We start from the raw sequence: 72,089 nt of genomic DNA on the forward strand, positions 1-72,089 counted from the left end.
ATCCACTGCCTAAACAAACTATTTTCAATTTTTGGTATGCCCGATATGATACACACTGACCAGGCTGCCAACTTCCTTGCAGGAGAAATCAAAGATTACTTACGTGGCAAAGGTATCGCCACCTCTAAAACAAGTAGATACCACCCTGAGGGTAATGGGCAAGTTGAGAAACTCAATGGAACTTTATGGAAGGCCATCCAAACGATCTTACATTCTAGCAACATGAAACTGCCCCATTGGGAAGATATACTACCAAACGCTCTCCATTCAATTAGGTCGTTACTATGCACTGCCACTAATACAACTCCCATGACAGAATGTTCAAATATAGTCGTAAATCTTCCTCCGGAACTTCTGTTCCTACTTGGGCGAAACCAGGCCCAATATATGTCAGAAACCATACTAAGTCTAGTAAGCTCGACTCTCCTGTAACCTATTAGACATCGACCCTTACTATGCTCATGTACGACTACCCTCTGGTGCGGAAACTACTGTTAATGTGTGAGATCTGGCTCCTAACTCCTCAAATCAAGAAGACCAACAGAATGAAAACAATTCTGCAAGCCATGAAGCCCCTAAAGAACCGCCACCTGACGAAAACAATACCTACGTGAAGGAGAAGAATCCCTTACCTGATCCTGAAAATATCCATGCTCCCCAAGATGTGGATGCTGAGGACCAAAATCCCTGTGAGTCAGTGCGGAGATTATCCAGAATGCGACGATTTCCAAGTAAATATAAGGACTTCTTCACCTAGTAATGAACAGACTAAATTTAACTTCTGTAATTCCATACTTAATTATTGTTGAAGGGGAAAATGTTAGAATAAATTGCTTTGACTCTTCTGGAAATAAAGGATCGTAGTTGTTCCACTTGGCCAGAATTAAGGATTCCGCCATATGGATTCTCAAAAATCCGTGTATATTTTTAAGTTGATAAAACCTTTACGAAAGGCATTCCTGTTTACTCTTCTTTTATCTCTACTTATCGTTTCATACACACTCATAGATTTTAACATTACTTTTTTCCTTTTTTCTTTTCTTTTGCAAACAAACAAGATCCAATTTTATAGTATTTAGATGCCACCATAGATTGTTTAAGTTCATATTTTTGGGTAAACAACTAAGATCCAGAGTGTTTTATAATAAAATGAGAAATAATATGAAATCTGGAACGTAAATAGTGCTGGCTGGGCAGTGACATAATGAAAACATAGATGGCGACATGAAGCTGTCAACTTTGGAGTCCCGAGAATAATCGCTAACTCGAAAATCAAAAATATATAGTAGTAGTCCACCAAATAAATATCACTGTGACATTTATTGTGTGGATTTCTATTAATATTGTGTTTTATTTTCGTATTTTGAACGATCGTTAAGACTTCAAAGTTGACAGCTTCATGTTGCTGTTTTTGTTTTCGTTTTAACTTAAGCGTAAGCGCTCACCCTTACTTGCGTTTTAAATTTAAAAAAAAAAAAAAAAAAACACTCTAAAATAAGTTAAAACACTAAAACTTATCCAGGTAGATATGAGTAACCTATCTCGCTTTTGGTAACATTTATTTGTTATACATTTGTTTCTTGGCCACCTTTTCGATTTGTTGTCTATAGTAAAACATGTGCGAAAGTTTATGGATTATCATATTTTAGACGCCACCGTAGATTTTAAGATTTATTTTTATCAACAAAAAGGGAGATAACTTTCAATTTCCGAAAAGAAGGGATTTCTTTACCGCGATTATATGATTCCCCATAGCTAAAAATATCAACTAATCGAATTGTAGAATCTCTGTGACGTCACAGAAGGTCGCATATGCGCAGCCGAAACTTCCGGTCGAGTCGCGCCATTTTGTTTTGTAAGTTAGAGGAGTTCCATTCCAACACTCTAATGGTAGTCATTTAAAACCAGTTTCCCCCCTTTTTTATTATTATTTTTTTTAGAAATCACACTGGCGGATATTTCCGTATAACTTTGTATATATACATTAAACAGATCTGCATTAAACCCTTGAAAGAAAATTAAAACAAGAAGGTTCGAAAAGAAAGCACACACTTGGGGGTTTGTTTATTTGTTTATCATCTTTTTTTAAAAAAAAAAAAAAAAAAAAAAAAAAGAAAGAAAGGGCTCTTGTTCGAATCGAAAATGGTGGACTTTAACCCAAACTTCGAGATGATTGCAAAACAATTTGTTGAACAGTACTACCAACTGTTTGATCAACCTGCACAACTCAGAAGGAAATTGCAATGCATGTACCACGTAAGTTTAATTTCGAAAAGCAGAAAAATACCTAACCTTCACTTCTGGGGTGGGGGAGAAAAAAACTTGTTAAAATATACTGAAAAAATACGCTTATTATTTCATTAACTTAAAATTAGCCTGAGTTTTTTTTTTATTTTTAATTATCCCTATTCCGCAATTTAATCAATAAACTTTGCTATGGTTACTTATCTGTATAATAAAATTTATAATTTTATCTTTGTTTCTAGTCACCACATGAAGAACGGTAAAAAAATAATTACATTTTTTTTATTAATCGATATTATCTTTGTATTAATGTAACTCGACAACTTCACGTGTTTGCGTGCATTGCTCTACAATACGTAATTTCATAATTCAACTTTTTCTTAAGTAATCTAATTTTTAAAAAGAAATTCAAGGGAAACTCTCAGCATCCCCCGTGTTGACAAAGGTTTTCTGCGGTCCCGTCGGATGGGCAAAATACTTGAACTTTTATAATAAAAATAGGTACTCGTGCAGAGAGTAATCCATGCTGAAATAATAACGTTATTTTAAAAAGCCGGTACTAGTGCAGAGAGTGATCCGGACGTAAATAATAGCGTTATTTTAAAAAAACATTCTTAACATGGGGAGGGGAGAGTGTTTTGTACCTATTCTATACTTCAACCTTACAATTGAATTAAAAAAACACACAAAAATTTAATTAAACTTGGAAATACTATTTAAAAAAATATCGCGGATCACTCACTGCATTAGCACCTAAAATATTTATGAAACAACGTGTTACATTTTTTCATCCAACATGAAACACGTGGGAGGGATTTGTAAAAAAAATGTTTTTTTTTTCCAAGCCGACAGTACCGCAAACTTCTTTAAGCTTTTGTCAACACAGGGATGCTGATCTTGAAAACCTGAACCAGAATGAATCATGTTGGTTTCTTTGTAAACAAGTCGACTATTTTAGTCTTTTGTTGGTAATTTTATAGAATTACGTTTGTGTATGTGTTTTTTATGGCCTTTTTTCTTCTTCTCGGTACTTATTTACTAATATATATATATATATATTTCAATTGTAAGGTGAAAGTACAGAATAGGTACAAAACACCCTCCCCATGTTAAGAATGGCTTTTTAAATATTATTTCAACACGGCACTCTCTGCATGAGTACCAATGGTACTCAGTACCATATATATAAACGGTGCTAGTGCAACTTATTGATCCGCGCCTTTTTTAAATAGTATTTTCAAGTTTAATTAAAGTTGTATGTTTTTATTGTAAGGTTAAAATGCAGAATAGGTACAATTAAAACACCCTCCCCCATGTTAAGAATGGCTTTCTAAATTATTTTAGCAGGGATCAGTAAATGCATTAGTACAAAAGCTCACTTGCAGAAAAATTATTTATGATGTACGTACCCGTCATGGAACGAAAATCGTGTAAATTGATCTTTTTTTTTATTAACAATCATTTTTAGCGATTTTAATGGTAAATTGTATCCATAGGAAGGCTAATTTGGATCTCGATAGATCGAATTGAATTATCTCCCTCTAGAACATGCGGTAGTCATAAAATTCGATTTTCTTAGGTAAAAAAATTAAACAATTTACGTAGCTTTTTTTAGAATATGAGAATTCCCTCAGTGACGGGTACGCTACGCATTTAAAAAAAAAAAAAAATTTTTTTAAAGATTTGTTGAGTATGCTTTGGCAGATATGCATTTTAGGTTGTTTTCAAAATAGCCTCTAACCCTTGCACGACGAAAAGGGAAAATGTTTTTGCAATAGACAACAGAACGAAAAAGTGGTAAATTAACAAATGTTACCAAAGGCAAGATAAGTTACTCTTTTTACATACCTGAATAAGTTTTTGGCGTTTTAAGTTTGAAACGCAAGTAGGACCGAGTTGTAGAACGAAAACCTGGTTTTCAAAACAAAGATGGCGACATAAGCCTTTTTGAAGTTTCGAGAATCACTCTAAAATAGAAATACCGATAGTAATCCACCCAATAAATGTCAAATTATGAGGTCGCCATGTTTGTTTTCGTTCTGCAATTCGGATCTACTTTCGTTTCAAAATTTAATAAACGCTTTAAAATAAGTTAAAACACCAAAAACTTATCCCAGTACATAGAACTTATCTTACCTTTTGGTAACATTTGTTAAATTGTTTTTTTGACTATCTCTTTTCGTTCTATTCTCTATTGTAGAATATACCTTAAATTTTTTACTTTGGTTAATAAAGCTAAGCAACAGGGCTGCGTGTCTACAGCTCCTTTGACGGCATCCATTTGCATGGGTGGGTAGGTACAGACTCTCTTGTATTTTGTATTGGATGGAAATAGGTTTTATCTTTAACGTGTTGAATAATATAACTTTAAATGTTTTAATCGCTCGCGGCTATTTTTTTCCTCACCAAAAATATCTAAATTTTTAGATTTTTTTTTTTTTTAACTCAATTTGTTTTTTACGCTATTCAGCACATAAGCATATTAATGAAGTAGCTGAAAATTTGGTAAATATTCGGATACGTTATAACAGAACACCGACCACTCTAATTTGGGGGTGTTTTTTAGGAGTAATCGAGGTCGCTGACAACGAATCTGATACTCAAACCGGGAGCAAATTTACCGGTTGCATGGTATTAACCCCTGAACCCACGAACCACTTTCCGCCATTTTACAGCTTCCATTTATGCTACGCGCACGCGGCAGCATAAACGACGACTTGCTTCATTGAAGCAAGTCGTCGTTTATTTGCTAGGTGAAGCAAAGCATTGAAGCAATGCTTCAATGCTTTGCTTCACCTAGCAAACTGCCTTCTCACATGGCATATCAATAAAAAAATTACGGACTGACATTTTTTAATGACTTACAATTAAAGAAAAGTACAACAAATTGGGGGAGCTTTTTATTCATTTATTATTTTTTTTTTTTTGCCTCACGTAGTTTTTAATGCAGTTTACAAAAACATAAGCACCAAACATTTGTATGTTTTTCGTCTTTTTTGCGGGAGGGAGATTCATAGAACTTATGTGGCTTAATAGGTGCTTCTTCTGCAGTTTAGTTAACCGTTTTTCCGTAAGTAACGCACCGTCACCGACATTTACCAATTAGAACACCATTTAACATTTTTCGAAGATTTTACTGTTTACATTGGGGGCGCGGTTGGGGGGGGGGGGTCCTGAAAAGCTTTCCCGTTTTCATTAATGAAGAAATCGAAACATTTTCAATTAAACAATTACGGATATGTTCTTTCACTTTACTTTCATAGTTCTTTCACCTGAAGTAATTAATATCTAGTTTAATTTTGTTTATTTCCTGCCTTAGGCCATAGTTTATAATACTGATTTTCTCCCCTGATTCTAATCGACAGGTACTCGAAATAAAATGGCGTTTCATTTTCGTCGGTAAACTGTAAAAGTACTGTTGAACCTAGCCTTTTTATTTTTATTATGGCGAACATGTATGAATGCGTGTTTTAAATTAGGGTAAATGTGTATTTCAGCGGCGTAAATTATTTGGCAGACAAAAATTTATTTTTATATAAGACATTATTAGACTTAAATTTGAAATAAAACCCGTAACAATGTTTATTTATATTTTTTCAACATTTTTTGATACTAGTGCAGAGAGTGATCCGAACGTAAATAAAAACGTTATTATTTAAAAAGCCATTAACATGGGGAGGGTGTTTTGTACCTATTCTATAATTCAACCTTACAATTGAATAAAAAAAAAACAACAAAAAAAACTTTAATTAAACTTGGAAATACAATTTAAAAAATAGCGCGGATCACTCTCTGCACTAGCACCCATTTTTTATTAGACTAAATGTACAAGTTGTACATTTAGTCTAATAAATAACACAGTTTTTTTGTTTTTTTTTAATAAAACCTTGGTCCTTGCTCGTTTAATTGAAAAAAAATTAGGGCTTGAATTACATTTTTAAGCTTGGAAAGATGGGGTGGAATTATTCACTATTTTCACGAAATTTCTGACACCGCTAATGTACAACTGAGTACGCCGCTGAAATGCACATTTGCCGTGTTTTTAGTAATAGTTTTAAAAGTCCGCCATTAAAGTGTGGAAAAGGGGAGATAAGTATGCGCGCTCTGTATTTGCAATTTTCATGGTGTTTACATCTAGGGAAAATGCCATTTCCCCAATTTTCCATAAAATTACTTGGGGTTTGTATTACTGTACACATAGATTCGAAAAAATTGTCAAAAAACAAATATATAACAAATAAATGTTATCAAAGGCAAGATAAGTTACTTTCCTACCAAACTGGATATATTTTTAGTGTTTTTATTCAATGTAACATGTTTATTCAGCTTGAAAAACATAGTGTTTACCGATGTATTGGACAATTCAAAATGGCGGCCGACTCTCTCTTAAACACGGTAAGTTCGGGAAAAGGTGTTATAAATAATAAACTAGACCAAATACTATTAGAAAACACCGAATATATGTCAACCTATGTCACGGTAATATATATTGAGCGAATTTCTAACAGTATTTTGTCTAGTTTATTATTTATAACACCTTTTCCCGAACTTACCGTGTTTAAGAGAGAGTCGGGCGCCATTTTGAATTTTCCAATGCATCGGTAAACACTGCATGTTTTTCGAGCTGAATAAACATGTTAAATTGAATAAAAACACGAGAATTATATCCAGTTTGGTAGAAAAGTAACTTATCTTGCCTTTGATAACATTTATTTGTTATATATTTGTTTTTTAACTACTTTTTCGAATCTGTGTACAGTAATACAAACCCAAAAATATGTCGACTTTTTTAACAAGCACTATTTTTAAGGGTTAGTATATAGAGAGATCATATAGATCCGTCCCTATTTTACCGCACAATATCGTCCGCCGTGTGGCATTTTTGGGGCTATTACACTTGAACTAGGTCGAAATATCTAGAAAAGAAATGTAGGAAAAGGAAAGCACAAGTTTGGCTTCTATTTCGAATTTCCGCCAACTTTTTGTGACATTGGACCACGTGGAATTTCTCTCTCTCTCTCTCTCTCTCTCTCACCCCGGCCAACAAGCATTTCTGAATGTTACAAGACCATAAACCGAGTCATGGCCATTGTAAAGTACGATGATCACGGTTGAGTGAATGATAAAAAAAAAAAAAAAAAAAAAAAAAAAAAAACGGTGCTAGTGCACTTACTGATCCGCGCTATTTTTTAAATCGTATTTCCAAGTTTAAAGTTTTATTTTATTTTATTCAATTGTAAGGTTAAAGCACAGAATAGGTACAAAACACCCTCCCCTGCCCATGTTAAGAATGGCTTTTTAAATAATAAACGTTATTATTTCAGCACGGATCAATAAGTGCATGATGACTGCATATGAGTACCAAAAAAGATTATTCAAACAAGTTTTCATTGTACTAATCTTGAATAAAAACACAACAGGCATTTGGACGAGTGAATTAGTTTGATCGTTCCAAACTATAATTGTTGAAACATGAATGGTTGTTTTATTTCGTTTTTTACCAAAACCAATTTAATATTGTCTAATAAAAATCTGTCATTTACGCACGCACCACTTGTATGCAGTTTCTTTTTTTTTTCTCTCCGAAAATTTGCGCGCACATTAAAAACGACGTTTTATATTTTTATTTTTGCCACCGGACTTATTGAATTCTTTTTTGTTTGTTTGTTTTTGTGCGTGTGTGTGAATTTTAGCTTTAAGATCTCTGCCATTGAAACATTATCGCCCCCCCCCTCAAACACCCTTTTTTCAAAAGTAATTTTCATTAAGTTCCAGCAAACTAAAAGGTACTTGTACAGTTTAATCAAGAGATAAAAAAAAAAAATGAAAATATCGTAAAAAGGTTATATTGTACGCATCCGCTTTGGACTGAAGATCTCCGAAAGAGTTTCACTTAATTTGAGTGAGTAGATTTTTTTTTTTTTTTTTTTTTACAGCGAAAAAAAAACATGTTGAAGTCAGCCATCTTTAAATTTTTTGAACACGCCACGGGGAGATAACTCAATTTAAAGCGCCGACACTTCATCCCCATCTTTAATACTAGCTTTTCTTCCTAAAAATCGAACCTTTTGCTCGATATCATAAATTGTTTTTTCGGTAAATATGAAGAATTACTCCACCCTCGAAAATTACGGCAAACGAATAGTTGCCAAGATATGAAGAAATATTAGTTTTTAAAAAGTGGGGATCACTTTTCTATAAAATTTAACGTAAAATGAGCTCCCACTTTGTAGGTGTCAGAATTTTGGGAATTTTTTACACCCTTAACAAAAAACTGCGAATAAAACATATAAAAAAAACTCGTAATTTCTCTTTAAAGTGGGTTGTTTTGCTTTATGGAATATACTTCCAAAATAAACGGTACTAGTGCACTTAAAAAAAAAATGGTTTACAATGTGCAACCATTTTGTTTACGTAATGAAATCAATTGAATTTTACGAGTTAATTCTTTTTTTTTTTTTTTTTTTTTTTTTTTTTTTTTTCACTTTAAAAATCTATCAAAATTTTGATAAAATTTTAGAAAAAGCGTGAACTCGAATTAGAAAAAAAAAATTTTTTTTCTTGTACATTTCGGTGTGCTAAAAAATCTGAAAACCGTATCCGTTGCAAATTAATAGTTTCGGAGATATTAATATTTTTCCAATGGATTATTTTCTTTATAAAATCAGCGTAAGTCGGCTGATTCCGCATGCCCACAGAGGCCGCCACTTTATTGACTTCATTTACGCTACGCATGTATACATGGCGGACATTTTAAATTACAAGAAATATTTTCATAAAAAAAAATTCTCATGTTATAGTTAGTAAAAATAATGCTGTTAGTAAGTTTTTACGACCGGTTTACAAAAAAACTTTGTTTTCGTTCTTTTTTTGTGATGGGGAGGGGGTAAGCATATAGAAGTTGTATAGCTTAACAGATGCTTCTGCAGTTTAATTAACCGTTTTTCCGTAAGTAACGTGCCGAAATTTATCGAGCAGAGTAATGATTAACATTTCACAAAAATTCTGTCTTTACATTGGCGGGGCGGAGGGGGCGGCGGTTTCGATAAATTTCGGCACGTTACTTACGGAAAAACGGTTGTTTTTGTAAACTGCTCATGAAAACTGAATTTTTTTAGATCAATTAAAAAGCATTAAAAACTACGTAACAAAAAATGAAAATGCCCGCTAAAAATTCCTCCAATGTTACAAGTCATTTTACGCTCGTGCGCACAAGAACCGAATTACGTGAACAAATACAACGATGCGTTGCCGTTGTGATATTTATTTTTTACTTACGGAAACTAATAAAATGCTGATTTTTTAAAAATAAATGTGATTTCTCTTCGGTCTGTGCGCAATCAGCCGACTTACGCCATTATAGCTGATTTTATAAAGAAAATAATCCATTGGAAAAATATTAATTTGCGACAGATAGGGTTTTCAGATTCTTTTTTTAGCACACCGAAATCTACAAAATCAATATTTTTATCTACTAGTCGAGTTCACGCTTTTTCTAAAATAATACAATTTTTGGTATTTTCAGGTTCAATGTGAAATTTTATGCTCTTTCCAATAAACCGAATATAATATTCTAGACAAGGTTTTTTTTTTTTTTTTTTTTAATTCACCCCTCCCCCTATTTTGAAATGTCTATTAAAATGAAAATTTTCTCACCTTAAATTTATATATCACAAATTGAAGATAAAAGATCAATAAATAAAATAAGCTAATTTAAAACAAACAAAAAAAAATAAAATTATTTGCAAATTTACCTGTCCAAAGTTTAAAAACTTTTTTTTTTTTTTAGTGAAACCTTATAATCTTCTTATATTGCACAGAAAGTTTTGTTTTATTACGAAAATTATTTCTATTTCATTGAATTTTTTTTTTAATTCACTCCATAAAGAGGAAATGAAATATTAAATCAAAAACTCTTTGAGAAAAGAAAGAAAAAAATTCCTATTTATTTATTTTTTTTTTTTTTAAGTAAAAAACTTATAAGTAAAATGTGACTATTTTTTACCTATGGAGACACATTTCTTCATGCACAAGGCTAGAAGGCTAACGCGAATGTGTGGTTTTTACATCCTTCTGTTCATCCGTAGTTCAAGACAAAAAGAAACACCAGTTCGGCATTTGGCTAACACCGTAATAATGCTTACGTAATGGCGGCGTTTTCAAATAGTTATTTAAAATATTCTTTTATTTAAAAAATACATGGAATTTAAAATATAAATATGGATAAATTCTTAACAATGGAGAATGGAAGTACCCATTGAATGGTATTTTTTCATAGGTAAGTGATTTTTTGGCATTTATATATACATATTTTATTGAAGCAAGTTAAAATACGTTGATTTTCTTTAAATCTTTTTTAAAGAAAACCGATTTAAAAAAAATATTGCATAATTTGCTATTAAACCTGTTATTTTTTTTTTAAATTTAGTCTTTGCTTCTTTAATTGAAAAAAGAAATTAGGGTTTCAATTACATTTTTCAAGCTTGTAAAGATAGGTCGAATTCAATTTTTTATCACGCATTTTTAATGTCGGTTTCTGACACTGCTACTCACTTTGTGCCTATTTACAATGCCTCCCCAGGGTCGTTTTTTAACGTGAAGAAAAGGTACAAAAATAAAAATTGTCTCAGTCGTGAAGGATTTCTCCTCCACCGAAAGAGAACAAGAAAATAAAGTGCAGCCTCTAAAGAACAGATACTACACTTTGATCTTGACCAAAAGGCCAAGTGGCCACGATTTGGGAGGGGGGGGGGCTTTCATTCCACGCTCGGAAAATCCTTTAAAATCACTAACATTTAAAATTCCAGGAAACGAGTAGTTTCCAAGATATGAAGAAATGCACTCACTTTATGGTCACCATTTTTTTAGGAGGGGGACTGCCGGTTTGTTTTGTTGTTTTTTTTTTTTGGAGGGGGGATATTCAGTTATAGAACTTGTATGGTTTTTTAGCACAACATTTCACCACCTCCCACCAAATGTAAACAGAATTTTTGTAAAATATTAAACAGTTCTTCTGCTTGATTAATGTTGGTGCGTTACTTATGTTAAAATGGTTAATTAAACTGCATAAGCACCTGTTAAAAACTGTACAAGTTCTATAATTGAATATCCCCTCCAAAAAAGGAAAGAAAAACAAACCGGCAGTCCCCCCCCCCCTAAAAAAAAAGAATGACTATAAGTGAGTGCATTTCTTCATATCTTGGAAACTACTTGTTTCCTGGAATTTTAACCGTTAGTGGAAATTTTAAAGGATTTTCCGAGGGTGGAAAGCCCCCCCCCCCCGAATTGTGGCGACAAAGTGGATGCTCATTTTACGTTTAATTATTATAAAAAAAGTGATCCCTCACTTTTATAAAAACTAACATTTTTTCATATCTTGGAAACTACTCGTTTGCCATAATTATGTTATTTTTGTTTTCAGCTACCACAAAAACCTATAAGAGTGGTAATTTTAAAGGAATTTTCGAGGTTGGAGTAATGCTTCATATTTACCTTTTTTTATTCCCCCCCCCCCCCCCCCCCCGGCTGTAAAAAAAAAACAAAAAAAAACTACTTGATGAAACGAAATTAAGTGAAATTCTTTTATTGGAGAACTTCATTCCATAACAAATACGTACAATATAACCTTTTTTTGATATATTCATTTTTTTTTAATGTCTTGATTAAACTGTACAAGTAGCAACTAAAATAAATGCTCTTACGTGACGTGTTCTTGTTGAGTGTTTCCAATATGGGGGATCGATTTAATTGTAATTAAAACCCAAGCACCTCTTTCAATGTCTAAATATTGACGTTTTTTGCCTCTTGTTTTTGATAATCCAGTAGATTAGTGCCCAATCGATAATCCGCAGAAAAAATATAACGGTGTATGCATTGTACACATCTGCCACATATTTTAAACAAATTGTTTATAACTTTAGGCATCTCCAAACTGTTGTGTATTAACGTCAGTCACCATTGTACACATTAACTGCAACGTCATTTCATGTTTACTATAGTCTGGGTCAATTTCTATGGAAGAGCATTGGCGCTACAATTTTTGCTGTCGGATTTTCATATTTAGATTTATATTATACTAGCAGAGGTACCCGGTGTTGCCCGGTTGGTAGGATCGAACCCAACGCCCTAAGGCGAAGTTGGAAAATCAAATGTGAAAAAAACATGACACATTATCCGCTCGGCCAGCCAGAATGAGTTACTGAAAGATGTTTGAATTTATTTAAGAAGAGAATTGACAGGTGCCCGCACGTGTGCGGGCGTTACGACGTAAGCAATAGCTATTCAGGAGTTAACATTTTCTGCGGGACAGTTTTTAATGAAGTCAATAACCTGGTTTGTTTGATTTTACCTAACTTTGAGGAAAACCAGCTCTCCTGTTTATTAGGGGAGTGTCTCATCTCGAAATGAAAGCAACAGTCTGATATGACGACTGTAAGCCGACATTGACCAAACGTTACATCACTTTCTAGAGACCACTGGCCGTGGGCCAGAGATTCGAATCGAGTTTCTCTTTTTTTATACAGAAAAACAAAAGCAATATGCGGCGATCCCAAAATGGCGAATATTTAACGTTTCAAAGACGGGCAAATTAAATAGACTCTGCAAGTTTTAATGGAGAGTGTACATTAGTAGACCTTCGCTCAGTTCAAAACAACTACTATATTAGTCTATCTTGTGGGAATCGTTTTATTTTACCTTGGCGACAAAATATAAAAACAAAAAAACGATATATCTCGTCAGCCTAAAATTAAATATTGATTTAAATACGATCCCAACCCCATGGGATGGATTTATGCCGTATCCCAGGGATCTTCTGTACTTATTAAGAGTTACTTATTTTTAAAAAAATATATACAGAAAAATATTTATGTACGTACTCATGGAACAAAGGCGTCATATTCCAAAAATTACGTTCTTTTTTTATAGTGGTAAAATTACAATTTTTACCTTTTTTTTTACTATTAAACTGGATTCAGTACAAGTCTGATTTTGGTCTCGATACTTTGAGTTGTCTTCCTCTTAGTTGCAAAAATTTGATTTTCTTTTAAAAAACAAACAAAACTAAAAACGGTCTTTTCGTGACGATGAGCGGTTCTACGCATGCGGCAGATGACGTCATGACCTGATTTGCTTTAAATAGTTGAAAAACTGAACAAATTTAATGTACGTCGCGTTAGCTCAGTCAATTAGCGCGTTGGTTCGTTATCTAAACGTTTTGGATTCGAATCGTGGTGTGAGATGTCTATTTTTTTTTTTTTTTTTTTTTTTTTTTAATTTAAATATTGAACCAGTGTTATTTTAAGCCATTTTTCACGTAACGTTCGTTTTTCTGTTTTTCTGTTTTTTTTTGTTTTTTTTTTTTACTTCGCTCATCCACCCCCGACCACACACCCAAAAACACCCGGGTACCCACCGATTTTTTTTAAATTTTAATATCGAAACAGGCTTATTTAAGCCATTTTTCACGTGTTTGTTTTTCTGTTTTCATCATTCGTTTGCCTTACGTTAGTTCTTTTGTGTTTTTTCCTGCTTAAGTTTTAACGTTTTCTTTTTTACTTCGCTTATATAGCAAACAAACCTGGTCATTGACGTCGTCGTCGTAACGCTCGACTTCCGGGCGCGCACATGTCAATTTCGTTTTTACTTAAATAAATTCAAACATCTTTCACTAACTCATTCTGGCTGGCCGATTTTATTTTCAAACTTCGCCTCAGGGCTTCGGGTTCGATATATATTAAAATTTTTCTCCATATGAGCTAATTTTTTTATTTGAACTGCAGCTGTTACTGTTAATTTAAAAGATTTCGGTATTTTTTTTACAACCTGCTCCAGAACCACCTCATGTTAAGAACGGCTTTCAGAATAAACACCTCCCAGCCTCCCCATGATAAGAACGGCTTTCGAGGTTAAGGGTGGGCGGTTATTCCAAAAGCTGTTCTTAACATGGGGAGGTCGGGATGTTTATAATACGCCGGGGCACATCATAAAAATTTACCAAATTTTTTTTTTTTTTTTTTTTTTTTCTAGAAAGATGTGAATTATTGCCAAAAAAAGATTTGGGTCTTCCTTTCTCTTTCTTTCCGATAGTCTTTTGTACAATTGCTTTTGTTTTTGTTTGTTTTTTTTTCTAAATGCAAGGACAATTTGATTTATTTTAATTAGAATTTAAAAAAAAAAAAAGCTCTTTTAACAATTAATGCAGTAGTACATTTCTTTTGATAAATTTTTAATTCACTTTTAAACAGCATCGATCCTATTATGTTTTAGTTAGCTATTTTTGTATTTGAGAAAGAATGGCCGTTATCAGCTTGTGCAATCTACAATAGCAAACAATGGAACTAAAAATTCTTCTCTTTTATCTCTTTATCCTCTCTTGTTCTTTAGATTGTTGGAATTGAGGAGGTGGGTTTGCAAAGCCAAATAAATTAAAGAAAATAAAACCAAATTAAAGATTAAGCTTTCTGTTCACTCACTCTAGCTATTTTTTAAATAATATTAATACTTGTGATGATATTCCCTCTTTATAATGGATTAGTTGTCCCTTCAGGCATCGAGCTACATGCATAAGTGGTAAATTACAAATTAATTTAAATGTTTTTTTTGTTTTGTTTTTTTTCCAAAACCTTATTCCATCCTAAAACCAAGGAATGTTATTACATCTGATTAAAATATATAGGTAAAAAGGGAACATTGATTAACCCAGCTTTTGTATAACAGAGCTGTCTCGCTCTCTGTATCTGTGTGTGAGGACACTTATATGCTCAATGCATTTTTGATCTACAGATTTGACATTTTGTATATAGGCTATTCAGACAGGTGGAGAACTTTAATTGGTTTCCATCTGGAAAAATGGGCTGCTAATGGGCTAAAATTTAAAAATGTGTGGATCATCAAATTTTTATGTTTGTCAACTGTTTCACGAATGAGCATGCATAATCAGCTTGAAAGTCAACACCAAAGTGTACCTGGATGTACTGAAGAGTATGGTGATCCCCTGGTGTAATCAGGTGGTCGTTGGCAGACCCTGGGTGTGGTAGTAGGACTTGGTGACCGCCCACAAGTCCAAAGAGACTCAAGCTTGGTTTCAGGGGGAGTGCTATGACTTTGTACCCCTCTCTCCCTGCCCCCCCCCTGAACCTGCTGGACTAGTTCATTTAGTCATACATCGAGAACATCACCAACATGACTTCCCACAACATCAAAGGCAGCTTGATCATCGCCATCCACCGAGCTCCTGTCGGTGCTTGTGAAAAAGGCATGCTCCCAGTTCCAGACCTGTATCGAGGTCGTGATTGAGGCTGAAAGCAGCTACATTGAATAGATGTCAGCTCTACTACATAATCAAGTTACCCAAATTGATTTTTTCAATAAGTTTTAAAATAAAGCTGTATTGTTGTTTTTCTTAGGATGACACTTTTATCGTTCCACCTTGTAGTTTTTAGAGCATTCAGAGTATTTAGATACACCCTCTTATTGACGCACCCAGCATGCTTCAAATCAGATTGTTTGCAAGGCTGTAGTTTTGAACCATATGTGATCAACAAAAACGAATTGCACAAATGTAAATAAATGTAGCACAAGCTGTTAATCTATATAATTATAAAACTGTGGACCGTGCACTCTTGCTTGAATCTTTTCTTAGGTGATCAAGGGATGACAGGTTAATATATATATATGTGTGTGTGTGTGTATGGGCATAGCTCACAGGCTGAGGAATGAGGGCGTGTGTTATGTTTTGGTTTTAAATCTAGTTGATGGCACCCAAGTCTTAGATATTTTTTTTTTTTTTTAGTTTTGATTTCAGTTTTCTAGATTAGGTTCCGTATAATAATCCCTAGAGAATTGTCTCTATAATAATATGTGATCTGCATGAATTAAAATATCATGTTTAAGCGTATCTTATGACTGGGCAATGGCAAACAGCCTGCCAGTATTTATATGTAGCTATAGAACTATATCTTTTTTACCACATGGTTGCATTAGAAATTTACGTGTTATTTTGTTTAGGAACACAAGGAAACCATATTTTATTTTTACTTTCAGATTTTCATACTAGAAATTATTTTCTATTCAGTTTTAACAACTTCAAAATGATTTCCAATTTTTTTTTTGTTTTTTTTTTTTTTTGCTGTATTCATACATTAAAAGCTTGACTGAAAAGAAATCTTAAGAATCTCTATTTATTTGCTTCCCTATGAGGGTAAGTTTGACAGTTTTTTTTTTTGTTTTTTTTCTTAAGACATCCAGCTTCAGTACAGGATTAAAATTACTCCAGTCAAGGATTTCTCCCTGACTGATAACAGTCAGTACTACACTTTGATCCCAATCCTAAGGGCAAGAGAAAAACGTGTGGTTCTGCAACAGAGGCTGTCAATGTTGAAAGATAACTTTCATTCAATTTATTTTCATATGCGTAAATCTTTTGTAGAACAGTCCTATATATTAGAAAATTCCTGAACAAGCGATGATCTAATAATAATAAAAATATATACAGTTTAATGGAAATGAACCTATAAACTATTTGACAATTCTTTAGTCCATTTAAACTTTTTTTTTTTTTTTTTTTGTAATCTTGCAATATTGTTATCCAACAAAAACAATAATTAAGAACTTACCAAACAGAAAAATTATACTTTCTACCAAATTATACTTTCTTTAATGTTCTGAAACTGTTTAAACACTTCTTTTTTTAAGTAAGATTTTGTTAAAAAAAGTCTTTTGAATCCAGTAAAATATTAAACATGACTGCCTGCATTTGTATTCAATTTCGAGATACTGCCAGTTATTTTGAAATAACAAAACTTTAAAACAATTTCAGAATATAAAAAATATGCAGATCAATAGAGAAGTAATTCTTAATGTTTTTGAAAGTTATTAATTATTGACTTAATTTCTAATTTTAATTTCCTGGCTGTTAACTATATTGCAACATTATTTAAGAGGAGCCGAGGCTGCTAACAGTTGGTCTCAATTTATAAAGATTCTGGGTTCTCTCTATTTCCGTCCATTTCTTTAATACTTCCCATTTAGTCACATATAGGTGTCTCTGAAGTGCCCTCTTTCTGTGGATTCCAGCTCAATATATATATATATATATTGAGTGAATCAGATTTTTGCACAAAGATCATGCACCAGAATTTTCCTGGTCGGCCAAATTCACGATATCTGCAAGATTGCAGGTTTACCCCAGACATAAATTTGAAAGGTTAGGCTGAGAGAACCTGCAATGCAACGACAGTTGTACATGCAAAGAAGCAACGTTCTATTTTCACTGTGTTTGCAGCTCTGAGCCTGACATGTTCCTTGCTTGTCACAGAGGCAACCAGCCTCTCTGATGTTGAGTGAGCGCATACGTTAGACTGTTGCTGCTGAACCACTACCTGATTGTTGCAGGCGGCAAGGTGACCAGGTCAAGACATGGCACTATACCAAGGTAGAGTTTGAATTTGCGAGTGGCTCACATGTATAAAGATTCTGCCGTTTGAGCTGTGACAAGCTCTTTATCACTACATCTTCAGCAGCTGATCATCCAGCATGGTCAGCTCTGGTCCATGACATTGTGAACTCGTTTGAAGCTGACTCAACCCTGGATCAATGTTGCTGCAAGTACAAGTAAATCCCCCTGATGTTCAACAGTCTTGTTAGTTTAGTTGCTGTCTTAATATTGTTAGGTACCAGACCTGTCAGCCATGTTTAACCCTTCCAGGAATGGAAGTGGAAGATGGCATAGTTCTGATAATCTCACAATGAGAAAGAGTTGTGGTTTTCATGGTTGATGCCGATTCCCCCAAATCACATTTTCTTGAAAATCTGTCCTATATTTTCTTGCTTTGCTCTTTGCCACAAACTCTAATGACTGGAAGCTACCCCCCCCCCTCTCTGACACAATTGTTGCTCAAAGTAGACATGGTTTAATGGTTACAAGAACAGACTTTGAATCTCCATTAGGTCTGTGACATTCTTTTCAGTACTACACCTTGGAAAAAGTATGACTCCTCTTTCTCCTCTTCATCCAGCAATGAATAAAATAAACTAAGACGTTTAAGCCTTAGTAAGATAACATGTGCAGACTGTAGGCTAGTCACCTGTTATTCTGCACATTATGCAACGAATCCTGGCAGTTTTTATCACTTAAGAAGAATCAAAGCATCCTTGGCTCAGCTTGATGTTTGACAGCCTTCTTCAAACTGTTATCTCGAGTCTTAAGAGTGACTCTTTTATAAGGTGTAGTAAAAATTCTCATTCAGCACTTCAAAGTCGCCACACAATGTCCATCTCTCTCTCTAAGTTCTGTCTTGTACCTTACCACTTCCAAATACTGGCTATACCTACTTGGAATTGTCTATACTTTTATTTTTGTTTTGCTTGTCTTTTCTCTTCATTTCTTGGAAGAACGTTATTTACTTTTTTGTAAAGATAAATTCAACAAAGGATTTTTTAAATCCTATAAATACTTAATTTTTTTTTTTTTTTTTTTTTTTTTTTTTTTTTAGATAGAGAAATAGTTTACTTAATGACGGCTTCTAATTTTGAATTTGGAAATAGTGTTTATCAGAAAACAGTCCTTCATTTTCATTGGTTTAAAATTTGAAATAATTTTTTATTTAGTTTGAACACGTGAGAATTGGTTATGGAGAAAATTTGCAGTAAATTCAGCAAACAATAAGATCATTGTCAGAGCATCAATCAACAAAAGTACCAATAATGCTAACAGATAATGCATTTCCAATATATGCTATTACTATGTTTAATGTATTCAATTTTTTACATTTCTATTTAGAAAAATCTATTCGACTATTTAAAAAGTTAAAGTATTAGAAAATGTTTTCAATATAAACTCTTTATAAAATATTAAAAAATAAACAAAACATTCCAATTAAAACAAAATAGTAACTAAACTACTTAAATATTTTCACATTTTCAATAAAAACAATTAAGATTTAAATTATAAAAAAAAATGTTTTATTTGATGTTTTATAATAAAAAAAAATATTTCCAATTATAAGAAAATCAAGCTATTTTTTTTTTTTTTTAATGTGTTAATAAAAAAAGGGGGGGGGAGGCGTGACAGCATTCATCCACACAAAAAATTCTACCTAAAATTTATATAAGCCATCTTAATTGGGGAATTATGCAGCAAAATATTTTTTCACATTGCATTTAAATTTTTGAGTGTTGGTACAATCAATAAAACAGGAAATTCCAAAAGTAAGTGGTCCAAGCAAAGAAAATGCAAGAAAAGGGTGAAAATGCATTAAGTTTGTGAAAGCACATTCAGTACTTTTAAAATAAATACAGGGATGCAATATTGTGCTGATGGGGTTAGAACAATTAGGTTAGACTCTTTTTGTTTGCCTAGAAAAGCTAAGTGGTTCGGATGGGTAAATGGCAACATGTTGGCCAGTCATAGAATTTGCTTGAATATATTTTAATTTATGCAAATTTCATTTCTCTATTGGTTATTATGTTTTACCAAATATATAATAGCAATTTCAAAAGTTTAAAAAAAAAAAAGAAAAAAAAAAAAAGGACTTGGGTGCTATCAGCTAGGATTGAAATCAAAACATTTAGCGCTCCAGTGTTATTTGTTATCATCTGAGCCAAGTCTATACACATATAACAACTCTATAAATGTATATTTGCACATGCATAAAAGTAGCACATTTAGTAAACTTGCACCTGCTAAGTTCCATTTCTTTTTTTTTTTTTTTTCTCCAATTTTGACTCCTTACCAAATCGAATTTGTTCCATAGGTCCAAATTCCCTGTATGCATTCATTAACCCTTATCCTTGAGTGACCTTCAGGCTTTCATAAGTGGTATGACTCCCAAGTAAAAAAAAAAAAATAAAGTTTTCAAGCCTGTAGAATAAAATTTGACAGTAGTTTGGTAGATTGTTCTGTAGACAAGCAAAGTCACTTTTATATATATTGGATGCTGGTAGGTGATAAAAATTTTCTAGTCTAGTAAAGGGAGCAGATTTTTGTGGCAGACTTGGCAGTATCTTCTATGTATTCCAATTAATGTCTGAATGTTAGGCCAAAGATTAAACTAAATTTTAAATTAATCTTCTGCAGTAAGGATCTAACCTTCAATCTTTGTCAGTTAAAATCGATTGTTAATCAACGTCTTTAATTAACCATTGGGTCACAATTCTAGTATGAATTTTGGAAGCTTACTACAGTCGATAACAGTACAAAAATTAGAATAACATAAAAATTAACATTTCTGCACTGCGATGGTTGATGGAATGAGAACACTCTACACTCCTCTGTGTAGAATGAAGAGTTCAATTATGAAATTTTGTACAAATTCCTAAATTCAAAAAGATGCACCTGAAGATGAATTAAATATTACGTTGACCAAAACATGAAAATAACCAAAATGGGGATAGTCGGAATGATACCAAATTATCAATCTTCATCTAAAACAAAATTCTTAAATAGGAAGCAAAAATTTTTTTTCACTTTTTTTTTTTTCTAAATTTTTATTTAAAACCCAGTAATTAAAATTTGGAGAACTTCTTACATCTTTTTTGATAAAGCATTGTCACTTTTATATATATATATATATATATATATATATATATATATTTTTTACTTGGAAAAAAAAAAAATATTTGTCAATAACTATCATGGATTAAACAAGTTAATTTAATTTCTCAGAAATAAACAAATAGTAAAAACTCTGATGTGAGGAATCAATTTAGGTTCCAAGGGATGAAATTAAACACAGTCAACGAATAACCCAAGGCTTAATTTGTATATCTTTTTTGTTAAAAACTAATATTAATGTTAAATCTTGAAGAAAATTTTTTTTTTTTTTTTTTTTTTTTTTTAGATCTCAATTAAAATTTTTTATTCACTCAAAAACCAATTTGATACATTTTACAAATGAGTTAATTTCAGACTCGAGCTAAAAATATTTTTCAATCTCATTAGGATTTCTTGCTTTTTATTAATTTTTTTTTTTAAGGAATCTGTCATGTATTCGGTTGATGTAGAAATAATGTTTTGTTTTTTTTTTTTTCACTTGAAGTTGAATGGGGGGGGTGATAATTCTAATTTCTTCTTAGTCAAATACCACGACAAATAAGTAACAAACAAGATCTTTTTCCAAACAGAAAAATATTTGAAAACCAAAACATTTATTGTCTAAAAATGTATCAATATATAATTGTAAAAACATTTATTAAAAAGTCTGCATAAGAAAATATAATTTATATAAAACAATTTTGTAATGAAAGCAACATTGGATTTTTATAATGTAAAATTGTTTCGTTTTTTTGTTGTTTTTTTTTTTTTCAAACAAGTAAATAATTTAAATGAAACATTTTTCCAAATTAAAGCAACATTGGATTTTTTTCCCCAAACATTTTTTAAATTGAAGTAAAATTGTCCCCTGTTCTTTGACCGAGAAGCACCATCTGGCGACAGTTTAGTGAAACTCACCAAAAATGATGGCCGCCATCCATATACTGCAGAAGTGTCGAAAAATGAAACTGACATTTTTAGCGCCGACATTATTGACCATTGGCAGACATTAAAATCATTTTATTTTTTCCATATAAATGGTATAGATGGCTATTAAGTGAGCTAAAAGTTCAAACTTCTTGAGACATGAAAAATTACTTTTTCCTTTTACAGAAAGTCATCACTATACATCAACTGAATTTGGATATTATTCTTGAAATCTTGTCAAACTTGTAATCTGTACGGAATTTTGAACTGAACCCTTCATTTAATCTATCAGGGGTAGCTTGCTCTTTGAAGTCTAAAGTAATTCATAATTATATTTAGTATCTCTTGCAATAAGAATTGACTCTTCAACCTCTAAGAGTGTCAGTTAAAACTAATTATTACTTGTAGAGTTATCTGTTGTGCCACAAGTCCTTGTGGATCCCCCTCCCCAAAATTCAAAAACCTAATAGAGTTGAGGTTAGTTTGCATATTAGAAAAAGACAAAATCTCAAATGAGTTGCTTTCTTCTACTTATATCCCCCCCCCCTTCCTCTCTCAGTTATGAATTAAAGTTTGACTACTTTTGATTTATAATGAACCATTTCAATTTGTTCTTTTCTTTATATTACTATATTATAATCGATAGTAAATTATGACTGGAGTAAAAGGGAATTTCAAAGAACATAAGAGAGGGTGAGAGAAAACAGGTGAATTGGTGTTTATGGCTGATTATAACTTTTTTTGTACTTGTGCACAATTTGAACCAGGCTTAACTCAACATCTGATCTGCTTTGCTTGGAACATGTCATGCACTCGGGTTTGATTGTAATCTGACGTAAGATGCCGATCTGCCAATCAATGCGCTGCAAAGTAGCAGACAAACTTTTGGCAAAAAAAAAAATTAGACCAAACCAAAAATTCAGTAAATTCACTTAGCAACACACACCTCAAACAGCCCTTTTCTGACAACTGTCTACAAAAATGAATATTTCAAGTTTGGAAAAATTGTTGATGACGCCAGAACAAGTTGTATCCTACTGTCAAGAGAAGTTAATTGTTGCAACCAAAAAAAAAAAAAAATGCACTTCCTGTGGAGAGAAGTGAATTATTGCCAAAAGATCTGTCAAGATGGATATGCGTCAAGATGCACGTATACGCAATGCCGGCAGTGAACCTCCATAATGACAGACGCATTTTTTTCAGCAAGCAAAGCTTCAAATCGCCACCGTAATAAGATTCATTTACCTGTGGGCCTACGATATGGCAGCTCAAAAAAATCTTATGCGAGGTGGAGTCTGTGCATACCATAGCAGATTGGAAGAATTCTTTACAAGACATATGCCGGGATTATTTCCTCAGACATTCCCAGCAGATTGGTGGCCCGAGGTATACCATAGAAATAAACAAATTCGTATTTAACCATCAGAAACCCAAAGTCTCACGACTACTCACACCATTCTGGGTGTTTGGTGATTATGACCCACGCGGAGGAGGAGGTTTCATCGTCACAGTTCCGAATAGGAATACTGAAACCCTCTTTCCTATTCTATAACCATCTTCTGCCAAGGACTACGGTCATGTCAGACTGCTGGAAAGCATATAGTTGAGTGGGATAAGGGTTTCACTATTTAATGGTGAACCACAGTCTTCACTTCGTCGACCCTGACACCAAGGCGACTACTAATTGTATAGAGTGGATGTGGAAAAAAGCCAAACAACGGAATAAAAAAGAATGCGGAACCAGCCAGGAGCTTTTCGACAGTTATCTTTTTGAGTTTGTGGAGACAGAAATTTGGTCATGGCCCTTTTTTTTTTTTTTTTTTTTTTTTTTTGTCTCCATCTTTAACCATATACTGGAAAGTTACTTGTTTGATGAAAAAGTAATAATTACATAAAAACACAAAAAAAAATGCTTATTTATACACCTTTTGTTTTTAAATAAAAAAAAAATTGATCAAGTTATTGTTTTTTTTATCTTTATCTGTTTACTGTTTTGCAATTTTGTTGGATTCAAAAATAAAATTACAGTAAATGCAAAAAATGCAAAAATTTCTTAATTTAAAACTTTTAAAAAAAAATTTACACAAAAAATTGCTTATCTGTTTAATTTTGTTGGACCAAAAAAGGACTTTTTTAGGTCGTTTCTTTTTTATTTTAGTGTCCTTTGTTTCTGTCAATTTTATTATATTTAAATGTTTCCTTGTTACACTTTCATAATCGGCCAACACCGGCAATTGTCATGTTCTGATTGGATGTTGAGTTACATCTGGTTCAAATTGTGCACAAATACCTTTTTTTTTTTTTTTTTAAACAATTACAATATATAGAAAAAGAACAAATGTTAACTCAGCTTTACAATGATAGATAAGTGAATTTGTAGAGTGTTGTTGGTTTCTAACTTGGAGTTTTATCTAAATTATCTTGGAAAAAAATAGTTTACAATTCTGTTAGCATTAGTTTGAATATATACTGAATTACCTCCCTTGGTGTTATGCACATTTATGTATGGATATGAAAATAAATACATTTTTTATTGGATTAAAATAGATGCCTAATTATAATTTTCATAATTCATTAAATAAAATTGATATTTGTTTGCATGTATTTGAAGTTTATGGAAGCCAAGTCTGTACTATTACTGATACTTGAAACTATTCACCTGAGATGGGATTAGCTTTGTATCTTTGCTACTGCACCACTCATGAAAGCTAGTCAAGCCTGATTAGATGGTCTTTTAGTCAGAGCATAACATCTCATGGTGATGGCTTGTCGGAGTAATTTTTTAGAAGAAACCTACTGTGTTATTTGATATGGGGGATACGATGCAGGCAGTGGTTATTGGAAGTTTCCAGTTCTTTTCCCTCTCGTGCTATGTCTCACTAATAAAGATCGTTCACATCAGCACTTAATTTGCTGAACATAAAAAACTGAAAACTTGGTCGTGATGATGTTTTTCAAGTGCAGAGTGTCAATTGTGTAATCTAATTTTCACATATTTTTTTTTTTATATATATATAAAGGCCCAAAGGCCACTTGAGGATAAGGGTTAATGAGTGTAAGGTGATAGTTTAGTAATTGTTAATGGTGTATATTGTGTAAAATTTGGATTACTTAAGGGGATTGCTAAAAAAAAACTTGTTTACATTGAACTTGAAGGTTACCATATTGTAATTGGCTGGGGAGCAGTCCAATGGAACAATGTTCCACACGCGAGAAAGAAGCTTTTACTATATCAATGTTATTGGCTTTTTACGTTTTGATTTTTTTTTTTTTTTTTTTTTTCCCCCCCTCTTAATGGTTTCAAATGCGTTTTAGGAACTCATTCTGAAATTGTTATTTCATCTACTCTATAATAAAGACCAATGTGTATTTGTACATAATATACTTTTCTCCTATCATGCAAGTAAAAGAAATGTGCTGGATGAAAACATTGCAAATGTTTACGGGAGGGAGAAAGCAAATATTAGGTTGGTGCAAAAATGTTTTTTTTGATGTTCCACTATATATAAAAAAAATACATTGGTTTTGCACCAACCTATTGTTAGGTAGATTCCTTTCCTGCTATCTGTGATGAATTTCGAAAGAAATCCTTCACTCTATTTCCATAATGAAACGCTTTTCTTTTTCTATGATTTATACTTAGTTTTTTTTTTTTTTTTTTTTTTTAAATATAAATATTTGTAAAAAAAAACTTAGAAAGAACTCATTCATTCTATTTTCATCTATGAATTATTTTTTTTTCCATACCGATTGATACATTTTGTTTTGTTTTAACTTCACCCATTGAGACATTTTATATGAAATAGTAGTGGAACATTGAAGCATGATTTTCTTTTTTCCTTTATTTTTGACAGAGGGTATAGAAAAATAATGTCCTTGGTGGTTATTGTTTGTATGAAGTTTCTTTGTTAGAGTTGAAAAGGCAGACAAGTTGTTTATAAATAGAACACAATTCAATGACCATTATCTGACAAGCCAAAATAAAGACAACAGTAAATGTATAGAATTCAAAGTACTACCAATAAATTACAGTAGAACATAATTTTTTTTTTATTCCATGATCTCTACAATTATAAAGTTGAGCAACAATTTCTTACACTCACAGTGAGATTAAAAGGCCATCTTTGTCATAATAGAAGCAGCACAACTTATTAATGTCTATGCGATCTACATCCAATGGTTAGCTAATCTGCATATTGTTTTGCAAAATAAACTTTTTTCTCTCACTAATCATTCTCAGTCATTTACATATATTTTCTATATTATCGATAAATGCTTATCATTTTGAGTAAAAAATCGAGCATTTTAGAACAAATAGACTGGTCAAAAAACAAATATATAATACGTAAGTGTTACCAAAGGCAAGATAAGTTACTCTTCTGCCTACCTGGATATGTTGCTAGTGTTTTAACTTATTTTAAAGTGTAAAACATCATGGTGGTATTTATTGGGTAGATTACTACCAATATTTTTATTTTAGAGGTTTGAGCCATTCTCGGGACTTCAATTCAACTCATATCACCTTGTTTAGTTTTGTTTTAACTTGTACTCAGCACTACTTTCATTTCAAACTTAAACACTTTAAAATAAGTTAAACACTAAAAACTTAGGTAAGTGGTAGGTAGTAACTTATCTTGCATTTGGTAATAGTTATTTGTTATATAGCCACATTATTCAATTTGTATATAGTAAAACATGCCTCAAGTCTTTCCAATCAATTTACTTCTGGGGGTTGTGATTCTTTCTTTTCTCACTTGCCCTGGGCAACATTGAGGCACAGATCATGCCAGTAGTAAATTAATCCAAATTAAGGTCAAACGTTTTTCAACAAATATATCTAAACATATAAGAATAAAAGTAAATTTTTTGTTAAAAAAAAAAAATTAATCCCACAATACAATGCAAAATGTGATAAGTTTCAAACAGGATTTTGCAATCATTTATACTGATTAAAAAATTTAACACAAAAGAAAGTAAATCTGTATGCAGTGGTATGGTAGCAGTATCAGAATTTTGGGGGAATTTTCAGCCGAGTCGCCATTTTGAATAGACACCTATCTTTCTATCAGATTTTAATATGAAAACGTAATTTAAACCCGTAAATTTTATTTCAATAAAACGAGCAAAGACTAAATTTTAATATCATAAAAGCTTTAATAGAGAAATAAACAATTTTATTTATTTTTCCTTCGATTTCTTCACTTAACATTACACGGATTGTCGAACAATAACATTACTTGAATCTTATAATTATTTTAACGGCAAAATAAAGAACTTACCTGGTTAATGAGTAAGATATGCTTTCTTTTAATCTTCCTGTATGAGAATTTATTCATATTTATGTATTATAATCCATGTATTTTTTAAATGGAAGGATTTTTCCAACACATATCGCGACAACGCGTGTCTTTCAAGAAAGTTGTAAAGACACCGGATGTTAAAATTATCACTTTCTTATCTACGGAAGCCTATAAGTGTAAAAAAACACTATCTCGATATTGGATTATATTCCTTCAAATTTTCCACTTTTAAAGGTTTTCGGAGGCGCTGAAAACGGAAATAACCATTTATATATACAGCAAACGAAACTAGTAGTTTCCAAGATAAAAAATTTTACAAATGGTCACAAAGTGGGGGGGTCACTTTTCTATAATGATGTGACGTCAAATGGGCACCCACTTTATGGCCACATTGCAATGAACAGATTTGGCCGTAATTTTAAAGGAATTTTCGAGGGTGGCTTCATATTGACCCTATATGAATAAAGGGAGATAACATTGTCCTTTTTTTTAATGTGGGCGCCTTTACGCTATCGTACATGAAAACTGGGATTTTTCATTTTTGGATTTACACGGATTACGAAATGACGAAGATATGCAATGTTATTTTTTTTTTTTAATATCTTAAAGAAATACCTGAATTTTTTATTTATTATACTATAAATCTGCATTATAGGGTTTCATCTTTTTTTTTTTATATATCGAAAAAAAGGAAACCAGGAATTAAATATAAAAATATACACTGACCGAAAAATAATGACTGGAAAATTCTAAACAAAAATTAAGCTTCCACGTAAAAAAACAAAAAACAAAAAAAAAACACGTGGTTATCGAAAAAAGAAGGATTTACATTTTGGACTTTACCGATAAATTTACAGATAAGTGATATTTTTTTGTTGTTTTAAATTTGAGTATTTTATTTATTCATGTTTTATCTTCAATTTGTGATATATAAAACGTGTCGACCAAAATTAATTATTAAAATTCTCATAGACATTTCAAAATGGGGGGGTGAATTTATAAAACAACGTTTGTCTAAAATATTATATTCAGTTTATCGGAAAGAGCATAAAATTTTACATTCACCCTGAAAAAAACGTAACAATTGAACGAATAGGAAAATTTTGATAGATTTTTAAAGTTTAAAAATTGAAAAATATTCATCTCATAAAAATCAATTGATTTCATTACGTAACAAAATGGCTCCCAGAGCGCACGCACGCACTTTGTAAACACTGTTTTTTAAACAATGAAAAATAATATTTCTATTATTTTTTAAACAACTTAGTTTATTTTGGAAGCATATTCTATAAAGAAAATAAATAACCCACTTTAGAAAGAGAAATTACGAGTTTTCTATATTTTATTCGCAGTTTTCTGTTAGGGGTGTCAAAAATTCCCCCAAAATTCTGATACTGCTAGAGGTATCGTACAAATTTGAATTTTAGTGTTTTAGTTAGCATTTGATGCTTCCAGTTCTTTCTAGAATCAGGTACTTGTATAAGGGACCACTTGAAGGTTAACAACATCAGTAATGAAAGTGTTCCTATGAAACCGACAGGATTCAAACTTAGCATGCCTAGGTTGTTGGTTTGTGTGGATATCCACTTCACCACACTGACTTCCGATTGAATCTATCAAAATGTTAAAGACATTGTTTGAATTATTGATCTTTGTGTTGCTTGACAAAAAATATTAGTTTTGTTGTTGAGCAAACAAAACCTGGACTGTTAGAACTACCTGGCGTTGTCTGGTGCAAAAGTGTAAGATATTTTTATAAAAAAAACTTCTATTTCTTTACCTTGGTATTCTTAGAGAGATTTTATGTCTGAATGCCTCCAATAAGCATCAAAAAATCACATTCTGATTTAAAGAAGTAACAATCCGATTTTGACCAATGTTAACATCCTTATACGGCCTAACATCACAAGTGCATTTGAGAAGTTTTATCACTGCATAGGCAGAAGGGCTCGGTGTATAAAATCAACAGTAGATGTTTTTGATAAGACAGTTTTTAATATGTCTCTGTCTATTCTTCCGACTCTCCTGCATCCGATCTAATACTAAACCAAACAATAATCTGTGAGAATGTGTGCACATGTGAGAGGACAACTCTCAACCTATATACTCAACGAATTTTTGATCTTCAGATTTGAAATTTAGTATATTAGATATTCAGACATGTGGAAAACTTTTTGATTTTCACCTGGAAAAAAAGGGATGCTAAGGGGTAAAAATTGGTACTGGGGGGTGGGGGGGTCATCAAATTTTATGTTTGTCAACTGTTTTATGACTGCGCATGTGCGCCTCGGTCACATAACCACGTCTTTGTGTTAAGAATAATTAACACCTCTTAAAAATTGTGTCAAGCTGGCATAATGGTTATCGTACTTGACTCACTGTCTTTAGGTTTTGGTTTAGATCTCGGCTAGAGTAATTTAAAAAAAATTTTTTTTTTTTTTACTTACAAGAAGTGAACTGTTAAAAAAAAAAAAAAATACATGCATTGCATATGTATCGGTTTCTTTCCCTTTTTATTATTTCCCTTTTTTTATTTTAAAGAAATTCAACGTGATGTTTAATACTGGGCAATGTCAAGTATATCTACTAGTATGCATACACACACACACACATTTTAAATATTCTATACAAGACTTTATCACTTTGTTCCTTTCCAGGCTGTTCTTATCGAAGGCATCAATGAGCATCTATGTATCACATTTAAATCTATAATTTATTTTCTATGCTCATTAACTCCATAGTCATGGTTTAGTATTATTACATTGATTAGAGTTTAGGAAAGATTGAGAAAAATTATTTTATGTCTGATTTTCCTAAATGAATTAACGTTAATATATACATTATTGTATTTCTAGAACAATTGCTTCTATGTTTATATTGTCCCGTTTCAAATTATGGGTGCGGTTTTATTACAAGAAACAATTCCCAACCTCTTGGTAATTGTCAACAAGGTTCCGAAAACAATTATATTACATCAATAAATATTTTTGTTTCTAAAATAAATTTAAAAAATTACATAGGAATTCTATGTTACCCACAAACAATTATATTTTTCTTCCTCTTCTGTGTTAAATTTATTGATGCATATTTATACAGTTGTGGTGTAGAGCCTCTAAGAAGAAAACACTGATTTTTACTGAATTTTGAATTCTAAGAGTTAGAATATATTTTTTTTATATATTACCAGTCTGAGTCAGACCTGCAAAGCTGTATTTTTGATTCTATTGAATCGTTTTATAATTCCGTTTTCATGATCAGAGAATAACAGTATTTCTGGCATCAGAATGGCCAAATAGTCTCTCAGTAAATCTGCCTGATCTTTTTTCGTATTCGTATTGTCGAACTCAAGAATTTGGATGGAATTGATAGTGGAACCTTTTCTTACTTCACGGGGGTAACCTGCTCTTCCGTCTTGTAAGTAATTCGCAATTGTATATTTCGGTTGCCCACACTGAGGATTGAACCTTCAATGAGAATATCACTTTTTACAATTGATTTTTCCAAGTACTCTAACCACTGTGTCACGGGTCCTTGCGGACAATTCTAGTCCAAATTTTAGGAGCCTTAAACCTATTTTATTTCTGGTTGTAAATATCACTATTTATTACTATATATTAACATATCTATAAATATAGATTTTTTTTTTTTTTTTTTTTTTTTTTTTACTTGTATACATTATCTATTTTTTATAATTAATACCCATACCATATTAAATTTTATACTAGGTCTACTAAGTAATTAGTTGTTACCCAGCATATGTGCTGTTTCTTTCAGTTGTCTTACTCCCCACTGTTCTTTTCTGTCTATAATTTTTACTTCATTCTATAATGGTAGATGGTTTTCCTTTTCCTTCCAGGTATGATCAGCTATATCTGATTTTTCAGCTTCTCCACATACTACAGCTTTTCAATGTTCTTCTAACCATACTTTTAGAGGACGACATGTCTCACCTTTGTATAATTTTCCACATTTACATGGGATTTCATATACACAGATCTTAGTCATGATTTTTTTCTGTAATGGCCTTGACTCTCACAAGCTGTTTCCGGAGAGTTGACTCTCTTCTGAAACCTCTCCTAATGTCATATGGATTACATTCTTTGAAGTTTTTTTAGAAAGCCTTTCATATATGATATACAAACTGTGATGAGTTTCTGAGTGGTCTCCTTTTGTGTTTGGTCCAGATTTCTTGGAGCTGATGTCATGCTCTCTGTATAGTTATTTTGGTGGAGGGTTCCTCTTAAACGGTCCATCTTTTCTTGATATGCACTGCTGTTACTAAATATTGCTTTTGCTCTTTGTTGTAAGCAACAGACGATTCCTTTTTTTATATTATATGGATGGTGGGAGTTGAAGTTTAGGTACTATCCAGTAAAAGTTAGCTTTCAGTATACAGATGACATAAACCTCTGACCAGTGCAAGTTATCAGCACATCTAGGAATGATAATTTGTTCTTTTTCCATCTTGAACTGTATACTTTGACAGATCAAGTTCACATGGTCTAGTAATGTTTGAACATCTTCCTAATAGGGCCAGAGTATGAATGTGTCTTCTACATATCGCAACCACATTGATGAATCCAAATAATACGAATGACCAATCCTCATCTCAAAAATTCAGAAATGTCAAGTCTTTTTTTGTTGTGATAAAAAGGGTTGTGGTTGAAATAGGATCTCATTGCTCAGAAAATAGTCAATCATTAAATGTTATATATATATATATATATATATACTAGCATGGGCACCCGGCGTTGCCTGGGTTGACATGAAGTTCCATTTGAAACACACCTGCTATACTAATCATTTTCATCATGGGCAACATGGATACCCTCACAACAATTCCAGAAATAAAAGAACGGATAAAAACATGAAAATTGAATCGTCCCCCCCAAAAAGAAGTATGTGATACCCTCTCCACCAGATATTTTGGTAGAAGGGATACAAAGAGAAGAAACTATTCTCCGGATATTGAGCACTGGAAAGACCCCCCCCCCCCCAAAAAAAAAATAATGAAAAATAACTTGTTTCAATAAAAATAGCAGCGAATGCCCGTGTGATCGCAAAAAAAAAAAAAAATTAGCCAAGCAGGCAGAACCCCTTAAAAAAAAAAGATCGACCAAAAATTAATTCCAAAAACAATTAAATGAAATTTTTCATCATTGTAATCCCCTCTCCCCATGTAATCTATATATATAAAAGCGAAAATGTATGTATGTATGTATGTATGTACGCTTTTCCTCGATGTCCACAAAAGGCTTCTTTCAGAGAAGCGCTCGCTCGCTTCACAACTTAAAACTTTTTATATCATCTATAAATTGTAATATCTCATAGTTAACCACAGAGCTCGCCTGTCTATTTAATTTTATTGACTTTCAAACGTTAATTATTCGACATTTCCCGCATCGGCACGCGTTACATTCGATTTTCGGTATAAAAAAAAAAAAGCGAAACTCAACTCTAATCACTGGCCCAAAGCCCTCCGGGGCCCAGGCGACAAGATCAAAGTGTAGTATCTGTTCCGACAGATACTGCAAGCAAAGACCAGATGTGGGGGCAACCCCACATACCTGACCTTTAACCAGCTCCCATTTCCCACCTCTCGGGAGCTGGTCCCCTTTTTCCCTTTCCCCTTCCTTCACTCCTCACATTAAAAATTGGCCTTGTGCCTAATTTGCTCGGTGGGGGAGCAAAGAAATACCCACTGGCCCAAAGCTCTCTGTGGCCTCGGGCGATAAGATCAAAGTGTAGTGTCTGTTCCGACAGATACTGCAAGCAAAGACCATATGTGGGGGTAACCCCACATATCAGACCTTGATCAATGTAGGGGCAACCCTTCATACCAACAGTTACTATCCAGCTCCCATTTCCCACCTTTCGGGAGCTGGTCCCCCTTTTCCCTCCCCCCTCCCTCTCTCTCCACATTAAAAAACGGCCTTGTGCCTAATTTCCTCGGTGGGGAAGCAAATAAATACAATTGGCCGAAAGCCCTCCACTGGCCCTCTGTGGCCTCGGGCAACAAGATCAAAGTGTAGTATCTGTTCCGACAGATACTGCAAGCAAAGACCATATGTGGGGGTAACCCCACATATCAGACCTTGGTTAATGTAGGGATCACCCTACAGACCAACAGTTACTATCCAGCTCCCATTTCCCACCTTTCGGGAGCTGGTCCCCCTTTTCCCTCCCCCCTCCCTCTCTCTCCACATTAAAAAACGGCCTTGTGCCTAATTTGCTCAGTTGGGAAGCGAATAAATACAACTGGCCGAAAGCCAGTGGTGTCTAGAGAGCTAAGTAACGTTTGGTCAATGTCGACTTCGTCATATCAGACGGTAGCTTTCATTTCGAAATGAGACGCTCCCCCTAATAAACAGAGAGCGGGTTTTTAAAAACAAACAAACCGATTTATTGACCTCATTAAAAACTGTCCCGCACAAAATGCTAACTTCTGAATATCTATCACCGTCACGTCAATCAAAAACGCGCACCTGTTTTTGTTTTTTTGTTTTTTTCACACTTTACTATTTTCTAACTGCGTGTCGTCAAGGCTTCGTTTTTTTTTTCACGGGCACCTGTTTTTTTTTCGTTTTTTTTTTTTTTCACACACACCTACAAACACCCGGGCAACGCCGGGTACCCCTCGCTAGTTTATTATATTTTGGGGTTCGTTTTGTTTATGAAATTGTTAGGTGGAAGTACAGTGGTCTCATAAAATTAAATTTATCGTTATTTTATGTTTTAAATGTAATTCCCACCCCCACCACCAAAAAAAAAAAAAAATGTATTTGTCATGTTTTTTAAAAACAATAAAAGCCACACATTTTTCTATCTACTCGGAATTATTTTTTCAAGCTAGAAATTTATTGAGATTACCAAATTATTTTATTTGGTAATAGTTATTTTTGTTTGTTCCGAAGGGGCAAATAACTCTAAAACAAAGATTTAAAAAAAAAAAAAATAGATGTTGGAATAATTCCAAATAAATTTAATTAAATATATTATCAATATAATTGTTTAAAATTTATTAAATAACGATTTTAAATAGAATAACAATTCTCTCACTAGAAACATTAACTAAGATACCGCTATTTAATAAAATTGATTTTTCTTAATGTAATATGCAAATGAGATAATCTCTTTATTGTATCTAGTTTGCAAGAATCATAATATATATATATATATATATATATATATATATATATATATATATATATATAAAAAAGAGTAAAGTAAGGAACCTTTTGTGTATATTAATCAAATTGTGAACAAACAATCTCTTTCAATAAATAAAAATATTCATTGAAATTAAATTTGATATTTTGATTCATAACAGAATCATCGCCATAGAACATTTAAAAAAAAAACAAAAAAAAACCCTAAATTTTCCTGATTAAGATTCCGTTATGAATTGAAATATCGAATTTAACTTCAATGAGTAAATGCATGTATGTATGTGTGTGTGTGTATGTATGTATACACTGTGTGTCAAATTATTATTAACGAGATAGCATTTTTTTTTACCAGTTTTAGAAACTTGCTGGCAGTTTTGTATCAAAAGCTTCGGAAATGTTGGCAATGCTGAGCTGCGTGTACTGTGAAATTTTCGTACTGCTCTGCGCAATGTAAACAACTTGCCATCGTAATTGCTGAATCCACGATATTTGAGGTGTGTCAAATTATTAACAAGGCAGTTTTTGTCAATAAAATGGGTTGTAAAGGTGGTTTGATTAGTTCTGAAAAGAGTACTATTACAGAACAGCTAGCAAAAGGTAAAACTACCATCGAAATATCAAATGATACGAAGGTACCATCAAACCGTGAAGAACTTTGTCAAGGACCCTACAAAAGTACGTAAGAGCTGATAAAGGTAAATCTGGAGTTGTTTCACACCGTTCTCTACTCCAAATTAAACGTGAAGTTAAGAATCCTGTCCAGACAAGTCGAGAAGTCTTTGACCAAGCCGGATTGAAGAAAGTCTCAAAAAGTACTGGATGTCGCTTTCTGAAAGAAGTGGCACAGTCTGTTAAGCCTGTGACAAAGCCTCCATTAAAGCGACATCATATACAAAACCGATTGAAATGGGCAGAGGACAACATGAAAACAGATTTTTCCAAAGTTTTGTTCACGGATGTAATGCGTGTCACTCTTGATGGCCCAGATGGCTGGCGCAAGGGATGGGGTCCTAGATGGACGACATCATTATCAGCATTTAAGGCGCCAACAAGGTGGTGGTGGGATAATGATTTGGAATGAGCTTATCGGAGGTACTTTAGTTGGCATATGGAGAGTCCTAGAAGGCATAAAAATGACATCAAATGCTTACATAGCTTTTCTGAAGGAGCACTTTGGACCATGACTGAAGAAGCAAAAGTTGACATTTAGAAGAACCATTATTTTTATGCAGGATAATGATCCTTCGCATGCAGCAAACAAAAGCAACCAGTGTTTGCCATAACTGGGGTTCTCTGGGCTACGGAAAATGGAGTGGCCTGCGAATTCACCAGATGTGAACCCAATTGAGAACCTTTGGAGTATCATGAAGCAACGTCTCTATGCAAGTGGACGCTAATTTAAGAGCAAAGATAAGTTGTGGGATGCTCTCCAAAAGGTATCGCGAGGAATAACTTGACAAAAACACAAATTTGACTAATTCTGTGGACCAGCCTCTTTTACAAGTCCTTCATAAAAAAGGATCGCATATCTTCTACTAATTATGCCAACGTAGAAATTGCTATGTAGTTCTAAGCATTTTTGCTAGTTCATTTAATGTTTGAAAATTATTTCAATAAACAAGTTATGAGTATATCATGTTTTTTTTTTCTCGACCTCGTTAATAACTTGACGCACTGAAATCAAGATATTCCGGTCTTCTGCCATAGTTTCGCTAATACTGCTTTAAATACTTTTATTTTCTGACTGGAGTAGCTGAATAGTATTGTAAGCACTTTCTCAATATTTAATGGATTTTTATTCACACGTTTCTTAAATATTTTTTTTTTAAAAATGTAAACTCGTTAATTTGATACGCAGTGTATATACACACACACACATACATACATACATACACTTTTAAATTGTGTATGCCCCCCCCACACACACACTTTTTATAATGGTAGTAAACAAATTTTTCTAGACTTCTCAGGCAGTAGATTTGCTTTGGTTCTAATTGTTCAACCTTGTAAAAAGAAAATTAGAAAATAAAAATTGTTATCAGAATGCATGTGAAGAGTTCAATTGAAGTTGATTGAATTGTACTTTTTCCTTAAAACCTCCACAATTTCATATTTTCTCTTTTTTACTAAGTGTTTTTGTTTTTTTTGCAGGCCAGCGCTATGTTAATCTTTGAAGACGATTGCCGGCAAGGTCCTGTTAATATCATAGAAAAACTCTCAGTAAGTAATATTTCTGTTAAACGCTGTTTTCTTGTCTTTATCGTTTAAGCCATTCAAGACATGTCATGGTTAGTAATTTTTTTAATGCAGTACCAGAACAATCTACCAAATTACGATAGAAACCGTCTATATGAGGGGCATTCCAAAATTAATGGCTCCTATTTTATTCTGCCTGAATGGATCAGAAGGGGATTGGAAATTAAATTATGATGACCTGAAAGTTTCATCTCTCTCTTGCAGATATTGACAGTGTGACACTCTAAATCAACCTTTGTCATAGACACGCATGATTTGAATTCCTAGCAAAAGCACATTGAGAATCGCATTGACTATGTATTAAAATAATTCTAGAACACAAAAGGTCGGACTTAAGAAAAAAAAAAAAAAATAGGCTTTACTTTTGGAACAACTCTTTTATGTAATTAGCGGTGTTCACTTAATGTTGCTGGCTGGAAGGTTCATTGACAAAAATAATTTGAAAATGTTTACAATTTTTGCTTTATTTCCCCTAGGTCAAGTAATAATAAAAAACTCGGTGCTATGATGTTCTTTTAAAAGTAACTTTTTAGATCTAAAAAAAAATGTACTTTTTATATCTAATTTGTCTTAATTTTTTATCTTTCTTTTTTCTTTCTTTTTTTTTCTTCTCTTCCTCTTGTTTTATTTTGCCTAATTCCCTTTGTCTGTCCGTTTGTCTCTGAAAATGTTAATTTTGGCAAACTTCAAACAATTCACAATTGCAAGAAAAGGTAGACTTTGATTCATTCAAAAATTACTTTGTCTCCACTTTTTTTTTTTTTTTTTTTTTAATATTCATCTTCTAAAATGAAGTTAAAACACTTTCAGTATGAAATAAAAAAATAAAAAAAACAGTAAAATAAAAAAATTGTAAGGATTCTACTTTTATGGGATTGTGGGAAATCCTGAAAAACTTGACAGGAAGTAGAAAGGCAGTTATTTTAGAATTTAGTGAGGGATCAATAGTCTCTGGACTATTCTTTTTTTTAGGGATCTTTCTAGTCTGACTTAGTCGTGAGGTATATATATATATATATCTATATAATACTAAAACTCTATGGATCTTGTATGTTTGCAATCAGATTTCCGGTTTTCAACATCCGGTTGCGCATGCGTAAATAGCAACGTCTTCAATCCGTTATTCCAATTCCGGAATTTTTATATCGCTTTTAATACAAACAATTTCATTTAATTTGATCAAATAGTTTTTTGTTTTTTTTTAACGGCTAAAAACATTCAACTTCGTAAAGTCTGTCGCAGTTTCAAAAAACTTCTCCCTTTTAAAAAACAAAAGTAAACAAACAAGAAAAACAACACTCATTATTAATAGAAGCAGCGGCGGTGAAAGAAAACACCTCTCACTTTCCCTCTAATAGATTTCAACACTCCTACTCCCTCTGTTTTCGTTACGTACGCGAGAAATCTTTAATTCATGTCATTATAAATAAATAATTTTATAAAATCAACCGTAGTTTTTTTTTTTTTTTTTAACGGCTAAAAACATTCAACTTCGTAAAGTCTGTCGCAGTTTCAAAAAAACTTCTCCCTTTTAAAAAACAAAAGTAAACAAACAAGAAAAACAACACTCATTATTAATAGAAGCAGCGGCGGTGAAAGAAAACACCTCTCACTTTCACTCTCATAGATTTCAACACTCCTACTCCCTCTGTTTTCGTTACGTACGCGAGAAATAGTTACGTGTATGTGTGAGAGAGAGAAAAAGGGAGCGATGTAAAACTGGATAGAGTTATCCCCCTTAACTAATGCAGACCTTTTTACTAGAGGGCGTTATTACAAAAAAATTTCTTTTTCTTCTTCCCATGTTTTTTAAAACGAGAATGCCAAGAGCGATAAGGGATCTGTTCATTGTGATACTTTTAAACACAGAATGTTCAAATCCTCTTGAGTTGTGGGAAAGATTTTCCAACTCCATGGCAATGGATTACTACAATGCAATGCAAATCCAAGTCAACAATCAGAACATGGTCAATAAAAATGCCATCAACAACACGTTGAGGTACATAAATGATAAACTTTGTTCTGCTGACAAATCACTGCAAGATTTTGGATTGCCTTTGCCTCAGAATTTACCTAATGTGATTCACATAAATAGAGCCATAATGGATGAGCAAAGTTACAATATAGCAGAGCAAATGACATATGTAAAGACACATCAACATTTATTAAATGACGAACAATCGATCATCTACAACTTTATATGCAGTTGCTTAAACACAGACTCTTCTTCATTGATTTTCATCGATGCTCCAGGAGGCACAGGAAAGACCTTCTTAATAAAACTTCTTCTTTCAAAAGTAAGGAGCTTAGGACAAATTGCACTGGCTGTAGCATCATCAGGTATTGCTGCAACATTGATGCCTGGTGGTCGCACTGCTCATTCCAGATTCAAGCTTCCTCTCAATGTAAGAGAAAATGATGTTTGTAATTTTGATAAACAATCAGAAACAGCCAACTTGATAAGGGCAGCAAAACTTATTATTTGGGACGAATGTCCAATGATAAGAAGGGAGAGTTTAGAGACCTTATTATTAACATACAAATTAAATATTTTACACAATGGGTACTGAATGTTTGCTTAAATTAAATGAAAAAAGTTACATTTTATTTTCATTTTCTATTTAAAAAGCCATTATTAACATGTGGAGAGTGTTTTTTTTTATTATTCTGTACTTTCAACTAACAATTTCATTTAAAAGATGATATATCAAAATTTGAATTTAACTATAATAAGGATTATGATACCTGTTCAGTGCATATTTACCTATAAGTATGACCAACCACTTATAATTCAGTAACTGTAATTTAAAAAAAAATAACAATTATAATAAACAGAACGACTCATAGAAATCTATCTATATTCTTTTTTCATTTTAATATACTTTCATAGAAATGCTTCTGTTATGTAAAAAAAAACTATTTTCTTTATGCCACAAGTGTCACGCTCATACATGAATTCCATAGCTAATATAACGTACTGACCCAACGGGTCACGGGTGGTCTAGTATATATATATAAATTTTAAAATCTGACATCTACCCTCCAAAAAAGAAGTGTATAAAATTTATCTCCCATTAAAAAAACTGCCCTAAAAGGCTAGAATTGTCTGGAAATCAGTTTACATGCACAGTAGAGGCAATTTGAGAAATTTATCTTCATTTTTAAATTTTTTTTTTTCATTAGCTACGAACATTCTTATGACATAATGTCCACATAAGCTTCTTTGGTATTGTATTATTGTAGGAAATACAAAAAAATAACTTGATTACAGGTAACTATAACCCAACATTTTGTTTATATCATCCATGTATTTTGAAATATTTTATAACGTATATCGATGAATGTTTCTATTGAAATGAATTGTAAGAAATTAAGTGTAAGCACATAACCTTCCTTCCAAAATAATAAAAATATCAAAAAATAAAGATCTTATGAGGGAAAATAAAAAAAATTGTACACCAACACTCATGTAAATTGTTAAAGTAGCTTTAGAAAAAAATAAAATAAATTTTATGGCTAACCGACAATTGTCAATCTCGGTGTCATTTTTTGTGAGACAAGGGAGGTAATTCAAGATAATTTATTTTTTAATGAGGTTTTAGAAAATCGTTTTGGGAAAGCAGGCATTGAAAAAAGTCAAATACACTTAATGATTTTTTTTTTTTTTTTTTTTTTTTCATAAAAATAAAACTAGATTAATCTACATGATTTTTGGTGTACAATATTTTTTTGTCATAGATACATACATCAGATTTTTATTGTTTCCAAATGACAAAAACAAATTGATTACAGATAACTTTTTGTTTTTGTTGAAGATATGTGGACTTGCATGATGTAGTCATCACTTAAAATACACTCAAAGACCATCACAGTTTGACATGTAAAAGCCAATAATCAACCAGCAACTTGTTAATTTCTGATTTTATTCAATAAACATTTTGACTGATGTCAATGTTGTAGCTGTTATCTTTTTTCAATGTACTTATGGTTTTGTTCTAGCTGGCAGATGTGGCATCCTACTGGATGCTAAACATTCACCAGCTATCATATATATTTCAACCAAGAGATCTATTTTAATTATCTCTTTAAGTGTAATTTTTTGTATCTCTATTGCACTTTGTTCGCCAGGTATATTTGTCAAGTAGTTTTTTAAATTCTTTTTTATTAAGTCCACTTGCTCCTATACTACTAGAATGATGATTTATCTAAGATTCCAGTGTGTATATGCGTGTGGAAGCAGCTCAATTTAAGGAGGGAAGAAACGCTTGTGTGCTCATCTTTATATTGGGTGAGAAAAGGAGTTTTTGGCAAATCCTCTGTTTACTTTACCTACTCTTTGCATCTGCATTGGTGAGATAATTCAGTCTGGCGGTATTCTTCAGTGTATATCTTGACATGAGTGTTTACTTACCTAATTTTTGTATGCATTTCTCAAATTGTCACCTGGCTGTCTGAAGATATTGTTTTCCTGACCCAAAATGCATCAATATTTTTTTTTTTTTTCCTTTCGCTTTCAAAACTCCATATTCTGCAAAGTCAAAAGTCAAAATAACTTTCCTCTACAAAACAACCAAACCAAATACCGTGAATAAATATTTGAAGATATAAAGAACTCAAAGCATAAAAATTTTTCTAAAATCATTGGATTCGGCATTAAATAACCCGAAAAAGGGTTGATGTGTCGTAAATTAAAACAACCGAATCCACTATTTCCTTTCTCCTACAACTTGAGTTTTTTCCCACTATCTAAAACATTCAATCTGCAAGTAAGCAAGAGGTTAGTTTTTTTGTTTATATACACACACAAGACAAGGGTTGATATACCATAAAACAAAACAACCTGAAATTGCTGGGATGGATGCATGGAAATCCTGTGTTATGTTTTTCCAATCCTTTAAAACTTTGCTTATTTCTTTTATTTTTTTTCCGTAGACTTTACCATTTCAAGCCATTCAACATATCGTAACAAAGTTGGATTCCATGCCGACAGCCAATGGTGGCGTGTTGATCATGGTCAGTGGCCAATTGAAAGTAAGTATCTTCTTCCATAAAAACTTTATCCCTTTCAGGCATTATATTACTTTCAGAAAACAAGAATTGGGTAACAGAATTAGTAAACCAGGACAAAACTCAAACAAAACCAAATTGCCTCCTCCCTTGAGGCTTGATTTACGAACATCCGTGGGCTTAGAACTAATTTAGATGATGTTGAAGCATTTCTCCTAACAAACACTCCGGATATCTTAGCACTAAGTGAGACTAACCTACACTCTTCCATCCCCTCTAACTACTTTAACATGCCCGGATATCCCACTCTGTCATAAGGACTCTGACAGACATATGCACGGGCTTGGAGTCTATATTTGAAACACCCTCCCCTTGACTAGAGAAACAAAACTAGAATGTTAAATACAGAAGTAATCAAACATCTCAACAAAATAACCTTCTTAGTGACACTCAATATGGTTTCCGTTCTGCTAGATCTACAGCAGATGTCCTTACAGTTATATCGCATAGGATTAGCAAATCTCTCGACGGTGGCAATCTTTCTAGGGCAATTGCTCTTGACATATCTAAAGCCTTTGATAGGGTATGGCATAAAGGTTTACTTCATAAGATCGCTAGCTATGGTATAGCTGGAAAAGTCTTCTCAATTATTAAATCATTTCTTTCTGATAGGTTCATAAGAGTAGTAGTTGAGGGGCAAAAATCAGAAGCTCACAGTATTAATGCCGGTGTCCCTCAGGGATCCATCCTGGGCCCAACTCTTTTCCTGATCTACATTAATGATCTTCCAAATCATATCCTTACATCATTTGTAGACATTTATGCTGACGACACTACCATTTATGGTACCACATCTAAGACAGTAAACGACCAAGTTCTCTCCAATTCTCTCTCCTCTGATCTTGAGCACGTAGTACAATGGGGAAAGGAGTGGCTGGTTACTTTTAATGCATCTAAAACCAAGCTTCTCTCTTTACATCATCAACATTCTAATTCACATTTGTCATCAATTGAAATGAATGGCTCTCGTCTTCAGGAGGCCTCAAGTTTTGACAAGCTTCTGGGCTTGACCATTACTCCTGATCTTAAATGGAACACGTATATCAAATCTGTTGCCAAGGCCGCTGGAAAAATGGTGGGATCTTTCTATCGATCCAGTAGATATCTCACTGCTGATGCTATTCTCTACCTATATAAGAGCCAGGTACGTCCAAGGATGGAATACTGTTGCCACATCTGGGCAGGAGCTGCTAGAAAGGACTTGTCCTGCCTTGATAGAGTTCAAAATAGACTTCGTAGCCTCGTAGGAGATGTCCTTTTCTCCTCCTTGCAACCTCTATCTCACAGAAGAGATGTTGCGAGTTTGTCTCTGATGTATCGTTATTTTCATGGAAAGTGTTCAACTGAGCTTGGTCCCCCCTCGCCAAACTTTCACAAGAAACACTCGTCTAGCTGTAAACACTATCAATAATTTCCCCCACTCTTTATCTGTGCCTAAACCTAAACATAGATTCCATGAACAAAGCTTCTTTCTTAGAACTGCTCGCCTGTGGAATTGTCTTCCGTTTTCCTGCTTTCCGGCTGACTACAATATTGTTGTGTTCAAGTCTAAAGTAAATAAGTTCTTGATGAGCCGTTCCATATAAGTTATTAAATTTACCAAATTTTCATTACTAATGATTACTATATTGACCAATTTCTACTGTACACTCTTTAACCCTTATCCTTGAGTGGCCTCTGGGCCTTGATAATGTGTTGATGCCTTTGTAAAAAAAAAAAAAAAAAAAAAAAAAATCGGACAGTCAAGCCTTTATGTGCTTTGGACTTAACATGCAACATAACATTAATTACTTTTATTTTCTCTACCGCTCTCCCTCGACTCAGGACTGTACCCTAATAAACAAAGTCTCTGACAGCATAGATACAGCACTTTCCCTCGACACTAGCGCACAAGTGTATATATTTGGTGACTTCAATTTCCACCACAACTGGCTTGGATTTCTACTTACAGACGCAGCTGGTAGCACAACAAATAGCTTCTCTATATTTCATTCCTTATCACAGATGGTTACGTTTCCAACCCGTTTCCCTGACCAGCAAGAACTTTTAGATCTGTTTCTGACCACAGTTCCCAATGATTGTGTTACAAATGCCCACAGCCCACTTGGGAATGCTGATCATGTAGTGATAATAGTTGAAATCGCCCTAAACTCTAGAGCCAAAACGGAAGAGCCATTGCTCAAAACAACTAGATATTATAAAAAGGCTGACTGGGAAGCCATCAGGGATCTCATCAGAGAAGCCCCATGGCGAAATCTTTTCACTTCCTGCTGAACAGTGTGCAAATGAGACCACTGAATGGTTCAAAACAGCAATCGAAGCGCATGTTCCCATGCGGAAATTCTATAGCAAGTACATAGAAGCCAGAAATAATTAAGAAATAGCGACAGCTAAGACAGAATTTACTGAAACCACTAAAAAATGCATCGAAGCACAGAAATTAGGAACCCGTGACTTCTGGAAAATCTACAACAGTGTAGTAAATAATGAGCACTCAACAATTCCCCCCACTATCCAACAATCATTAGGTTGTTTACTCAGCAACCGAGAAGGCTAACATACTTGTCAGTCAGTTTGCCTCCAACTCCACACTGGACCCTGCTAACCACCCCTTCCCTGACTTTCCTTTGCGGACAGACGCCACACTAGCCAATCTGAAAATCACCCCTTCTGAGGTGCATGCTATCATAAAAAATCTAGACACTTCAAAAGCATGTGGACCTGATCTCATCCCGGCTGTGCAAACTTTACAACAAATGCCTTAATGAATCTTTCTTTCTTGCCTGCTGGAAAACTGCTTCTGTGGTACCAGTTTTCAAGAATTCTGGCAAAAGAACTGATCCAGTAAATTACCGCCCCATTAGCCTCCTCCCACTTTTTGCCAAAATATTTAAGCTCATAATTAACCAACCTCTAGTCCATCACCTTACAGATGCTAAGCTTCTGACTGACCAACAATATGGATTTAGGCAAGCCCGTTCCACAGCAGATATCCTAACTGTAATCTCTGAGCATATATACCATTCACTTGACAAAGCAGGGGAGGGTAGAGCAGTAGCTCTAGATATATCTAATGCTTTTGACAGGGTATGGCATGAAGGTCTTTTCAGGAAAATCAGATCATACGGTATCACTGGAAGAATACTTAACATAATTAAATCCTTCTTAGATAAGAGAAAAATCCAGGTTGTCCTCGATGGTCGTACATCTAAACCATATGATATAAATGCAGGAGTGCCTCAGGGGTCTATCCTTGGACCTCTCTGTGAGATGGGTATATATGCTGATGACACCACACTCTATAACAGGCACCACAAAAAACAAATGAACACATATCTAAAGAAATGGCAGAAACACTAGAGGACGACCTGTAGTGGAATGGGGACATAAATGGATGGTCACATTCAATGCTGCCAAGACTAAACTTGTTTCCTTCAATAACTACAAGAACCCTTCTCTACCACCAATAGCAATGCCCAAAGACTCTTTATCTGAAAGTACATCTTTTAATCTCCTAGGAAACATGAGTTGGAAAATTTACATTAAGAGCAATGCCAGATAGGTTCTCTTTACCATGCTAGAAAGCTGCTAACGTTCGAAAGTATCCTGTACCTCTATAAGGCCACCATTCGCCCATGTATGGAGTATTGTTGTCATATTTGGGCTGATAGTAGCCCCCTACATCAAAGTGGCTTGTTTGGGGTGAAAATGTAATGAAAAAAAAACATGTATTCTAATGAGTCTTAGATGATCCAGTGTTCTAAATAAATTAACAGCACTCCTTTTCAATGATGCTGTAATTTGCAATATCTCTAACTTCATTGTGTTATTAATATGAAATGCCATAAATGTAGTACATGTACACAGCCTGCCTTCCTCAAAATAAACTCCCGCATTCTTCAAACAACTTATGCCATCCAAGATTGTCTGATTTGCATACGAATGGCTAGAATTTGCATTAGTTTGCGTGACCATGGATAAAATCAACTTTGTGTGTGTGTCCCCCCCCCAACAACTGAACCTTATAACTTGCATATACATGTACATTTTTTGAGGAAGTAATTTTCGCTCTCACAATCTTCTCTATAGATCCAAAAATTAACCTAAAAATAAAACCATTCCTTTTTTAGTAAATTTAAGCAAATATTTTATTTACTTTTATTTTTGTGTAAGAATTACAAAATTCACTTAAATAGCAGTTCTGCCAAGGATTCTGTTTCTTCTTGGCACAAAAATCAACAGTTTATACTATTCTGGTAATGACATTTTCATTATTGATTGGTGCATGAAGCTGGTCTTGCACAGTTCTAGTGGGGCCACCTCTGTAGGCTTTAGATTCTCTTTGAGAAGGATTCAGTTTATTGTTAATCACCTGAGGCGCCTCTACCAGAAAATGCTGACGGGATTGCTCAGACATTTTGCAGGGTCAGTGCTCCTCCTCGGGAATGCTTACTTTTCAATCCCACTTTTCCGATCCTTGTCACATTTCTCGCTATCGGATAGAAATAAATAAATTCTCTTATAAAGCATTTTTATTTGCTTCAAAGCAGATTTGATGAAAGATATCAGATTTTTAAAGGATTTAATTGCACTGGTGACAAATTATCTGAAAATCACTTACTGTGTTTCTTTTTGTTGCCCCCCCCCCATCCTAAAGTGTTTTCCATCCAAATTTGTTTGATTGTATCAATTGTGATTAATGAGTTGTGCCTTCTTTAGCTAGAAATTTTTCTTGCAATGCCTGATCAATTCTTGTATTTTTTTATATCAGGGGAATTCTGGAAAAGAACCAACTTATCTTCCAAAATAATCACTCATTTAGTATTTATTGACCAGGCTTAACTTTGCAGGACTTGACGATTGTATGGGAATCTGTGTTAATGTGATTATAGCCATATAAATCTATTAATATCTTTTTGAAGCAGCTAAATCCAGGATAACAAAGAATAAAAAAACAGTTAAAGAGGAAATATTAAAAAGAAATGTACCAATGTTTGCTCAACTGGGTGTACAGATTTATTGGCATCATATGGACTCAGTTTTAATTTAAACATTTTTGTGTGCTTTGGACGTTTGTTTTTACAGATTAATTTCATTTTTTCTTTAAATACAATCAAAAATTGTCCTACATTATTGAGCAAGGTCCAATCCTTACTGTAATTTTGGCATCCCTGTACCTCTCTTACAAGTAAATGGAATGTGCTTTGATGAACTTGTAACACTTCTTTCTCAGGAGTACTCCACTTATCCTTGATCCTAATTTTATAATATTAAATGTTCAAACAAGGGGGCATCAAGTACTATTTCTGTTATTGTCCAGAATTTCTTTTATATTAAAAAATAAAGAAAAATCTGTATTATGTATGTACCCATGACAAAACGAAAATATCATATTCCAAAAATCAAAAATTCATCAAGTACTTTTATTTTTGTAAAGAAAATCATTTTTAAACAATTGATGGAAGTCTTGCAAGTTTGAATTATTGAGTTATCCACCCCCTTTTTTTTTTTTTTTGATTACTGAAAAAAATTTATTTTCTTATTTAAAAATAAAACTACTAATTTTTGGAATATATTTTCGTTCAGTCACAGCTACATCCTTTGTATAGATTTTTCCTTATGCTTTCTATTTTTTTTTAAGTTTGAACAAGACCCACTTTTTTCTTTTTTTCCTCTTAGTCATTGGTATGACTCAAGCCAGAATTTAACTTGAGCCTGCTGTTTGCGTGATAATGAACCTAAAGTTTTGCCCTGTCAGTGGAACTGTAGAATATGCTGACTGTACCCCTGCAGAAAGTAAAAGTCTCTTAATAGAGCCACCTGTTGGCTGTGGGTAGCGATCTGTGATGTCTTCGGACGGAATCCTGGTGGTTGAAAGACTTGGAGGTCAGGTTTAAGCACCTCAACTTCCCTAACACACCACTTTGGCCCTTAATTTGGTTAAATGCGAGAGGTCCGATCTGATCAATCGGCTGGTCATGTCAAACCCCATTATAATCCACCCCAGACTTAAAATACTTATCCCCCACCCACTTAACACTATCCCCAAATATATAATGGCAAGCGATGGCTAAGAGTCAATCAATTGGTAAGACTAAAACTCTTCACATCTGCTTTCGGTTAAACAAATTAATTTTAAATAATTTAGTCAACAGAAAGTGTTTAAGATTTTACTGACTAAACGAGTGTCTTTCATGTAACCCCAGCACGAGCTAGGCGAATGGATTTCCCCTTTGTCATATCCCAATTATGGACTCCGGGGTGGGTAGGGAGCGTGATAGATGAAAATGAAATGGAAAACCAAAATTAAAACTACTGCCTTTTAGGTGCTAAATACTGGAAAAGAAACCATTTAGAGGTCTCTGATCTCTCCAGCTCAGAGGATGAGAAAATAAATGATGGAAAAGCCTTACCACCCACAATAGAAATTTTCCAAGTCCCTGATTATTGAATTACTAGGATAGAAAAAAAATTGGTGAGTTATCACCATTCCTAATAAAAATACTAAATAACAGAAGCACACCTAAAACAATAAAAAAAAAGAAAAAAAAAAAAGTAAACGATGGAAACATCTTAAGTCACCAACCAGAAAGATGCCCAAAACTTGCTTAAAATGGATAAATTTCATGACTACAAATGCAGTCTTTCCACATGAAAGACTGAATATATCTAAAGGTGTGATCTGAAGCTACGAGTTATCTCTAGCAACAGAGGAAGAAACAAAAAAGGAACTGAAAAAACAAGAAGTGATCAAGCACATATAGTAGAACCCTGAGATAGTTTTTTTTTCAGGTTACAATGTGGAATACAATGTTTTTCTGGCTCGTGGTTACAGTATTTACCCCACCTTACAGTGTTATTTATAATATTTGATTATATACATGTGTATTATATACTGTATATACTTATATGTATTTTGTTACTAATTTTTAATATGTACTATATAAAGTTTTTCTTAGGCCCTGCCATACGGCGATTTCACCTTATGATCCAAATCCAGAACGGATCAATGCCATATCCCAGGGTTCTACACTGTGTGTATAAATATAAAAAGGTACATTAAGCTGATTGCCTGTATGACCATATGTTCTCTGTATATCTCACCAAATGGAGACCTGGATAAAAATTAATGGAAAAAACTGTTTGACGAATTACCTAAACTTTTTACCTTATTAGGAGACGTCAATAGTCATAACATTTTGTGGGAATGTAAAGACTAATGAAAAGGGCAAAATGTTGGCAGAGCTTATGAATGAAAATGTTTCTTTAATGATGGTGCACCTACACACTTCAACCCAAAATATCGGAAATCACTCAGCCATTGTCCTAAGCTTATGTGACCAATCAATACATATGGACTTTAACTGGAAAGCATATGACAACAATTGTGGCAGCGATCATTTTCCAATACTGATAAAGTCCAAAATCCAATCCGTGAAAAACCTCCCCGATGGAAACTAAATTAGGCAAATTGGCAAATATTCAAAGAAAAATGTTGTAATAGGTTGAATCACTATGAGACAAATGACGACTTAGAATATTTCACAGAAACACTAATCAAAATAGCAAACAAATGCATCTCTAAAACCTCAGCACCTAACAGGCTCAGCATACCCTGGTTTGAACATGTGGTGCAATTGAGAAAGAGATGGCTGGTTAATTTAATGCATCTAAAACCAAGCTATCTTTATATCGGCGCTCTGATCCCTGTCTGGCATCAATTGAAATGAATGGTTCTCGTCTTGCGGAGGCTCCATGTTTTGACAAGGTTCTGGGTCTGATTTTTATTCCTGATCTGATATGGAACACGGACATTAAATCCGTTGTTAAGGCTGCTGGAAAAATGGTGGGATCGTTTTACTGCTCGAGTAGATATCTCACTACTGATGCAATTCTCTACCTGTATTAGAGCCAAGTATGTCCTAGGTACTGTTGCCACATTTGGGCAGGAGCTGCTAAAAGCAACTTATCCTTCCTTGACAGAGTTCAAAATAGACTTCATAGCCTAGTGGGGGGGTGCTCTTTTCTCTTCCCTGCGACCCCTTTCCTAAGGAAGAGATGTTACAAGCCTGTCTTTACTTTATTGTTATTTTCATGGCTCCTCTATTTTCAAGTGCTTGTCTGAGCTCCAATGTATGCCCCACCCTTGCCTGACATTGATGAGAAACACTCATCTGACTGAAACAACTATCAATAATTTCCCCCAGTCTTTATCTGTATGTGGACCTAAATGTAGATTCCATGAACAAAGCTTCTTTTTCGGAACTGCACACCCGTTTTCCTGCTTTCCAACTGATTACAATATGGTCGTCTTCAAGTCCAATGTGAACAAGTTCTTGATGAACCGTCCCCTTAAGTAATCCAATTTACCAAATTTCATTACTAACGATTACTACAATATTATTACAATTATTACAATATTTTCTCATTGACTTCTGTACCCTCATTAACCCTTACCTTCGAGTGGCCTCTGGGCCTTGATAAGTGGTGACTCCTTTGTTTTAAAAAAAAAAAAAAAATCTAGAACATAATTTTTTTTTTTTCTTTTTTTCAAAATCACTGGATTCGGCATTAAATAACTCAAATGGTTGATATGCCGTAAAACCAACCAACATAAAAAAGTTGCCATTACAGTATAAATATGTGCATATCTTGTCGTTCAACACTGACATTTATTTATGGTTTCTTTTTGTTTTTCAGGCGGACGAAGACAAACCACTCTCATACAGCCATGTATTTAACTTGCATCGAGAAGCAGAAAGCTATACTATTATAAATGAAATATTTAGGCTTTCGTTGCACAACATCCCAGTCTCGTGAATTTTTTTATTGTGTTTGTGCCTGCCCTTCTCCCATATGGAGGAGCATGATAAGCTCTGGCATCCCCACTCCCCAGCTTCAGTACCCAAGAAAAATAAGCGAAACTGCCTGAGTGAACAAAAATAAAAAATTTAAAAAATAAATAAAATTGATGCTAAAGTTTTTCACAGGGGAAGAAAATAAAAACAATAAACCTGGCTTTATCTCTAACTTGCGTCTCAGACTCCAGCACTGCTTCTTCTGATAATTTACAGTTTATTTGCTGTCTTTCTTTTTGACCCCTCTCCCATATTTACTTGAAGTATAAAATGTGTTTTTACATCATATGTACATATTTTGATATTTTTTTTTCTCTATTGTTTGCTATAACTTTGGATTCTTTTATACAACAGAGGCGAGGGGGAAAATTTGTTTTCTTTTGATTTTAGGGGACAGTTGAACCTTTTACTGCACCTTTTTAAATTTTAATTCAAACAACAAATTGACTTCCTCTTCGACATACAAAAATTACGAATTTTTAAAGATATATGGTAATATATATATATATATATATATATATATATAGACATAAAACCGGCCATTTGAATTTATTATTAGAGAATGTATGTTCAATATCTGTGGCTCTTTTTTCGAAGGTAGTTTGGAAGTCTTTAAACTAGCAAATAGAAAATAATTTTGTGTTTGAATTAGTTTCAAAGAAAGTTTAGTAATATGGTTCAGTTGTGCCAAGGAAAGCATAAATTTTTCAATCATCCCTCTGTGGAAAAAAAAAAATCTAACGTTTTATTATTCAACTCAGTTATTACATCTCTTTAACAAAAAAAAAATATTTTATCCTTTTTTTCTATCAATTCACTTTTAGTCATATTCATCATTTCTTTCACTCTACCCCCTTTTTTTTTTTTTTAAGAAAGGCAGTGTTTGAAGTAAAAGAAAAATGTATTTAAAGCTTTTTTCTTTCCCTCTTTTTATCCCCTCCCCTCATCATTGACTTTTTTCTAGATACTTTGCTTTTTTTTCTGTTCATTTTTAATTGAAAAAAAAAAATTTTAAAACAAAAAAATAAACATTTGTTTTGTAGCATTTTTTTATTTTTGTTTTTCAAAATATCTTTATCCTCCATTGCCCAACTTGCCTCTCATTTCTGTATCATTGAATTTCAAACCATCCTCTCAATCATCTTGTTCACCAAAATCAAATATATATATTAGTTTGGTGCAAAAATAATGCCGTTTTTCTCATGAAGTTGAACAGCAAAAAAAAAAAAAACATTTTTGCACCAACCTACTAGCTGTACATACCCAGTGCTGCCAAGTTAAAAAAAAAAAAAAAAAAAAAAAAAAAAATGCCAGGCAGAGGGTTAGACACACACCATTTATGATATACCAAATATCATAAGGTGTTACAATTTTCCTGAAAGTTGACCCTGTTTTGACTTTTTGGAAGCATATAAAACATAACCATCTTCGTCTATGAAATTTAAACAGGGAAATAAAATTTCATAACTTAATGGGAAATAACTCATAGGTTAAATGAAAACTTGTTTTTAAATGCAGCTAATGTTGGTTATAATAATTAAAAATAAATTAAATGTAAATTTAAAATTAATAAATCAACTTAATATAATATTTCTAAATAGAATACTTTAAACAATTTTATTACTAAGCTCCATTTAAAAATTTAGAGCTAATTAAAACAGATTCTCTTTAATGCAATATGCAAGTGAGATAACTTTTGAATATATATATATATATATATATATATATATATATACTATGCAGGAATAAAAGTATATAAAGGTATGTTTTCAGTATTAAAATCTTTGTGGAACAGTGTACCTTTTGCATATATTAACCAAATTGTGAACTAACAGACAGGAATACAACCTTATAAAATATATATATATATATATATATATATATAAATTTATTACCTGTTTAATAAATTTTTTTGAAATGTATAAAATAACTTCAAAATGTTTTAAAATCCTGAAAACTTGTCAGAAAAAGAAAGTTCTTGTTTAAAATTCTACGTATCTTAGTCTAGCAATAACTATTTTACCCAAAATGATCTCTTTATCACTACCCCATCCTTGTAAGTAAATTTGTTTGTCATTGTGACAATTTATGCTGAATGCATCTCTCCTGTTTTTTACTGTTTTGAGGTACTTGTACAGTTTAGTCAAGACATTAAAAAATGAAAATATCAAAAAAAAAAAAAAAAAAAAAAAAAGTTTAAATTGTACATGTCTGTTATGGAATGAAGTTCTCCGGGAAAAAAAAATTCACTTAATTTCATCAAGTAGTTTTTATTTTACAGCGAAAAAACAATTTATGATACCGAGTAAAAGGTTTGATTTTTAGGAAGAAAAGCTAATATTTTTTATGGGGAGGGAGTGTCAGTGTTTTAACTGGAGTTATCTCCCGTGTCGTTTCTAAAATTCAAACAAATCCAAGATGTTTGCCCTCAACGCGCTCTCATAAAAACGTTTTTCTGCTGTAAAAAAAAAAAAAAAAAAACTACTCAACCAAATTAAGTGAAATTTTTTTTTCGGAGCTCTTCATGTCAAAACGGATACGTACAATAGTACAATATAACTTTTTTTTTTTTTTTTTTTTTTTTTTGATATTTTCATTTTTTTAATGTCTTGATTAAACTGTACAAGTACCATTTTTGATTTATAGGTGAGGATAAAATTAGTTAAAATAAACTTTAAAGAAAAATTACTATTTATTTCTATATCAAATATGTTATAGTAAAATTAAATTTGCAAATTTTAATTTAATGTGGACAAGCGTTTTTGTTTTTTTTTTTATTGAGAAATGGGCCACGTAAAATATTGCTCATAGACTGGGCAATAATTCAAAAAGAAAGCAAATGATGGTAATAATACTTTTACCATTTTTACTCCAGGAAAAAAAACAATTTTCTTGGGGGGGGGGGTCTCTTTAGTTAAAAAAAAAAAAAAAATGGTTCTTGTCTAGAATTTCCTGTATATTAAATAGAAATAGAAAAATCTGTATGATTGATGTACATATCCAAAAATAATGTAAATTAGTTCAGTAGTTTTATTTTTGAATAAATCAAATTTTATGAGTATCAGAGGAGTGAACGTCTTGCCCATCATATTGAAAATAATCTTAGGAAATATAACTCGGTGATTCAAACTTGTAAAATTTTTGTAATGCCTACAAATTCTTATTAATCACTTGATTTTCTATATGAAATGATTCTTGATCAATTTACATGATTTTTGGAATATATTTTCATTTCATCACTAGTATGTACATCATACCGATTTTTCTATTTTTTTTTTTTTTTTGTGTTTGTAATATAAGGGAAATTATGGACAAGAATCAAAAGTTCTTTTCTATAAAATTAATGCATGAAAAAAAAAATATATATATCAATGGAGTTAACATGAATTATGATCCATGTATCAAAAATTGAATATTTTTATGAGTGAATAAAAGTTTTTAAAAATACTTTTTTTTTAAGTTACAAATGAATATTTAACAATCTGAGAAATAATGTAATTTGTTACTTTTAAATTGAAAGGTGATCACTCTAATATAATACTAGTCATGATTTCAATATAGATATGCATAAATAACGATTCCTTTGTGTGTAATACTGAAAAAGGTAAATCTGTGTATATTTAAGTAAACTCCTCAATCAGCAGCATCTGACTAGGCACTTGTGTCATCGTGAACCCAGGTTGTTTTCGTCTGCCGAACACCAATGTTTTCAAAGTGGGGTGTTACAAAAGAACAGCTACAGACCAGAAACCAGTTACTTTGTATGTGTGAAAGAGAAAGACAAATGTAGACGGCTAGCTCATTTTTGCTACATCAAGATACAGGGTGTGCTTGCCCCTATTCTGAACATCACTTTAGACACCTCTTTCCTCCTTAAAATCTCACCAGCTAAGATGTATTTAAGTAAATGCTTGCATCAATCAGCAGCAACCAACTTAAGGTATTTTTTTTTTGTAAACAAGGTAGTTTGTTATATTTGTATTTACCAATAATTGTATAAAACCATTAGATATTTGTATTGTGAACTTGGCATAGTTTCTGCTTGCTTGAATGCCAATCTTTATAAAAAGATTTCATTAGAAAAGAACAATGACAGAAAGATCAAAGATGGGTTACTTTTTATACGTGCATGCATGAGATCTACATGGATAGCTCGTTTTGCTGCATCTATTTTTTTTTTTTTTTTTTTTTTACATGGTAGTCACCACTTATTAAGGCCCGGAAGCCATTCAGGGATAATATCGTAGTAATCGTTAGTAATGGAGATTTGATAAAGTCTTACTTAAGGGAGCGGTTTATCAGGAATTTGTTTATGTTGCACTGGAAGACATCCAAGTTGTAGTAAGGTGGTGGGAAGCAGGCAGACGGAACAGAGTTCCACAGACGTGCACTTCTAAGAAAGAAGCTTTGTTCATGGAATCTACGTCTTGATTTAGGCACAGATAAAGAATGGGGAAAATTATTGACAATGATTTCAGCTAGATGGGTGTTTTTCGCGAAAGATTGGCATGGGGGGGGTAGAGATTGGAGCTCAGACGAGCACCTGCCATGGAAATAACAATAAAATAAAGGCAGACGCGCAACATCTTTTCTGTGGGAGAGAGGTTGCAGGTAAGAGAAAAGAGCATCACCCACTAAGCCACAAAGTCTATTTTGTACTCTGTCATGGCAGTTACATTGTGTGTGCGTCATTTATTTAGGATATCACTCCAGACACATCTTTCCTCTTGGAAATCAGACCAGCTGAAAGATACAAAATCTCCCACTGGAAGTCACATGGTTTTTCTGACATTTTAAGGTGTTGCTCAACTTTTTCCATTCGAACAATGTTCATCGTTATGTAGCAATTTATCAGCTGATGTACTTCCTATCTTCTGGAGTGTATGCTACTAGAAGCGATGACAAGGCATATCACTTTCTTCACTTTTATTGTTCTTCAGTATTTCTATTGCGAAGCGATTTATTGTAATAAAGACATAAAAAAAAGGACATTGAAAAATATACAATAAAAATTAAAAGTATACAAATAAGAATAATACAATTAGTCGTTATTTGCACTTTTAATAAAATTAAAAAACAAGTTTTTATTTTATTTGGAATTTTATAAGAAATATGTTTTTAAAAATAATTTTTTTTTACTTAAATTTATATACTAAATGTATGTTTATGAAAGTAAAGAAAATTATTGAAAATAAAATTTCAAACATCATTAAAAAAAAAAACGTATCCAATGCATAATATTCCCAAAATAGTTTGAAGATTTTAGTGTTTTCAATAATTTTTTTTTTTTTTTTTTTTTTTTTAGCGCAAAAAGTGTTTTCAATAATTTTCCATAAAAATAAAACTAATTTTAATATTTTCTAATTAAAATAAGACCAAAAAACTTTTCAATGATTATTAAATAAAAAAAGGATAAAAAAAACAAAAAAACATAAAAAAGTATATTCACAAGGGAGATATAAGTGCAAGATAAAAAAGCGAACTAATTTGCCTTGTCACTGCTTCCGGTAGCAATCACTATGGTTAGAAAGTACGTTAGCTGACAAAAAAATTTATTCTCCCTCTCTCTCTATAACACAAAGTAATTTCGATGGTACAGCTGTGTTAGAAAATAGAAAAACTTTGTTTTTTTTTTTTTTTTTTTTTAAGGGTAAATTTTTACAACATGCCCCAGCATATTATAAACACCCCAACCTCGATAGTCGTTCTTAACATAGGGAGGTTGGGGGGGGGGGGGGGTCCAAAAGCTGTTTTTAACATGAGGAGGTTGGGGGGTGTTTATACTATGCTGGGGCAGGTCGGAAAAAAATACAAATAAAAAGATTAGTTTCTAAGTTATTAATTTAATTAAACAAAGTAAATTGAGAGGAAAACTAACTAAATTTTTCCTCAAGTTTGTACCATTCAGAAAACCTTGAAACACGTTTTTTGACTGACAAATCTTGTACTTATAATTTTAGAAATGAAAATAATTTAACGCGTGCACTATATCGTGTTTACAAGATGTCTTTATTATGCGTGTATATATATATATATATATATATATATATATATATATATATATATATATATATATATATAATAAAATACTCTTGTTACAAGAGTGAAGTTAAGCACTAGATAGGTATGCAGAGATTTGAAGTTGATAAATCGGGTCTTGAAAGTGAAAATGATAGAGCAGCAAATGATACAATGTAGGGAGATGTGTGTAGAACGGGAGACTTTACTGGTATGGTAACATTGGAAGAGAATTCTTGGGTTAAATATAGAATAGCTTAAGTAAAAGGTACGGTTCCCAGAGAAGGCCAAGGAAAAAATAAAAATGGACTTGTGGGATAAATAATGACCTGTCCAGAGATAGGTTAGTTTAGAAGTAAATTTTTTAAAAGCCACTCAGCATGTGAAATAGATGTTAAATCAAATACAATGATAAATTAATAAATTTGACTAGATGAAAGGAAAACTGAAAAAATTCAATTTCAATTTTTTGGCCCTTGTGTAGCAAAGAATTTTTCAAGAATTAAACAGATAGAAATTACATTTTTTTTTTTTTTTCTCCAATTTCATATAACACATACACACACTCGTACATAATTTTTGTTTAGATTATTTGTATAGTTTTTAGGCTTATTTTCCGTGCATACAATTTAGTTTTTTACTAATGAGACCTGACCTTAGAGTGTATGGTCATCCAAGCTGTTAACTTCGTCAATTAGAAATTTTTTTCTTTGCATAATTTATCATCAATGGAAACTATTGTTAATGAAAAATTTGATGGCAACAGAGAAATTTTTCTGACTTCAGTTTCAATTGAGTGAAATACTGGTAATATTGCAGATATTGTCTTTCTAGCGACTTCTACTCGGCAGATGGCATTTATCAGGCTGGCTTTGGTTTTGTGGGAGGTAATGTTGGTGACGTTTTCAGCATATTACCAAACGAAGTAGTCCAGTGAGTTCAGGTCAGGTGAGGAGGGAAGCCAATGAGAGAAGAGTACAAAGTCGTAGCACTCCTTCTTAAGCCAAGTCTGGACTTGTGGGCTGGTGCTGAGTCCACCTACCATACCCAAAGTCTGCCAGCAGCCACCAGATTGCACCAGGATATCACCACACTCTTCAGCACATTCAAGTACACTTTGGTGTTGACTTTCAAGCCGACTTCGAAGATGTGAGGTGGCATGATGTGACCCTAACTTGAAACCACAAAAAATTTCTTGAAAAAGATAATGATTTTAACGTCAATTGGATTTTTCTTAATTAATGAAACTTCATTTCATTTACTCAGGAGCTGCTGCTGTTGTTGAGTGGGTTAGACCTGAATGCCAATATTGTCTACTTTTGATCAAGACTTTTCCCTTAGTGTTGGTGCACTTCATATTTCTAAAGTATTGTGGAACTCTCTTCCATTTGCCTGTTTTCCAGCTGACTACAATTTGTCTTCAAGTCCAATGTAAACAAATTCTTGATGAATCGTCCTCCTAAGGAATCCGATTTACAAAATTTCCACTACTTATGATTACTATGTTATAATCCCATTGACTAATGTATATCCGTTAACCTTTATCCTCGAGTGGCCTCTGGGCCTTGATAAGTGGTGACTTCTATGTGTAAAAAAAAAAAAAAAATTTTCAAGTTACCCATCCCCATGCCCTGATACCTAGCTAGGTCAACTGACTAATAGTTATTCCAATTGTCATGGAAGTTCATTTATAGGCATTCATTAAGTTTCACATGTGCCAACACAATGTTTTTATTCTCACTGATGAACACCTTTGTCGTAGGTTGTCCAGATTCATTGTCGAAAACAACCAGACTAACAGATCCAGGTGCAGACATCTTTAGATTCTACCAGAGCTTCTTTAGTTGAGTGGCAACTTTAATACATGTGTTGTTAAAACATTTTACACTTTGGGTAGCCCTTCCAGAAATTGAAGTTCCCAACAGCATAACTCTGACCTATTTCCTATTGTTATAGCTCTGCTGTGCCGGGGGAAAAAATTAAACTTTGTGGCTGTTGTTCTTGTTAAGTATCCTGGTGCAGTTTTCTTAATTGTGAATGATAGGTCTGAGAAGACCCAAAACCAGCTTCTACTACTTTCACATGGTCAACATTCTCTTGAGATAAAAATAATGCAAATATTCATAGTTTCTACACTATTTCTATATAAGAAATCTATATATCTATAAAAGAATGTGTGTGTGTTGAACCATAGAGACCCAATGCCTCTATCCACTTCGCCACAGGGCTGAAGTGAGCATTGTCTGAAAATAGTGGTTTCAATCCTACTTAAGCAGGCCAGAGGATTAGTTGTCCAAAACATGAGACAACAACTATGGGAGGCTCTAATTACTGGACATAACTTACAAGACTTGCTATTCCTATCCCGTTGCAGTTAATCACCTGAAGAAGGCCAGAGGATGAGTTGGCCGGAACGTTATGAAACAACTATAAAAATGAGGATAACACTCCACTAAAAGAATTAATTAAAAAATTATGAAACCTCATCTCAAATGAATGAAAGCACTGTCGCAAACTCAAGCCTGTCCATAGGCTGTAGACTGTCGCAAAATTCACCCCGACTCCTAAAACTGCCTGTAAACTAACTCTAAACATATTGACCTCTATATCCAGTCTTTTGTCCCAGTCACCGCCATCCGAAGTATCAGACGGCCTTTATGTGCTTTGGTGAACAGCGTCCACCCGATTCTTTCTATTAACATCACTTTCTATACATTTGTTCTACAGATCAACTACAGGATAGAACGATAAAGTTTTCGCCTTAAAGAAAACAACACCACGGCTGTATTTTAAAACTTTTATTGAAAAAAATCAATTCCGGTAACTTGATTATGTACTAGTTGACAATGTAGCTGCTTTCAGGAGCTCAGTGAATATTCGGCGGATGGCATCAATCAGGCTGGCTTTGGTTTTGTGGGAGGTAATGTTGGTGATGTTTTCAGCATATTACCAAACGAAGTAGTCCAGTGAGGAGGGAAGCCAATGAAAGAAGAGTATAAAGTCGTAGCACTCCTGAAGCCAAGTCTGGACTTGTGGGCTGGTGCTGAGTCCACCTGCCATACCCAGAGTTTGCCAGCGGCCACCTGATTGCGCCAGAGGATCACCATACTCTTCAGCACATCCAAGTACACTTAGGTGTTGACTTTTAAGCCGACTTCGAAGATGTGAGGTGGCTTGATGTGACCCTCACTTGAAACCACATCAAAGACCATAACCGTGACTGGAAGCTTTTTCATCACCCTGGTCATGTCCCTTTTATTCATGGCAATCAAGTGCTGGCAATGGTCCTGTTGTCATAACTTGGACCAGTAGAGAGCATGAGTTGTACATATCTGATCTCGCTCGTCGAACATTGTGTCACTTTTAGACATAAGACTTTTATCGCTCTTGAAATCTGTACACAACTGGCCAACTAATAGATGGCCTGCAACAAAAAAAAAAAAAAAAGAAAAACGGTTTTCATGGAATGAAAATGGAACATTCTTTTCTAGGGCAACAATTTTATCGTTCCACCCTGTATGTCTTCTTTTTGTTAATAGTATTTTCTATTTTGTTGTCTTTGAATCACTTCCTAACACTTTGTGGTGGGGAGGGATATCCATACTATGACAATATGATGTTTTAGTTATCCTTTTTTCAGTATTTGAAAAGAAAAATGAAACTGCGGGTTTAACTGGCTTCCCTCGGAAGAAGTTTTATTGGATTTCCACGTTAGGGAATATAACGGTGTGAGGTTTTAGCAACTCTTGCAGGAAGGTGGCAATGTCCCCATCCCTCTACATACAGTGCCTGGTAGTCTCAAATTGGTCACCCATCTAGTATTGACCAGGCTTAACATGACTGAACTTTGGAGAGCTGATGAGAACTGGTGTATCAACGTAATTATGCCGTATAAATTACAGCATTTATTTCAGGAGTGGTCAATACATGAGTAGAACATTCTAATCTGGCGATACTCTATAGGGATGAAACACAATATTTTGTGTAGCTAAATTGCCATATATTTTCATTACATACTATATAATATCTTTTTTAGAGGCAATGAACTTTAAAATAAATCACAGAAAAATATTTTTATTATATAAATATATTGCTTGTCCCTTCCAAAGATTAATTTTTGGCATTTGTAACTTAAATACAATTTTGAGCATATGCACCCCCCCCTCGCATATATGGCATAATTTAAAGGTCCAATTTTCAAAAACTATATTTAATTAGGCTGTATTTAAAAAATAACGTGTTGAATGTTGTCTTGCAAGTGGTCTATTGTTTGGTCTATCAGTGTAAACATGGGGTTTTACATATCCCTAAAGAAAATAATCTAATGGAGTTAAATTGCATGAGCAAGGTGGCCAGTTAACAGGTCGATTTTGTGAAATTATTCATTCATCAAATGTTTCTCTCAGTACATTGATCTTATCATTTGCAAACACTGCTCGGATGTCAATCTCTTCATGATGAATTGTCAAACGAAACTGAACTCAAAAGAACCGATAGTTGCCAAATTTTTAACTAAAGAAAATAGGGCTGTTAATTTAAAATTCCCTGCTTCTAAAAAAAACAAAACAATATATATATATATATATATATATATATATGAGAGAGGGAGAGAGACAATGATTTGAATGAATGAAGGATAAATAAAAAAAAATCTTGCAGAGATAGGTTAGTTTGGAAGTTAATTTCTAAAAGTTGTCCAACAGATGCCAGCATGTAAACTGTTGATGTATTATACAAGAAAAAAGAAAAGACGTTTTCATCATTTAATTTACAAATTTATTTCACACGAGCAAAGTTGTCCACAAAGCATACTTTTAAACATGAAAAAATGTGTCACTTTTTTATCACATTTTTCAGCTTTGTTTCAGTGTCTATTTACAAAGTCATTTTAAAATGCCAAACGTCAAGCATTTGCAAAAACATTCTCTCTCTCTCTCTCTCTCATATATATATATATATATATATATATATATATATAGTGATTTAAAGGTTATGAAGGTTTTTAAGAATGAAAAACTTACTTTTTGTATTTAACATTAAATACAAAAAGTAACATCGTTTTTTATGCTTCAAAAAACCGTCATAACCTTAAATCACTATCCTAGAAGCATACATGGACTTTTAAAATATATATATATATATATATATATATATATATATATGAATAAAAATAAAAATAAAATAAAAATACCAGCGATGGTTGACGTTATGTTGTTTTGAAAAAAGAAAAACCGAATGAATTTATGAAATGATCAACGTTTCATCCCTATTGCAGAGGACATCTTCAGGATATTAAAAGGAAAAATCGTTTTCTTTTTTTTTTTTTTTTGCATTTTTCCTTTTAATATCCTGAAGATGTCCTCTGCAATAGGGATGAAACGTTGATCATTTCATAAATTCATTTGGTTTTTCTTTTTTCAAAACAACATATATATATATATGTTAAAAGTCCACGTATGCTTCTAGGATAGTGATATATAAATATATATAATGTATAAACTCTGTGGACTGTGCGCCCTTGCTTGAATCTTGTCTTCATGATTGGGTGAATACATCTTTTAAAAGAGGGATAACAAGTAAATTTATATGTGCGTATTGGTGTGGCTGAGAGGTGGAGAGTTGCATGTTTTGATTCTAGCTGATGGCACCCAAGTAGAGCCTAATTTCCGATTCCAAAACAATTATTTCAATTTTTTTTTCTCAACAAAAAATGAAATAAACACAGATATATTTATTAGAATTGTTCATTTACAACATAAGACTAAGAGCCACAAACCGCAGTTTATAAATCCCTTCTCTGATTTAGAATTGACTCTCCGATTCTAATTTATTTTTTGGTCCCCCGACAAAAGGAGGGTGGACCTGTAAATTCATCCTTGTCCATTCGTCTGTCCGCATTTTTCTCAACTATACCTTGGAATTTTTTTGAAATTTTGCACAAACATTAAACATGATATGAGTAAAAAGTATTAGCCCTAAAAGAACCTCTGGGGCACTCCATTTTTGAGACTATTTTTACCATATTTGTCCAAAATTTTCTGTGTATGTCTATTTAGCAGTTTTGCATGATGCTGAACTCAAATTTAAATATATTAAAATCTTTGGGGCTAAATGGGAGGCGGGGGCAAATGATGGACTTAGTCATTTCTTTTTTTTTTTTTTTACATGGTACAGAACTCAAATTTACATATATTGAGGTCTAAAACTGCACTGTTTGTTCATTTTCACCAGGATTTGATGTCCTCTTGGGACTTTTAGGGCTAAATGAAGGGGCGGGCAAATGCTGAACTTAGTCATTTTTTTTTATGCCTTGTTCACTGTGCAGTCATGGAGGACCATGCATGCTTCACTTGTTTCCCAAAAATTCAATTCCAAAGAAATACTTTAGCATGTATTTTGCATGATTTGAAATGCATAGGGGGGAAAAAAAAACTTAAGAAAATGTTAATTCAACTTTAATAACAAGGTTCAAATGTAGAATAGACATCTAAGAATTTAACGGAGATTCTTCTGAGTCTAATCTACAAATTACAATCTTTGTCAAAGATAAATTGTGAAGATAAATATTTGAAAAACCTGACCCTTTTGCCAATCTGATTGGTACCCGTTTTCAATATAAAGAACATTACCCACCTCATTCTTGTAATATTTCATAAATATGCCTAATTCCAAATTATTCATCTCCCCCCTCCACCCTACTCTTAAAAGTTTTTTTTTCTTAAATACTGAAAAGTTCAAGTGGCAACAGAGTTTTTCAAAGGACTGAAAGTATACAAAAAAATAAAATTATTAGCATCTGTACTCCATTTGCAGTCTTCCTTCCAGCACACAGAAAACAAAAACAAAACAAGTTAAAAACATTGTCTGGGCAATCAAAAAAAAATTGTTTTGCAGCAACAAAAAAGGTCTGTTCTGTTTATTACATGTCACAACTTGGAAATCAATCTCCATAAGTATTCAAATTCTTTAGATATTTATACTGAACAAGCACCAATAATGATTATATATATATATATATATATATAAACTACGTCATTTACTCACATAAATTAATATACGAAAGTATAGATTTATGCGTAAACTTTAAGTATTTACTTCGAAAGTGCTCAATATGTAGGTAGAGTGAGTTAGTACTTTATAAAATATATATGATATATTTTATAAATTACTATATATATATATATATATATATATATATATATACACACACACAGTGAGCCAAAAATAGGTGGACAGTAGGTTAATGTATATACCCCCAAAAGTTCTGAGTTTTCCAATTCTGATTATTTGACTGTCTACCAAGTTTATTTCCTCTTGTTGCTAGCAAGATTAAATGCCATTTTGAAAATAAAATGGATTATTTGGCCAAAAGAAAATTGAGGAATTAAGAATCGTTTATAAACAAAAAATGATGATGATAATTAGGAAGAAAAGGACCTCCTCCTTTCTCAAACAGTTTCCTTCAATGTTTGGTCAGTGTTGAACCTGAATGGGATTCAGTGATTGTAGCCAAGGGTGTAAAAAAAAAAAAAAAAAAAATATATATATATAGGTTATCTCCCTTTAATTAAGAAGTTAGCTGCAGAGGGAAATACAGGGTCAAGATTAAGACTTAAACAATATAAAGACGCACCAGCAACAGAACCATGTTGGACAGCGAGAGAAGCAGTTGGTAGCTGTAACTGCTTGTCTCCATGAAAAGGTTGCTTTGAACCAATACACAGGTAAGTACAAGATATGCAATTTCAGACTTTGACAAACATTTGTCTATTTCAATCACTTTGGTACCTAACTACTAAACCCAATTTCTTTCTGCTCCATTTTTTTTTTCATTGTTTTTTTTATATACAATTTATATGTGCATAAACCCTTTTTTTTTTATACTACATTTTTTTTTTTTTGTCTGTTTGTTTAAATGACTAATCGGGCAGTTGTAAAAATCCTCATGAGAAAGGATTTAAAAAAAAAAAAAGACAGTTCCTTTGGTTTCTTTGACTCCTGATATCCAGGGAAAGAATTGAGAATGAAACCGCAGTAGAGAGACTGGTTAGTTGTGGAGGTGTGTGTGTGTGTGAGGGGGGATATTAATTTATGGCATATCAACCCTTTTTTTGTTATGTTATGATTAAACAATACCAACTGCTGATGGTTCATTGTATACAATTGATGGACACGAGTTTGATTTTAGTGAGAACTGATGATCTAGTCATACATGTTAGGGAAATGGATCCAAGTGGATAAGTTAATACTGTCACGTTTCTATAAAATGTGATACTATAAAGTGGACCTGAGTCACTAAGTGCTAAGAAGGGGGGGCAATAGACAAAGGAATAGGAAATGTCCTGCAATAAAATAGGAAGTAGCAAACAATGAATCCGTAGGTATTTTTAGATCAAGTCTACAGATGACAAGGGAAGGGCAGCTTCCAGGTGGCCGGGGGTTTTAGGGGCGACTTCAGATACAAACGCAGAGAAGACAGCAGTTGACAACTAGATGCCCTTCGCGGCAGATGGGAGTTAATTGTGACAACGGTTGGACAGGCTTTAGAGTTGACTGCGAAACAAATAGAGACGAATTGTGACTGACAAACGAACGACACACACACAAGTCCAACCGTCAATTATATGTGAAACATTGGTGTTTGTGTTTTTCCTGTCTTTGTTCCACGACTTATAATATTTCTACATTGTGAAATCACGGGTGTTCCCATCAACAGTCGCCAGCGAGAAAATGATGATCCAGCCATAAGAGGAATAGTCAAATGAAAAATCCACGACACGACGTTGAGAGTCGGCGATCTGTCGGGGCCACACACGTCTGCTCACAAAAATAATAAAAATCAATAAAGCAGTTTAAAATATGTCCTTAACTATTCTAGGCAGTCCTAATAATCAAATCTCAAGAGTTTTTAATTCACAAATTAGTTTAAAAGACAGAGTATAGTAATGGAAGGTTTAGAAGTTTTAGAATGATCTAGAAGGTCCCAGAGAGTTCTGCAATGACCTAGAATGGGTTATAGCGCCATATGTGGAAAGGGAAACAGATCAGTTATCAACTTGTACTCGATAAGGTAACTCCAGTCTCTGATTCATGGATAAGTCCAGCCGAATGAATCCAAAACACAAAAAGGAAAATACATCCCCTCAACCTACGGCAAGTTGGAGAAAATGCCTTCTGAACTAGTGGTAAATGGATTTTTGAAATTCTCTTACTGAGCAAACAAAAGAAAAACAAATAAGGAATCTTATTGACATTGAATTTCGTTATTAGTAGAGTGAATAGTTGCTCAGCTATTCACTCTATTAATAACGAAATTCAAATGTTAGCTGTTCTTAATTTTGACTACCTTCCTTCTTTCTCGTAACCTCCACTCCCTCATTGTTTTTTGACCTGAGTTTCACCAAGCCGTCGTTATTTTGTTGCATTGATAGTAGCAATTCTAAACAACTGCATCTTTTGTGAACCAACCTTTTTCGTTTGTTTTTTTATTGTTGTAAATATTTGTGTGCAAGTGGGGGGGGGGAGAACATTGTCTGCCAAGTGGTGCTGGACTGAAGAAATAAATTAAAGATTGTCTCTTACAATGTGATTTTATTATTTGTATTGAACTATGTAGCACAATATTACTTTCTTAATATTTATTATTAGGTCATTTAGGTCAGTTTTATAGTTCAAATATAATGGGCACTATTTTCATAGAAGTGTTAATAGACTCGTGTTTGTTTATGTTATTCTTTTTTCTACCCAAAACCTAATTTTTTGCACCATCCAAAAAAATTATCAGCTTCATCAAAACTTATTTGCTGATTCATCATCTTCGGCTTAAAATCTGTCGTACTGCTACGTATTGGATGGTTTACAGAAGTTAACTTCCACACTAACATATCTCTGGACAGGTTTTTAATTATCTCTCTTTCTCTCAAGTCCTTCTTCCCATATTTTCCTTGGCCTTTCCTCGTGAACTAAACTTGTTATCTCAATTGTTCTACATCTGCTAACCCAAGAAATCTCATCCATTCTTTCAATGCGACCAAACTACCAAAGTCTTCTGTTCAGCATACATATCTCTATAGTATCTGTATTTCTTTTTATTCGTATCAGACCTAAATCTGGATTTAGGATTTACATTACACATCCATTGTCTCATTCTCATATCAGTTCTCGCCATGCAACGCATGTCCTCAACCCTCATTGACCAGGTTTCGCTTTTATGCATCATCACACATGCTTGATAAACTTTTCTCTTGATTAATGCTGGTAACGCTCTGCTGGTTGGTAATGGCAAAAGTCCCTTGAAACTTATTCCATCCATTCCCAATTCTTGCAATCACACTAGCATGCACATCTCCTTGTGCTCGAATGATATCTAATTTAAAAAAACAAAAAATATTCCCCCTTGAAACGCTTGTAACATTCATGTTCTTATGAGACTTTATATTTTTTGATCAAAATCTTAATAATTATAAAACTCTGTGGACTGCCCGGGCGTCCGTGCTTGCTTGAATCTTGTATTATAATAAAGTCATATTCTTGTCTGTCTGTTCACAATTGAATAAATTACTAGAAAGACCTGTGGAAATTCCGCAGGGGACTCATTCATATGTTGGCATTCTGTAGATGTTCAATGTAAATGGAGACGCTCTGATATTATTGTACCTATTTACAATGCCTCCCCACGGGACAGAGTTAGACACCAGGGTCGTTTTTTTAGCGAGGAGAAAAGGTACAAAAATAAAAATTGTCTCATTCGTGAAGGATTTCTCCTCCACTGAAAGAGAACGAGAAATGGAAGTGCCGCATCTGAAGAACAGATACTACACCCTGATCTTGGCCAAATATTGTAGCTTTTTTGTTAAAACTCTAAAAGTATTTACCCAAGCTAGCATGAATGTCCGGCAAAGCCTGGTCATAAAGTAAGCTTAAATATGATATTTTAATTCTTGCAGATTTTGTTTATATGATAGTTAATGTTCTATTGATTTTTATATGTTACTAGCGAGGGGTACCCGGCATTGCCCGGGTATTTGGAGGTGTGTGTGGAAACTCCGGGGGTGGGGGTGTTAAAAAAAAAAATGTTTTGGTAGGTAAGTATGAGGATCGAACCCTTGAGGCAAAATTGTAAATTAAAGTGTGAAAAAAAAAAAAAAAGTGCAACGTTAACCATTGCACCACCGCGACATACCAACGGAAACGTGTTTGAATTTATTTAATTACTTAGATTTGGCAGGTGCACTTTTTAATGACTTAACGAGGTCAACTGTTGACTGCGGAGTAGCATTTCATTTACTGCAGAACGCGGGGGGGGGGGGGGGGGGGGTGTAGAGGGAAACCGGTAAAATGCCGCCAGAATTAATTATAGGAAAAGGCTTAATCCACATGCGGCGAGCGAAAACTGTTGAATATTTATCTTCCCGAAGTTGAGCAAATTAAATAGACAGGCAAGCTCCGTTGACAACTCTGAGATATTACGATTTACATGTGACATAAAAATTTTTTAAAAAGTTGTTAGGCGAGCGACCGCTTCTCTGAAAAAAGCCTTTTGTAGACATACAGAAAAAGCGAACACACATACATGCATACATACATTTTCGCTTTTATATTTATAGATTAAGTTGCGATTTCAAAAATAAAAAAATAATATCCATATGACTTGAGTGCATTAGCTTGAATCGAAACCAAAATAAAAATTTTAAGAATATATATATATATATATATATATATATATATATAACATTTCTTCAGCCATAATCGAAACCAAAACCAAAACTTATGGAGAATTCTTGGTAAAATTATTTATGACAAGAAATGGAAGTCCATAATTAAACGATGTAAGCATGACGCAGAAAATAACACATGCTATCGTATTAATATATAGATGTACAAAAGGTACAGTTTCACAAATTAATTTTAATACTGAATACGGATTTACATATTTATTCCAGCCTGATTTCTATATATATATACTATTTATTCAAAGGAAATATGTATTGAATACCTTCCTTTTCTTATTACGTTAACAAAAATCCATTTCAATAATTAGCTCAATTTTATTAATTGTTCTATTTAGAAACATTATTTAAGGTCAATTCATTTGATTTATTTTTAATATAATTTATATTTAATTTATTTTCCATTATCAATATCTGACAATAGCTGTCTCTAAACTCGGAAGTAAGTTTATTTATTTAAGCTTTGAGAGTTATTTCCCTTTTAAGCTATGAAAGTTATTTTGCATTTGATTTTCATAAACCAAGATGGATGTGTTTTATGCTTCCCTAAATCCAATATGTAGGCAGTTTCGTTAGGATATTTTGTGTGTTAAATAGTATGTGATTAATCCCTCCGCCTGACAATGTTTCGGCCGAACAAGGCCGGGTATATATAGCTAGTGCTATTATAAATCTCCGAAGTCATTAAATTATTTAGTGTATATTGAATATTGAGCTTCACCATGGCAAACTGATTCACATTGTTAAATCTAAACAGGATATTCTTATACAAATTTAGCTGTAACTATTTTTGTAGTATATTTCTCTCTCTCTATATATATATATTAGCGTTGGGACGATTAATCGGAATCAGGAATCAGAAAAATCGGAATACTTCAGGGTATTGGAATCGGTATCAGAAAAATTTGTACCAATTTTCCGATGCCAAAACGATTCTTTTGTCTTTTTTATTTGATTTTGTTTAAAGCAAAATCTTCCACTGCCAGTAATAATGATTAAATAATAAATATTTATTGATTTTAAGCCACAAGTGAAGCTAAAATTGATAGATCGTTCCCCCACAAGTATATTTTTATGTTTAGGAAAATAACTGCATATTAAACATGTGTTTTTACAATAATAAGAGAAAAAATACAACTATATAGTTAAATATTTAGAGATTTATAAAGAATCAGAATCAATAATTGTATCGGAATCAGGAATTTAGTCCGGAATCGGTAATTGTACCTATTTACTATGCCTCCCCACGGGACAGAGTTAGACACCAGGGTCGTTTTTTAACGTGGAGAAAAGGTACAAAAATAAAAATTGTCTCAGTCGTGAAGGATTTCTCCTCCACCGAAAGAGAACAAGAAATAGAAGTGCAGCATCTGAAGAACAGATACTACACTTTGATCTTGTCCCGCAAGCCAATGTATCGGAATCGAGGAAAAATATTGGAATCGTCCCATATATATATTGAAATTCATACTAATCAGATATACATATTTTACAAATATTTATCCTCAGACAAAAAGATCTTGTCTTTGAAAATCTATGGATTAAGGATTGTTTTTTTTTATTATAATTTCTTCTTTGAATTTTGGATGGATTGACAAATATTGTAATTTATTGAATTTTTATTTTCATTATCAATTTTTCTTGTTTTTCAATTGCTCTATCTAGTATGCTGAGTTTTCTATTAACTTGATAGGTTCGAATATAAAAATAATATTTATCTTTGTAATTCTAATATATAAATATAGAGTGTTTGAAAAAAATGCAAGACGAGAGAAAATACTGGTTATCATGCACTGTTGATCCCATATCTCCCAAACTTCTATCACAGATATTGAGCACTCTTTCCCATAAATGTAGCATAAATGTAGCAATTAATAGAACTATATAATAATAAGAATTCAAAACGGTTTATCTTAAAATTTTACTGCAATTTCACAAAAGATTCTTATCCCACAAGTTTGTATACATTTGAATGAAAGATCAAACTAGCCAGAATCAAATTTTAACCTTAAATTTACGACACCAATTTTTTCTAATTTATTTCGCATACTACTAGCTCAAAAAGTCACCTTCAATGATGGTGTGAGAATATTCTTATGCTAGCTATTAGATTTCAAATGTATAGATAAAGATTTATATTTGTGTTTAAAATTATACTCTAAGATTTATCACTCACTAATTTTTTTAGGTATATATGTATATGTGTGTGTGTGTGTGTTCATCAACGTTTCATCTTTATTTTGAGACAACGAAGCAAAAAAAAAAAAAAAAAAAAAAAGACAAAGCAGAATTCACCCCAAAGCAGCAAAACTGAAACTAGCCTGCCAGAACACTATATATACAAATGTAGACAAATTTAAGTATATTTTATTTGTTTGAAAATATAGGTTCTTTTTTTCTTTTTTTTTTTTTTTTTTTTTTTTACTAATCTTCAAAAAGCATGCACATTTTCATGTAGTTTCATCCCATAAAACCAAAGATATGAGCATTTCAATATTCAATTTGGATACCAGTATATACATACATACATACATACATACACAACCTTTTTTGGTAATTTTATAAGTTCCAAATCTCAGCGACTATTGATCAGAATTTAACAAATGAAGGCTTAATGGAAAGCTAATGACCTGAATTGTGTAGTGGGATATGTGGCTTCTTAAGGTTGCATATTAAGGGGATCATCCATCATCCAGAACCTATTTTTGGCATTTTTTTTACAGCCATAAAATGTTTCAATCATAGTCATTTGTTTTCCATAGGAATTACAAAATATATTCCCCTAAGACCTCTGGCCTTGATGGAGGGAAGACTAAAACTTGCTGCTATAATTTCAAATGATCTGAAATAACACTAAGGGGAGACGTGATTCCAAATATTTCTCACATATTATATCTCCCCTCTTTGGTTTTCATAGATAAAGTAAATTTTACAGTGTATAAGGGATTATTTGATACTGGAGATATTCATAATCAAAAGAGGGAAGATATAACATATGAGAAATATTTGGAATCAAGTCTCCCCTTGCTATTATTTCACATCATTTGAACCCATACCAAGTTTTAGTCTCCCCTCCATCAAGGCCAGAAGTTTTGAAGAAATCTGTGTGTAGCTTATATAAAAGGGTTAATTTATTTTCTCCTCAAAATAACTTAAAATACAATCATTAAAAGCTAAACACCTGCCAACAAAAGTGAGTACACCCCTTATAGAAAGTTGTTAATATTAACATATATACTATGTCAACTGTCAATATTTTGTGTGGCCATCATCATTATCCAGAACTGCCTTTACTCTCCTTGGCATGGAGTTTATCAGAGCTTCATAGGTAGCCACTTCTCCATGAGGACGTCGCGGAGCTCAATTATCCACTTGAGGATCTCCCAAACATGTTCTATTGGGTTTGAGTTTGTCCATCAGCCTCTTCAGTAAAACAGTGATCGTTTTGGAGGTGTGTTTGTAATCATTGTCAGGCTGGGACACTGCCCTGCGACTCAGTTTCTAAAAGGGGAGGGAGGGGGGGGGTCATGCTTTGCTGCAGTATTTCACAGTACATGTTGTTTATGTTTCCCTCAATGAAATGTAACTTTCCAGCAGCTGCAGCACTTGTGCAGCCGCAGACCATGACATTCCCAGCACAATGCTTGACTGTAAACATGACACACTTATATTTGTATTCTTTACCTGGTTGCCATCACACATGCTTGAAGTCATTGGAACCAAACAAATTAATCTTCCTCTCATCAGACCATCGAACATGATTCCAGTAATCCATGTGTTTTTTTGACATGTCTTCAGCAAACTGTTTTCAAGGTCTCTTATGTATCATCTTCAGAAGAGGCTTCGTCCTAGGGTGACAGGCACACATGCCAATTTTATGTAGAGTGCAGTGTATGGTTTGAGCACTAACAGGCTAACCCCCCACAACCACCACCACACCACCACCTCTTCAATCTCTGCAGCAATGTGTGGCAGCACTCTTCTGCTGA

The 72,089-nt window shown here is 33.1% G+C and overlaps 1 protein-coding gene across 1 annotated transcript; it reads left to right on the top strand.

Moving 5' to 3' along the window:
- Positions 1 to 1,779: 1,779 nt before the first annotated feature.
- Positions 1,780 to 50,641, top strand: LOC145296929 (uncharacterized). The gene is made up of 4 exons (XM_080143135.1): positions 1,780 to 2,256; positions 36,324 to 36,392; positions 41,361 to 41,459; positions 50,196 to 50,641. Exons 1-4 carry the CDS (start codon positions 2,143 to 2,145, stop codon positions 50,313 to 50,315), a joined length of 402 nt encoding a protein of 133 aa, XP_079999261.1. The 5' UTR covers positions 1,780 to 2,142; the 3' UTR covers positions 50,316 to 50,641.
- Positions 50,642 to 72,089: the final 21,448 nt, after the last annotated feature.

The sequence above is a fragment of the Euprymna scolopes genome, chromosome 2, assembly GCF_053919585.1.
Source record: "Euprymna scolopes isolate OS-2025 chromosome 2, ASM5391958v1, whole genome shotgun sequence".
Taxonomy (NCBI): domain Eukaryota; kingdom Metazoa; phylum Mollusca; class Cephalopoda; order Sepiida; family Sepiolidae; genus Euprymna; species Euprymna scolopes.

Coding starts and splice junctions, on each gene's coding strand:
- LOC145296929 (XM_080143135.1), top strand. CDS start 2,143: ATGGTGGACTTTAACCCAAACTTCGAGATGATTGCAAAACAATTTGTT. Junction 2,257..36,323: donor AATTGCAATGCATGTACCAC/GTAAGTTTAATT, acceptor TTTTTTTTGCAG/GCCAGCGCTATGTTAATCTT. Junction 36,393..41,360: donor ATATCATAGAAAAACTCTCA/GTAAGTAATATT, acceptor TTTTTTCCGTAG/ACTTTACCATTTCAAGCCAT.